Source organism: Dicentrarchus labrax, unplaced genomic scaffold (genome assembly GCF_905237075.1).
Source record: "Dicentrarchus labrax unplaced genomic scaffold, dlabrax2021, whole genome shotgun sequence".
Lineage (NCBI taxonomy): Eukaryota > Metazoa > Chordata > Actinopteri > Moronidae > Dicentrarchus > Dicentrarchus labrax.
This window is the reverse complement of record NW_026136719.1, coordinates 4,820,612-4,892,700: the sequence shown is the minus strand read 5'-3', so window position 1 is coordinate 4,892,700 and position 72,089 is coordinate 4,820,612. Positions and strand designations below refer to the sequence as shown.

The window sequence follows — 72,089 nt, the reverse complement described above, 5'->3', positions numbered from 1 at the left end:
CAGCTGCCACGAGTGTGGGAAGAACTACACCTCTGCAGAAAGCTTCAGAGCACATCAAGTAGGGGCTGTGATTGAACTTCTCTTTCTTTCTCTCTTTCTCTCTTTCTTTCTTTCTTTCTTTCTTTTCTTTTTATTGAGTCCAAAAAGATATTCTATTGAAACATGGTTATAATAACAATATTGTACTTAAATTTGGTTCTTTAAGAGTTATGATGAGAGGACATTTTAGAGCTGAAGGGTACATGTGACTGGAAAGTTGATTAGTATTAATATTGTTATATAACAAAACACAAATCCAACAAAAATATACAAGAAAACTATCTTGTGAAAAACGTCACAACAATCATAAACTATATTTCACTATAAAATACATTTAATTAAAGAGTAATTTAAGACCTGGTTGAAAGTTTTAGGGGTGTTTTACCTCTGACCACAGCAGTGGGGGGGGATAATGTCAGTACATTCGAGTATACTACAGACTTTATAAGTGACAGCAGTCCGCTGGAAATACTAGTCCTAGTAGGTAAATATGAGAAAATGTTCATCGTGAAATGAACTTTTAGCCTGTTTTAAACACAGGTTTGATCCTCTATAATGCATGGTGGAAATTACAATGAAAGAAGTTGACAAAAATAAACTTGTCGATGCTCTGGTGGACAAACTGTGTAATGGACGTTGGGGCTATGTATTGAAGAATTTTGGGGGATACAGGGGTTGGTTATCGTGATACGTTTTCTTTTTTAAATCAAATTTTAGGAAGACTGTCACACCATCATACACATCTGCATTACTAAACTAAATATTGTGATCATTTCTTACACTCCAAACATATCTTTGGCGTTTCTGTACTGACAGTTCTTGTTATTGTTCAGGTAACATTTACATCGATATTGTCAGATAATATTTCTTTCTATCTTCTGTTCTCTGTATCTGCTTTTATTTTTATGTCCCTGTAAGATTTTTCCGCAACCGTGCAAAATAGCAACGCCACAAAGAAGCTTTCCCTCTTTGATTCTGGGGCCCGACAGCTGAAGCTGATGTTTACCGTTGATACCGTTTTGAACATTTTCTGCTATCCGAGCTGTTATCCTCTTTGCTCAGTTATCCACAGGCATAAAAAAACACAGCTTGACAACTAAATGGCCTCAGAAAAACAAGATACGTCACCAGTGGCTGTTTTTAAACAGTGGGTGTGTGGGTACGGGGAGTTTTTCCTTTACTGACTGTACCCTCGTTGGACACGAGCTTAGTCATCATGCAGAGTAGCAATTTACTCATCCCTGTGAATAGAAACAATAGCAGTAGTAATAATACATTTTATTTCAAATAATAATGGTGTTATTCCTAGATGAGTCACCGCGGGGAGCGTCCGTTCTCCTGTCCTCACTGTGAGAAGACCTACGGCCTGAAGCGCGACTTGAAGGAGCACATGGTCCTGCACACCGGAGAAAAACCCTACGTCTGCGAGCACTGTGGCAAGGCATTCGCACGCCGCCCCTCCCTACGAATCCACCGCCTCCTTCACTGCAGCAGAATGATTTACACACAGCCTCCGAAGGTAGGGAGGCCTTTTTACTGTGCAGTGTTAGACCACGCATACACACCACACACAGTCCTAACACAGTCCTAACACAGTCCCAACACAGGTTTCACACTGGGAAGACGTAAGCATGCTAGTAAACAGAGCAGGATTATTAAAATAGATTCAACGTGTTTGTTAGGTCTCCAGGAAACACACAGTCACAGGAGTGTGTAAATAGAACTTTTGTTTTAAGTGTTTGTTCACTCATCCGTGGTGACATTTTCAAAACGCTGCGGCTTTTAATAAGATAAAATGGGCAGTAAAAGGTACAACGGGCAGCTTAATTGATCCATTTTTCACTCCTGTACGTTATTTCTCCTGAAATCTACAATCACCAAGGAGGAATGTTTTTAAATTGCTGCTTGCTGCTGCTGCTGCACCTTCCCCTCAGCTATTTCTATTTTTCAGCCCAATTTAAAAATCTTTCACGTAACATCTTTAAATTTTCATGCAGGTCTTGGTTTTTTCTCCCTGAACATCAGTTTCAACTTAAAGTATTTAAAAAAAGAGGGAAAAGGAGACCTGCTGCATTTGATTTTTGGTTTCCTCTCTCAGGTGCAGTGTACACTCTGCCCCAAGCAGCTGGCTAACTCCGGCTCTCTGAGGAACCACATGAAGCTTCACACAGGGGAAAAACCTCACGTCTGTCAGCATTGTGGAAAGTGCTTCAGTCAGAAAGGTAACGTCAGAAGTCTGATCCTGCAGCTGCAACAAACTGTTTGATAGTCGGGCGTGCTCAGTTGCTGCTGTGGCAGGTTGCACAGACCTGCTGACGGATACGAGGAAACAAAGTAATTTTACTACCTAATAATAATCTGTGGGATGTTAATAATTGTAATTATCACAGAAAAAACAACAATGCCAAATTTGGTCTTGATTTGTTTCAAACAAAGTATAATTGATTAATTGTTAGATGGGGAACCCACTGAACCCCCCTTTTTGTGATTTAAAACCTGTTAAAGGTCCAGTTTAAGGGTCCAACTAGCAATTATTTTCATTATCCTATATGTCAATCATTTTCTTGATTAATCGATTAGTTGTTTGGTCCATAAAATGTCAGAAAATGGTGAAAAATGTTTGTCGCTGTTCCTCAAAGCCCAATGCGACATCCTCAAGTGTCTTCTTTTGTCCGCAACCCAAAGATACTCAGTTTACTGTCATACAGAGGCGTTTCTACACTTTTTTGACGGGTGGAACAAGTGGATCACTAACTGATGCAGAGTGGCATGAAGTCTGAGTCTCAGCCTTCCAGTCATTCTCCTTCCCAACATGCCAGTATGGTTGGTACTGATGGGTGCGTTAGGTCATCTAGTTTCATATGATACCAATATATATATTAAAGCCTCTGAAATACCCAACCCCTCTGCTGTCATAGAGAAACCAGAAAATATTCACATTTAGAAGCTGAAATCAGAGAATTTGAACCTTTTTTTCCCCTAAAAAATGACTCAGAATATTTGTTGATTAATTTAATATTGGATTCATTGACTAATTGTTTAAATGTTGTCAGCTAACACGCATGAAACACACACACACACACACACACACACACACACACACACACACACACACTAAATATGGCAGCTCTGGAGTTGGTAAAATGAAATCGGGCACCTTTGACACAGCTAGCCCAGCGCTCTGAAAGCGCTAATGACGTCCCAGAGTTCCCTCTTTACCGAACACACACAGATGAAATTGATATTGATCTTCTCTGCTGACCTTCAGTGAAACTAATCATGTTTCCCAAAATGTCAAAGTATTCCTTTAATTGTTGTGAAAGACAGAAAACATAACGGTGTTGTGCTCACGCCGATGAGTTAACTTGACTTAATTATTTTCAACAAGAGACTATTTCGCAGTTTGTGAGGCAACGAGTCTCCAGCTGTGATCAATGCCTACCATTTATATCTCCATTTATCAAAGTGACAACATCAATTTTGTGAGAGAACCTAATCTTCACACATTATTGGACAAATGCATATTCACTGTGCCCCCGCTCCCGCTGCGACCACAACCTCCCCCCATCAACAGGCATAATGTCCGTCTCCCTGTCTGTCTGTCTCCCCCGCCTGTCTGTCTCTCTCTCAGGGAACCTCGAATGCCATCTGAGAACTCACAACGGAGAGAAGCCGTATCCTTGCACCGAGTGTGACCAGAGTTTCTCCCAGAAACCGGAACTCCGTCGGCACATGTTTTCCCACACCGGGGGAGGCTTCCTCTGTAGCTACTGTGGAAAATCACTGAGGGACCCGCACAGCCTGAAGTCTCACGAGAGGCTGCACACTGGAGACAGGCCTCACCGCTGCCCGGTCTGTGGAAAAGGTCAGAACAGTCTGGGGATAAGTTCTCTAATCTATCCTAGATAATTAATAATTATACAGAATGAATGCCTCCGTTTTCTCTCCATCTGGGATGCCCCGGTTCCCTCTGTGCTGCAGTCTTTACCACTGGGAGTGGGGCAGCGTACCACAGCGTCTTTTTTTACTGCTCTACTACGACAAAGAGGCCAAAAAGTCAAAAAGTTAGGAAATTCTATATAAAGTGGCTTTAAATCTGTATTATTATTTGGCCACTTGGAAGCTGCAGAGATATTATCACGTATGTGGTGAACATATTAGCAAACAGTTGCTTTTTTTTTTACACATCCAGAAGACACAGAACACCATTAGCATTCATTTGGAGTCGTGTTTCAGTCCAATATGCACTCTCTTACGCTGTGTTTCAGTCTCCATCAACTCCTGAGAGTTTTTTAGCTTTTCCACTGAAAGCAGCTGCCTGCTGTGGCTGGAAATTATTCTAATGAGAACCACGAGAGTGGAACACAACAGTGAAGTCGTGGGCCCTAACAACTCAAACAATAAACTGTAAGACTCTAAAAAGCTGTGCAAAGCTGAGGTCACTTTTACTTCTGCACTATCTACTGATAAATGCAGCTCGGACATTCAATAACACAGTTACATCAATGTATTTATCATCATACAACACAAGGTTTTTGTGCACTTAAATAATCTGGTTCCTCTGCTGGAATATTATAAACCATTGTTGTAACTTGTTAAATCGAGTTCAGTATTAGCTGTAATATCGTATTAAGACGTTCTTTTTTTCACATCCTATAAACAAAGCTTTTTTACTCCCTTGAGCTTCTTATTTTGCCAGATAGTGATAATATGGTTTCATCTTCACATAAAAAGAAACGTTGAATGCATTTGAGCACCAAACATCATCGACGTAAACACACACAGTCCGACTGCTCTCGTCCTGAGCTCCGTCGGCTCTGACCGCAGTCCGCCCGTCAAGGATCCGGGATGTTACGGAGCAGGTCAGCCGTTGTCATGGTGAATCATAAATCATTAACAGCTCTTTTTGGAGTGTTTTGACACAATAATACTGAATTTCTTCCACAAGGTCAGTCAATCCAGTCGCACTACTCCTATCTACCAGTAGAGGGCAGTCATAGCATCGTTAGTTGTTATTATCATGTTTTAAAATCTAAAATTGAGGCAGCCGGCAACTGGAAACAGATCAATATTTTATTACCTCATAATGTTAAAGAGACATTCTGAATAACAGTTTAACTAAAATCTCAACATGTTAGACAGTTGTTATTCTATTAAGAGAATTTATTCATGTTGTGCTGTTTACAAAATGCTTTCCAAGGCTGAATTTAACATTTTCAAGTAATTTTGTTATTTTGTCAAAGAAAGTGAAAAACAAACTGAAACAAAACAGTAAAAAATGAGTCAATAAAAAATCCTGTCAGGCACACGAAGCTGGCCAATTCCCCTCCAACCAACCTTGTTTGTCTCACTCAGTGGGCTGCAGATGTTCTGTCCTGCATACATGATTGGAAAGCACAAACTGCTCATTACGAGGTTGTCCACATACACTTTGTATGAAGCATTAGAAAACTTGTTTGCTGAGTTCAGTGGTTGCATTATTGATGAACGCAAAGTTGTTTTTTCTACAGTTACAAGTGGCCTTTTAACCCACATGGCTGCCTAACAGGCACACATGGCATGTTTTTTCTTTTCATTTTTAATTTGATTATTTTGGTGAAATGTGGAGTGAGTATTGACAAGTTTGGACTCGTTCACAGCTGTATGGCACAATTCATGCACTTGATTTACAAACAGTTTAAGTCGAAGGACGACTCTGGTGATGTTTATTAATTGGAATAAATCTGTGTCTGTATCTAACAGGTACTATCTGTGTGTCAAAGCCTGATGTATCTTCTTTCTCTGTATTACTGTTGTCCAATGATCAACATCTTCCTGAATTACCATGAACAAACACATTGTAGTTTATTTTGACTCACTCCCCACACACACACACACACACACACACATACACACACACACACTACTTCCTCCTGTTGGAGTAACGTTTGATAAACTCTACAGTGACCAGCTGTTTTCGGAAATTACTGAACCTTTTTTTTAAATGAAGAAATATATGTTTTTTAAATATTTATATATTCAGTAGGAACCAACAACCATATACATTTACCTTTACTTTAGATCTCATATTGTCCTGTAGCTATACGTCACTAAGAACGATGCTTACCGTGGATTTGCACCTCATTGATATTTTATACTTGCACTCTTTCTTTCTTACTTTGTACAGATAAATAAGTAATAGTATAATAAATAGATAAAAGGTCTGGGCAAATAAAAAGCAGTTTGGAGAGTTGCCTCTGTGTTCTTTCTTTCTATTTCTAATGGAGTTTATGGTATTTTTGGTTGTCTTATTTCTTTTGTGAAGCCCTTTGTGACTTCTCTGTTAGGTGCTGCTGTTACTCATTCCCTTTTTACACCCAAATTACACCCAAACATCTGTCTGAAAGTGACTCACAGAGCCAGACCTCTGCTGGAGGACGAGCCAGTGATCTGTCTCCTCGTTTCCTCTCTCACCTCGCTGTCTCACCACTGTTGCATCTTTCATGACACTAAGATGTTGCATGTTGTTCCCACTGACTGCGGAAAAACAATAAATAATGTAGAACTTCAACATGATGTTGGAGTCATTCGACCCTGGAATTAGTGCCGATTGTACCAGAATCCACATGTTAGTGTTTTTTGTGCAGTGTAAAAAGGGGCTGTACTAACTGACTTCTATTTTCTTGTTTTCCCTCAGGCTACACCTTGGCCACCAAGCTGAGGAGACACATAAAGTCCTCTCACGTGGTGGAGAAGCCGTACAGCTGCCACTGCGGTGCCTCCTACACTGTGAGACAAAGCCTGCTGAGGCACCAAGCTCAGCACAGGACTGAGGGAGGAACTCAGGAGGAGGGGAAGGAAGGGGAGTCGGAGGGAGGAGAGGACACCAACAACGGCAAGAAAGAGGTCGTGCAAGAGTCAAGCTCCAACCACCCAAAGCCAATCCGAGGCAGGCCCAAGAAGAACTCGCTCCATCATGGGCAAGGAGAGGAGGAGGCGGGTCAAGTGAGGCGGAAAAGGCGACCAGGAAAAGGGGAGGAAAGAGAGGCGAGGCAGGCGGGGACGGACGTTGAAGAGACTGAGACTTCGAGAGCAGGGAAGGGAGGAGATGATTGTGACATCCAACAGACCGTCGTCTACGCCCCTCTGCTCCTGGCCTCGGACAGCTCGCTGCCTGCAGGGACGGGGCAAGAGCTGGTGGAGGTGGTGATCTCAGAGGGCGCAGAGCAGTGCATTGTGGTCCACGGGGAGCAGACAGTAGGAGAGCTGCTGATCTTACAGGAGGAGGGGGGCGGACTCTGCTCCGTGGCTCAGACAGTCGAGATTAACACAGTGTAGCCTAAAATCCTGGATCCTCAAAGTGTCTCCTTCAGGACCGATGTCCGAGTCCACAGGAGACACCTTCAGTTCAATATGTTCAGTACATTTCAATAAACTTTATGGTGTGTTTTTGTTGAACCCACCTTCCCTCAGCCTACCTCGTCACCATTTCCTTCACTTTATTACTTTTTGCATTCCCCCAGATTGCCTTTGAACAACCTCTACAGAACAGATGTGAACTCATTAGATGAAATTAGCTGCTGGAGGGGAGAGCAAATACAAATAACAACTGTGATGTTTCCCAGTCCACAACTAGAGAAATCAAAAGTTCAGCCTGTTATTTAGATGCCAATATGTTGTCTGTGTAGAAAGTGGTCCCGGAGCCTCTGCAGGGATGGATTTAGTTTTGTTTAGATTGTTGAACATCAGTTTGATTCTGAAACCTAAAGCTGACATTTACTGTTGATGCTTCAGATAAAACAAACACTTAAAGAGTCCATTGTAGTTGCACTGGACATATCTCAACTTTTCATTATTCAGTTAAACTTAATAAAAACTGAAAAATAAACCCAGAAATGCAACGTATTATTGGTGTGTGTTTATACATGTTTAAATTTTTTAGGGTGGACTTTTCCTTTAATGTGATTCAGAGGCGTTTCCAGACTTTTTTAACTGAATTATGTGTCTCAGCTTTTCCAGTCATTCTCCAACACTGTTTATGGATCCCAGCATGCAGAAATATTCAAATACACTAGGAGAAAATATGCAGAAACTGCAGTGTTTGCCCAAAACTGCATGAGATTAGCATAAAATGGGAATGTTTGGGCACTCATGGGTACCCATTTTCATCCAGATATCAGATAGGTCAAGGGCTCCCTTTTGAAAATGCCAGTTTTTCCATCAGCAAAATTTAGCCTGACTTTGGAGTGTTATTTAGCCTCCCTTCCTGAAAATGCCAGCATGAGATGGTTGGTACTGATGGATAAATTCACTTATTCATTCACACAGCTATAAAAAGGAGCCTGCTACAGCCTCGGAAAGAGGTATGGATAATCGGGTGGCCAATCAGACCCTGATGTAATTCTGTGTTATAGCAAACGTTGGTACTGAAGTATTTACGGCTCCTGCACTCTGTCAGTACTTACAGTAACTTATTCAATATCTGATGAAGGCTGGCCGACTGAACAGCGTGCAGGAGCGGATTCTTTTGAACCATCTGCAAAGTACTGAGTATTAAAAGTATTCAAAACCACATATTAATACTTAATGCTGCATTCATTGATTATTGCAACAGGCTGTAAACACAACACTGACATATAAATGACCTTCTAAAGTTTAAAAAGCTGCCAATACCCCAGCTCACAGCAGCACTTCTCTTCTGGTGGCCAGCTGGTGCAGAGCCAACCACAGTTAACAAAAAACACACACATACCAGGATGGACACAGTTTTATTACATTAAAAACAAAACAAGAAGGGCCGAACTACACGTTTAGCATGTCGTTTAATATAAATAATGTTGGATGGTAGAATTATATTGGCTGTTGTTTTGGGATGTGAACCTGGTTATGATATAGTGTGATATACAGAGCAACATTAACATTCATTTGGAGTTAAGTCTTTTTAGTCTTGGATTAAAGGATTTTGTTCTAGATAAACCCTAAAGAAAATAGAACTTTTTAGCCACTTGTGGCCTTTTACACATTCAGGAGACAGTGTCATTCATTTGAAGTCGTGTTTCTGGCCACCACGTTACTGTAAGTCCAATATTCACTCTTATTTTAGCTCCATTTGGTCTCCACCAACTCCTGAAAACAATATCTGGCTCTTAAGCTGCTAAATGCTCCATTACAACCACCAGCTAGTCTCTAATGTCGTCTGCTGTTTGGTGCTGAGCAGGTAGTCAACAGTCTGTTTATCAGAGCTTTTGCAGTGAGCGAGACACTGGTGAGCCCCCACTGTTAATATAAAAATATCAGTTAGTGCAGCTTTAAGCAGGTTATCTCATCAGTTTCCAGGAACCTGGTTCTGAATGACCTGTATTTTAAAGTTGATCCCTCTATTGGTTCTGACGAAACCGGAGAGCGAGATAAGGATAAAGCGCAACAAAACCTGCTGATAAGAGAGACAAGCCGTTTATCAAACACCTGCTGAACAATGAGAACGTACATTTACAGAAATGTGATCCTGGTCCAGTCTTCATCCACAGAATCGCTTCACATTTATATGAATTGTGTTCTGATTTTTTACTTTTTCATCAAAAGGAAGAGACAAGCAGTATTGATACGAGTTGTATTGATAAAATCCTAATGATATCCATCCCTGCACGCCTCATTCAATTTCACTTTTGTAAAATTAGCTTATTGAAAGGTTAGGCAGCACTGACAATGTAATTGCAAAGTCTATGGTTTGAGTCGGGCCAGGGGACCTTTGTTACATGTCATCACACATCTCTCTCCCCTGATTGCCTGCCGTCTCTCTGTTCTCTAATAAAAGCAGGAAAAATAGCCCCATGAATTAAACAAGTTAGGCTGTTTTTTACACCAGTATAGGTTTCTTTTTTTACTCAAGCAAAGCATTGTGGGTTAATTGTAGAAAGAAAAGTTCAACATCAGAGAGTTTCTCTGCTGTTTTTCTCTGATTATGTTATTTAGACAGAGATAATGGCAAGGATTAGTCACAATGTAGAAAATGGAAAGCGTCAGCCTCCGGAGAGCCACAGGACGATGGAAATAAGCAAAGTCCCTCCATACAACCCAATTTCAAAAGCTGCTAGACGTCTGACGCACACAGAGAAGAAGTAATGCACGGACTGAAAAGAAAAGAAATCATGTTATTTTGCTCAATAAAGGATAAAATCCTCCCATAGATTCAGTCGAGTGCGTACTTGAGCAGCAACTATAAAGATGTTTGTGGTTTCCTTTCAAAAGTCAAAATGCAGATTAATTAAAAAGTCTGGCAAGCTGAATTGAAAACTTTAGAAGTCACCTTGTGAATGCAACTTTAACCACAACTACAAATAAATTCTAAATATGGCTTTTAGGAAGCCCGTCCTCACCAGTAAAACAGCCGTTTACGACCCGTATTTACGCGATTGTTAAGTGGCGACCTCTAGTGGACGCAGTGATTATGACTGGAGCAGTATAAAGAGGGAGAATGCCCGAGTATGGAGGAGGTTGGACTTTCACCCAGGAAGGAAACTGTGGTCCAAAAGTCAATGTTGACTTATTTAAAGTTTCAGTGTGTAACTTTTGATCGGTACTGACCTCTGCAGACAGGGAACCCCCCACAAGAGCTGCAGGTTTGGAGATGCTCTGACCCAGTTGTCCATCACAATGTGGCCCTTGTCAAAGTTGCTCAGATCCTCACGCTGCCCATTTTTCCTGCTTCTAACACGTCAACTCTGATATATCCCCCCCACTGACAGGAGCCCTGATAACCAGATAATCAGTGTTATTCACTGCCAGTGCTCACTGTGTTAGTGCTGATGGGTGTATGTCGGAAATGTATTCAGAAGTTATTGTTTTGTTGTTTGTGTTTTTGTTTTGTTATGCAGCCATAATGCTATTTGGGGGACCTTGCCATGGAAAAGTTTGGGAACCTCTGGCTTAGACTACCAATAGCTGTTCTGGCGTGATGAAGCAGCCTCGACGGACCAAACTCTGTTATAAATCTAATGTTGTTTACACCTTCTGTGTTCCAGCTGCTCTCCACTTCTGTCGTTCACTGCCAACACCGGTAATGTTGCTGGGAGGTTCTCACCCACAATGTACCACCTCCTCTGTAAAACAACTCTCTGGATCCTTTGTAGCATTTCTTAAGACCTGAAAAAGTTTGTAAAGAGAAAATAAAAAAGATATCCTACATACAGATGATTTATTACTGAGCCTCTGTATCAGTTGATATTCAAAGACAAGTGTTCCTCAAATGTCTTAATTAGATTTGTTCTCTTGGCAAGAAATAGTTTCTCCAATCTGGGTTTTGGACTTTTTTGTTTAAAATCTCTTTGTGAGATATTGCACATTTTATAAGTTGATAGCTTTACAGAAAGCACACTGGCCTGCACTCAGAGGGTTTCTCTGCCTGCCTGTCTTCTTCTCTTCAACTCTGGCTGTGTGTTTAGTCTCTATTTCTGTTTATCTCCTTAAATCTGCATTTCTTTCTCTCTCTCTCTCTCTCTCTCTCGCGCTCTCGCTCTCTGTTAACCTGTCTCACTGCCTCGCCTGCCTCTGAGCCTGAGATATGACTCACCCCAGAGGGTCCACAGACATCACCCCTCTCCTCACACTCCAGGCTATTAAGTGGGAAAAAAAGAAAATGGAGTATATGCTGTTTTTTTTTTTTTTTTTGTGGTTTTGAGCTCCATTTTTAAGTATTTTCCGCAGAGCTGTCAAACAGGATTCAGGCTGTTTTCCTAAACCGCTGCTGCAGCAGCTCAGTGAAACTTCAGGGTGATTTAGCGGTGCAGTGGCTGCAGTGCATCTCCACAGTTTCCTCATTTGAAAGGTTTTTAGCTGAACACCTTCCTGCAGAGGCCTGAGACATACAGTGGACTCTCTTTCAATCCTTTCCTTTCAAAATAAATACATAAAAACCTCCACATTTTCTGTGGCTCAAAGGACAATTTGCTATTTTTTATGCAGATTTCTGATTCATAACGTTTAATAATCTGCTGTCACTGTCCCTCAGGTTTTACTTTAATAAAAAAATCTGGATTTATTCCTTTCAGTTTCATTACATTTCCTTCATTTTATCTAACTCAATTCATGATCTTCATGTTATTTCATCACATTTCTCTCTGCACATAATATCATGGAGTTCTAGTTTATAAATAATATTCATATATCATGCTGTGGTTGGTCCACGGGTTCGTCTCTGTAGTGAATACCAAACCATACCCAGGAGGGCGTCTCAGACTGTTCCAGCATACAAACAAATGTGTATTAAACCACCTGTTGATGCTTCATCTCATTTTCAATGATAATAAATTAAACAAACCCAGTAACATCATCAAGAACAGACACATAAAGGCTCCTCCACAATCCCAAACTCAGTACATCTGTTTGTCTGCGTGACTGAACAGTTGTTAATTCAACTTAATATCTTTATAGAACTTGTTTTCTTCAGTTAAATGAACTTAACTCAGTTGGTTCACAACTCATTAGTTGACTAAGTATTCAACTTTAGTTCAGTTAACTCACCTTTTGAAGACAGCAGGTAATAGCAGGTGATAAGGGACCACAAGTAAACATTTCTTTATTTCATGAGCCAAAAAGGCATACATTTTGGGAGCGGAAACCTCCGTGGCTGGCCAGTGAAGCCAATAATTGCAGTTCCTCTAACAGCCACTAGAGGCTGGCTCCAGCAGTGAGCCAATCTCCATAAGTTCCCATATTAAAATGCTCAACTTCACAGCAGAAACTAACATGTTTACAGCCAGATAGAAAAAACAGTTTTTGTCTCTATAGCTAAATTCCCTGTTCACAACGACGGGGGGTGAATTTTTATATAAGTCGCCTGTTTAAATGATATTAAAGGCTTAAAGTTATGCATAATTAAGCGCATGACCACTTTGAGTGACTGGTGGTTGCCGTCACAGGCGGCTTTTTTCATGCTTAATTCGGCTTAATTCAGCTGCATCTTTTCCCATTTTTTAAATTAGCCGGGAGCCGGCGGAGTCAGGACTGCCAAGATTGCGACGACCAGAGCCGACCACACTGAGCTTCACAACGGCTCCTCAGAAACCTGTGGGTGACGTCTAAGAGACCACATCTATTTTTTGTTATTATATGATAATAATTCTTATTTTTAATATAATATAATACAATCTTTGGTATTTTTGTGGTCAACCTGGTTATTTCAGTCTCTAAGCTGTCAATTTATTCTCACGCCAGTTTAAAGGACAATGACGGGCTGTTTTTTTAAGACTATGCAAATATTTTTAAGCTGTGTCCGCCATCCAGATCGTTCTCATTGATGTGCTTTTGTGGTTCCAAATGTCAGGCTTTGTCTTCTGCTGGTTCCATTCACGAGCTGCGTGAATGAACCACAAATTAATTGATTTGTGGTTATTTGATTTTTCTTAAGTGCAGCTAAACTGAAATTGTCTGCTGGAAACAGGGAGTTTATAATCATAATGTATGCAGCAGTACATTCGGTTCTGGGTTGGCATTCAAATGGTTATTTTTCTAAGATGACAAAAACAAAGAAATACAACACAATAGGACAAAAATCATAAAAATGATGAGAGTAAACAGACTAACTAACTACGTTAGACTGACATATGTATTATTGCTGTATATATTATTTAAACATAGCAAATACAATTCCAGAAACATTACTTCAAGGCTTTACTGAGAGTTTTTGGACAGACTTGTTCTCAGCTCATTCCTCTGAGAGTCTGGAGAGATGAAGGAGGATCAGTCTTTCCTCAAAAAGTAAGACCCAAATGTGCCCTTGAGCAAGGCCCATTCTCGTTTATCTGCTCCACTGACACCGCTCAGTACTCAGCACCGATCCTTCTTCCATCACACGTGCCTAATTACTGTCCATATAACAAATGATATAAGACTCTCTTCTGTAACTAACTCCTCCACAGTATGCGAGTTGTGTGCAAGCAGCTCAGTTTACGGTGGTAGCAGCAACCTCAAATGTACAGGTTTGTATTATGACACCTTCTAAACACATGCCAACACAGGTGGTACCATTAGAGAGCATCCCGGTCCAACCGCAGCCTCTGGCACCACCCACACACAAGCTAATGTTAGCTGAAGTAGATCTCCTGGTCAAACTGCATCCTAAAATCCCATAAATAAATAAATAAATAAATAAAAAGGGAATGTTCTCTTAAAGCTAGCAGGTATTTACTGGTAAAGCCTCACAAAATAAAAATGACTGTGTCTCATGGGAGAGGGGTCACTCAGTTCTGCAGCTTTATTGAGCTTTTTTTAACCTCTTTTAGGTTTGTTTTGGTTTTAAACATGTTTAAATTTTACTCTTCTGTTTCATTTTCTTCACCAGCTAGTAACTGACGTTGTCTGTCTGCTATTTGATGCTGGGCAGGTGGAGCAGAGGGGTTGTTTTGTTGAATATGTCTCATCGATCCTTTAATTTACGGAGATTTGTGGAAGTTAGACGGTCCCGAGCCCCGACCATAGCTCTGAAATATCAGTAACCGTGCTGTGTATTGATAAAGCCGTGGTGCTGAAGTAGCAGTCTTCACTCTTCTTTAAGTTTTGCCTTAGATCTATAATATTCTCTGAACTATTACTTAAAAGAACCGGTCTTCTCCTCGTTAGGTTGCTTCCATTGGGCCATTCCCCCAATCGGCTGGTTGCAAAGTTAGCTGGTACGTCAGTTTTGGACGGAGGAAAAGAGAAGATCGTCAATTTGTTTAAAACAAGTCTTAAAATGTACCAATGGATGGCTGCTATGAAGCTGTCTCTTCTAGTTGCATTAAGGTATTTTCGGTGGCAATCCTGTCTTTGCAACAGTTTCATCAACAGCAACAGTGCCTCCTAACCTTCCCGCTCACCTCTAATAGAAAATGAATTACAAGGTGCGTCAATCTCCCCCGTCAGAAGGACCTTTAGTGTGAACAGGCTGACAAGCACATTGCAAGAAGTTGCAAGTTTCATCTTGTCTTGTTGTGAATCTTTGGTCTGAGCTGGCTAGCCGTAAACTCCCCTGCTACAGTAAAGCTCACCAAGCCTTGTTTATGTAGTTTCATACTGTATTGTCAACCTTCAGTTCCTTCAGTTCGGACCAAAGATTCACAACGAGACAGAACGGTTTCAGAACGTTGCAGCTTGTTAAATCTCCAGCTGCGTGAGGCAAGTCACCTGTCACAGCCAATCGGCTCATTGCACAGTCAGCTGGTTTAAGTCAGTTACAGATTGTCAGCTGGTCTAACTGTCAGAGTTTTGGATGGAGGAAAGAGAGAGAAATCACCCCATCAATGTGTTTGACACAAGTCTTAAAATGTACCCGTCCACAGCTCCACATTCTCAAACCTTCTCATTTTATTTTTAGTTTTCATCGTTTCATCGATAGAAATGCAACTGTAGCAAGTAACTCACTATCACTGATCTCATTTTATATTTTAGGACTCTATAAATTATATCCGGGTATAACAAAGAAGTGGTTGCTATGGAGACATTGCACATTGAACTGGCAGGGTTGCAAGTTTCACTAACTCCCCCAAACCTTGTTAGTTTTTTTCATATTGCAAACCATTAGTGGTAAAAAATATGTTTGGTTGGCTGGTTTTGTCAATGTCTGCTGACATCTAAAACAAACACACCTTTCAGTTTGGTAATCCACTTACTTTTCATCTGGCTCCACCATCAGGTCAAAAGTTATTCAGTTTAAGACAAAACACCTGAAAATCTGTGAAAATCTCATTTGCATGTTTTAACATGTTTAGTCTATAAACGTGTTAACATTTAAACATTTATTACGTATAAACTTTGATGGTGAGCGTGGTGAAAATTACCTGCAACTTTTGACAAAGCTACAATTTGTTGAAACTGAAGTTGCCGTAGTTCAGGAGATTGTGTCAGAAATGTTCACACTGCAATAAAATCTGACCTGTATCTAATGTGGACCACATATGAAAGATCAGCAGCCTGTTGCACCAGCTGTGTGTAAATGTATCCAAGTTATAATCTTATTACATTAATTAAATTATTAAGTTGTGATTTATGCATCACTAAAATGGAAACTAAATAGTTACACATGCCCCTAAGGCGATATAACTCATAAAATGACACATAATTATACTCACTGCTGGTGAAACTGCTCTTTTTTTTAACTTAACAGCCATTTTATGACCATTATTTAGAGCAGAGACCTAATTTATTCATATGATAATTCAATATCAATCAAGCTTACTTTGTGCTACGAAGCCAAGTGGCTCATGCTGAAGCTAATATACACAGTTACCATGACGATAGATGATGCTTGCTTGGCCTCTTGCCTTCGTTATAACTTCCAAACTGGTGAAGTTACGCTCAAAGTAATCGTGGTGCAACCGATTGTGTCGACTCCATAACACAGGAGAGAACGTACACAGCTGCAGCAACACAGCCCAGATTCAGTGTGAGTGAGTGTGTTCACGCTTTGGCCTGCAAACTGTCATCTGAGCTCTAACCTCACCTGAGCTCTTAGCCCCTTATTGTGACTAATGTATCGCATATTATGTTGGTTTTTTAAATATGACAGTTGTTCTGAGAATTGTTCTCAGTCACATGACCTTTTTTTTTTTCTTTCTTCCCTGCAACAAAACGACAGCTCTCAGGCTTGTTTGTTTGTTTACTTGAACAGAGTTACGAGGGACACTGATTTCATTTGGTCTTTTATCCTGTTAGCTCACCCCTCATTATCACCTCACAAACCTTAATGCAATTGGCGAGTGACGTGTGAATTTTCTGCCATCGAGCTTCATTATTCCCACCGACCTAAAGCCCCGAATGCTCTTTAGGTTAGGTTGGTTAGGTGTTGAACGCTCCCCGGAGGAAGCCTCGGTGTCATACAGTGGGGGAGACTGTATAGAAACCGCTATCCCTGATCTCTTGTTAAGTATGCCTTCAGGCTGTGGCATCATGGGATTACATCCCTGCTTGATGTCACGAGGGTTTTTTTTTTAAAGTCTGATTTAAGAGGTTGTCTACCTCTGAAGCTGATTTAAAAGGCGTGTGAGTGTCAGTGTTGTGGGCAGCAGTCAGATTCAGGAGGGATGGAAACACACTGCAGGCTGGTTCATCTGCCTACGTCGCTCAGCGGCAGGCGGCTAAATTAAGAGCCTCAGTGGCTGATTAAATAAAGGGATTCTTTCTCTCTTTCTCTCTCTCTCTCTCCACTCATCTCAGGATAAATGGGAATTGATTGATGACCATTCAAAAGTTGATGCTCATGTCGCAGCATTGGCAGCTTTCTTTTATTTCCTCTCAATCCACTCTCCTCTTTTTGTTTCCCTCTTTCCCTCTTCTCTCACTGCCCCCGTTGAAATATCTCCTCTCTTTCCTCTAATCTCTTCTCCTCCTCCTCCTCTCTCCTTTCCTGTCCTCTCCTCTTTTTGTTATCCCCTCTTCTCCTGTCTTTTTCTTCTCCTCCTTTCCCATTTTCTCTCCTCTTCCTTTCAATCTGCTCCCCTCTCATTCTATTTTCCTCTTTTTTCTCTCCTTCCAGCCCCATTCCTCCTTTTCTTCGGTTATCATTCCTCCCCTTCCCTTTTCCTTCTCTCACCCCAGTATATCTCCTCTCTTTCTTATCCTCCTCATGTCTTGTTTTTTCCCTCTCTCCTCTCCATTCTTTCTTCTATCTTATCTTCTTTTCCTTGTCGTTCCTCTTATCTCACCATCACCTTTGTCCTCTTCTCTTCCCTGCCTTATTTCCTCTTTCTCCTTCTCTTCTTTCCTCTCTTCATTTTATTTTCTGTCCTCTCCTCCATCCTTGTTTCCTCTCATTTCCTTCTTCTTTTTCTTTTCTCTCCTCTCTATCTTCTCCTCCTCTAACTCGTCTCCCTTTTCTTTCCTTTACTTTCATCTCCTCTTTTCTTTTTCTTCACTTTTCCGTCCCTCTTCTCCTCTCCCTTCCTTTTTTGTTTCTCCCCTTTTCTCCTCTCCTTTCCCCCCCTCATCTTGTCTTCTTTGTCGTCCCCTTTTCTTTTTTATTCACCTTCTCTTCCTTCTGCTCCCCATCTCTTCTCCTCTCTTTCTTATCCCCACTCATCCTTTTCTTTTTGTTTTCCCTCCTCTTTCCTGTTTCTTCCTCCCACTCTCATGTATTGTCCTCCTCTCCCATCTAAAACCTTCCTCTCATCTCTCATTTCATATCTCCTCTCTTATCCTCTCATCTCCTGTCTTCGTCCTTTCCTTCTCTCCTCTCTTGTCTTCCTCACTTCCCTCTCCTCATCCCTGTCTCTCTTTTGCTTCCTCCCACTCTTTCTCATAGTGCCCTCCTCTCCTCTCTAATACCTTCCTCTCATCACTCACTCCATCCACCTCTCCTCCCTTCACTCCCTCTCTCTCTCTTCCCTTTTTAATTTCCTGACCTTTTCTATACTCCTCTTCTTCTCCTTCAAATATCTCTTCCTCTCTGCCTCTCCTCTCCATGCATCTCCTACTCTTCCCTTTCATCTCGCCTCTCTATTAGTCTCTCTCTCTCTCTCTCTCTCTCTCTCTCTCTCTCTCTCTCTCCCCCCTTCCTCCTCCTTCCTTCCTCCTCCTCCTCCTCCTCTCTCCTCTGTTCCAGCAGTAGAGAATCACTGAACAGCAGCGGCGGCAGCAGCAGTGTCACTCAGCACGGCAGCGACTCGCATGAAAGTGAGGACCTCTGTTTTTTCTTTTTCTCGCCTCTTTTGTTTTCATTTTTTTTCCACCACCTCCTCACCCTCTTCTCCACTCTCTCCCTCTTCCCATTCAGTCTTGATTTTATTCCCCCATCATTTCTTCTCCACTTTTCAATCCTTTTTTTTTTTCTGCCACATTGATCTTTTCTGGAGTGCAGCAGTATGAGGGTACCATGCATTTCAAATAGGGTTTCCATCCTTGCTCCAACTAGAGCATGTATGTTTTATTTTTCTTCTCTGCTTTTTATTCCATCTCATTGGATTTAAGTAGGCCAGTCTTGTAGCTTTAATACAGTTTGTCAACCTCCGGGCTCAGATGTGCTTAAGAATGGATATTTTTACAGGTAGGACTTTTTATAATCCTAACTTAAATCATGCAAATCCTTTTTGTGTTGCGGCATGAACGCTGAGATGGAGCAGTATGTTTTGGCCATGGCTGAGTAGTGCTGTGAGGATTTGAGATGTGTATTTTATATTCTGAAAGAGAGCTAATTTGTTTATAGAAATCTTATATTTTAAAGCTGGTGGGGATACTATTGGAGGGTTTTCTTCTGTAACCAAAGAGACAGCATTTGTATTTTTATTTTGGCAGATTCTTTCACTGGCTTTTTCTCATTCTTTTTCTCATTGTTGTACTTTCTGTTATTTTCTCACTGGCTGGCATAAAGACAGTCTGCAGTCAGTGAAGCACTGGAGTTAAAAACATAAAAAACACAAAACAAATGGGGATCATAATGTCAGTCATTTAAAAAAGGATGGACTTAACGGATGTATTGTCGTCCGTAATGGCCACGATGCCGGCCACTTTACCACCAAACTCTTCCTTGGAGAACGACAACCAGACGTCGTCCTCCTCGCCGAGATCTCCTCCTCTACCTCCTCACTCACAGGTGGCGTCAGTGTTCATCGTGCTGGTGGTCACAGTCATCATCCTGGGGACCGTGGTGGGTAACGTGCTGGTCGTGGTGGCGGTGTTCACCAGCCGAGCCCTGAGGGCGCCTCAAAACCTCTTCCTGGTGTCTCTGGCTTCAGCGGACATACTGGTGGCGACGCTGGTCATCCCTTTCTCCTTGGCTAATGAGGTGAGGAAACTTTTTTTAAGGCACCATTTGCTGCTGGTATTCACGTGCAATCTTTATCTGGACATCTTATCTCAAGAAGGGAAAACACATGTTGTACAGGTGTAAATGCAGATAGAACAGATTGTATTTTTTCCAGCCAGACAACATCTGGAGATAAAGGCTGGATCAGCCAGACTTATGTGGCGTTTCCAACAAAGAAAAGATGAATCCACAGCTCTGTGAGGTTGTAGTGGTCGAAAACTAACTTTCAGATAAACCACAGTATTGGACAGATTGAAATATTGAGGATGCCGCTTGATGAAAAGTTCTCAAAACCATAAATGTTGACCTGCTGGTGGCACTACAGGAGAAGTCAGAGGATCACCAAAATCATTAAAATACATCCGCTGGTGAACATTTTCTGGTAATCCATCCAATAGTTGTATAAACATTTCACTAAAACACAAAAAAAGTCACAGAAAAGTCAGCTTCAAGAAATATCTGTACGTAATTTTACATCCAATAGTCGTTGAGATATTTGAGTCCGGATCGAAGTGGTGGACTCAAATATCTCAAAAAGTGCACACACTGCCACACTGCTAGCATGGTATAAAATCCATCCAGCATGGTGAGACGTTGCCTAACTCCACCTCTTCCTGCTGTCTCATCGAGGCAAGCTCTTCCTCTGCAAAGGAAACATAAGTAGAACTTCCAAAAGCGAGCTCACTTTTCTTGAAACCCATTTTCCTAATCCCAACGTGTGTGGTGACACGAATGCTTGAATGAAAAGGTTGTTGGCTTGAGTTTGTGTGACGTATCTGATGACAGCAAGTATGAAACTGTGACTGGATTAAAACTTTGCTCACGAGTTTGCACTTTGGCTTCAGGTGATGGAATCTGTACATTTTCAACAATTTGAAGGACTTCATCACCCACAAATCAGAGCATTCCTCAGGCCTAATACCACCTTCAGGTCACCTTGGAACAGATTAAAAAACATGAGAAAAAATGTGAGCAAACACAAGTTTACATGTTCATTTGACTTTCTAGAGCTGATTCTGGGTTTACACTGTAAATATAATGATGATGAATGCTGAACATTTACTGATTAAACTCTTAATTCTCCTCCCAGAGCCCACATTGTATGAGATGCAAGCTGTGAACATCTTGACTTGTTAACTTTCTAATAATTCTAGACAGTTTAATTCGATTTTTTCCTGAAGTTGTTGGGTTTCTACCTGATGTATAGCTGCTGTTTCCTCTCTGATATTCTCTTCTGCACCCAGCAATAACAGTTTACTGATGTGTTCCTGCTTTTCATCACCTCGAAATCACCTGCAGCTTCTTGAGAGACACCTCTCAAGTCTGTAATTGTTTCTCATCTGCTGGGCTGCTCGATTGCTCTTCCTCCTGTTCACACAACAGGCTGGGAGTTTGGGTCATCCAGGTCCTTCTGTCTGGTTTATTTATCATCTCCAACTAGTTGTCATTTGCTTCCCATTTTCCAGCTAACGGACTGTTAAATTTCCAATTACCTCTAAATGAAGGGAGTCATTATATCAATATATACATTATAGATAAAAGAAAGACATAAATTATTAGAGAAGCAGAATGTAACACTCAGACCCAGTACATCTGGAGCAGTTATGGCTAAACAAATATACATTATTGATAAAATTCAGTCAATAGTGTTGCTAGAATAATGATTATTTTCATAAATTATTACTCTTGAGAGTTTTTAATCATGCTAGTGGCAAGGCTACAACATCGAGGATGGATTGGCTGCAGCTTCTCAACCGTAACACGCACAGATCCAGAGCTGTAGTTAATATATGTAGTGTATCTCTGACTGCATCAATCAGCATCCATAGGGCCTCCATACGGCTCCAAGGTCACGATGATACGGTATTGACGGTCTGTTGGTCCACCACTGTGGACCAGACTGAAATATTTTGTCCCCATTGGTCTCAACAACTAATAAATATGAGATTAGACATTCATGTCCCCCACAGGATTAATCATTATAATTTTAATAAAGCCTTCATCTAGCACCATCATCAGGTTAAAAATGTCCATTTGATACTTTTGTTTACCACCAAATACCTGAAAAACTAATGACAGCCTGTGTGTAGGGCTAAATATTTTATGTTAGCATCCTAGTCATTTAAATTACAATGATAACATCACACCTGCTTAACATCAGCATGTTAGAATGCTGACGTTAGCATTTAGCTTAAAGCACCACTGGGCCGAATAAATACAGCATCAGAGCTGCTAGCAGAAATATGCAAAAGCTCCCAAGTTCCCAGTGTCCAAGGTGACGTCTTCATATAACCTCTGTGGCTGCAAATAAAGCCAACGCGGCAAAAACTGCAGTCCCTGTAACGTCCACTAGAGGCTGGCTCCAGCAGTGAGTCAATCTTCATAAGGCCCCATATTAAAAAACTTTATTGGTACAAAAAACTGTTTAAGTCTCTAAAGCTAATTTCCCAGTTCATGAGAACTGTATGGGAGGTGAATATTTATATAACTCACCTGTTCAAATTATATTAAAGCTTAAAGTTATGCATAATTAATGGTATGGCCACTTTAAGTGACTGGTGGGAGCAACCAGACCTTCATTCAACAACATTTTAGGGATCCTTATCAAAAATAATAGTTTATAATATGTGTTTATGTGTCAATGGATATCAGTAAGAGCCTCACAGGTGCAGTATCAGTCAGGCTTTATGATATTATACAGAGAATATAAATGATAAAGATAAACAGATGATATAAATTAACATTTGAACTTCAATAGTTCCCTGTCAGCGTTTCCTCTGAACTTAAGCAGACCCTCGTTTCAAAGCTCGAGGAACCATGAACCGAGAGTTAAGTCCCCCAGAAAAAGCCAATGCATCATAATCCAAGTGTTCTTTGTAGCCAAGCAACTGCAGTGCAGCCGAGCGACTTCAATATTTGCCTCTTTTATCACCTGCCAGCGAGGAAAATACAGGTGATGAAGAGGAAAAATATTGTCCGTTTCTCTTTAGACAGACTTCATTTGAGTGCAGAGCACTCCCCGTGGAGGAATGTGATGGATATTTTACAGTCTCTTGCAACTGTGAAATGATTGTCGGCTTAAATAATTTTCCGAAGGAGGGCCTGATGTGAAACCGGAGGGGCGAACTCCCTGAGAGATGTTGATATTTTAAGGTGAAATACTCCTTTAGGCGCCTCCCTGTCACACTGATTCTCCTCTGTAGGTCACTACTCGCTGCATAAATGAATCAGTAATGTATCTTAATTGTTTTCTCCTCTTTCCAGATCATGGGCTACTGGTACTTTGGTTCCACCTGGTGCTCCTTCTACCTGGCTCTGGACGTCCTCTTTTGCACCTCCTCCATCGTCCACCTCTGCGCCATCAGCCTCGACCGCTACTGGTCCGTCACTAAGGCGGTGAGCTACAACCGCAAGCGGACGCCCAAACGGATTAAATCAATGATCAGCGTCGTGTGGCTCATATCCATCGTCATCTCCTCCCCGCCGCTCCTCATGACGCAGAAAGACGAGGATCTGGAGACGGAGGAGGAGAGCGGCGTCCGGCGGCAAGAGTGTCTCCTCATGAACCAGACATGGTACATCCTCTCCTCCTGCCTCGTGTCCTTCTTCGCGCCGGGAGTCATCATGATACTCGTTTATTGTAAGATCTACCGCGTCGCCAAGCAGCGAGCCTCCACCGTGTTCGTGGCGAAGAACGTGGTGGAGCGGCAGCCATCGCAGTCCGAGACCTGCTTTGAGGGGACCGCCAGGACTTGCCACAGAAAGGGAACCGGCTGCGGTAAATCCCAGTACGAGCTGGACAGCCCGCTGCCGGCGAACCGCCACAGCTCGTCCAACGTGGACAGCAACAGCAGCGGCCTCAGGAGAGGAGAGCTGGACGATATCGACCTGGAGGAGAAGAGCTGCGAAGCGGACACAAAAACGTCCTCCTCGTTTTCCTCCGCTCTTCGCTTTCCGAGGAGGACCTGCGGAAGCGTGAAAAGGGAGGAGGGGAAGGACTCAGAGGGATCCACAAACCGGCTGAAGCCTCCTCCTCCTCCTCCTTCCTGCGCCTCCATATCGTGGGCCTCCTCCGACCACTGCTCCCACCACTTCCTCCTCCCATCCCCAGTGCCTCTCCGCAGCAAGCAGATGTCTCTGTCCAAAACCAAAGTGGCACAAATGAGGGAGAAGCGCTTCACGTTCGTCCTGGCCGTGGTGATGGGGGTCTTCGTCCTCTGCTGGTTCCCGTTCTTCTTCACTTACAGCCTCCACGCCGTCTGCAGGGAGAACTGCACGATCCCCGACACGCTCTTCAACCTGTTCTTCTGGATCGGATACTGCAACAGCTGCCTGAACCCCATCATATACACGATCTTTAACCGAGACTTCAGGAGGGCCTTCAAGAAGATTTTATTTGAGACTCATAAACGAACTTAAGATGCGAATGTACGTGTGTTTGTGTGAGGGCGCACACAGTTTTAATCCTGTTTTCCACTGTGCTGTCAAACTGACATTAAAGGGCTTGTCATACAGCCTGAGTATTGATTTATTATTCAACTACTTGCTGATTCATTGAATAATCTCTCCCTATTCTAACTAAACAAGCCAGAGGAAGATGATGATGACACGCTGGTGCTGTGGCAGCAGGTGTTTCACACTCTGCATCCTTGATGCAATAACAGTCGAAACATTACAACTTGTGTTTCGCTTCTACTTGAAAGTTAAGTAGAGGAAAATGGCCGCAGGGCAGTGAACTACGTCCCCGCGGAGCTCCGAGATGTCTGTGCACTGTAGCAAGCAGGCTGACTGGCTCTGTGATCCTCAAAGGGGGGAAATATCTAAAGTAAACTATCAGATTAAAGCATATTATGCATACAGCACTCATTATGGAAGCAAAGGGGGCCATTGTGGGGTGGGAGGGTGCTCAGATGGTTAAAAGATAAAAGTCATGTTTTAAATTAGTTAATCTATGTGGAGCGTTAGCCAACCAGCAAACTAACAACTTGTGTAAATTAGATTTTAGAAATTAGAGTTTTGCTAACATTATCTTTTTAGAATTTTTTTTTTTAATTTCCCCACTGGGAATTAATAAAGTTAATCTTCCTCTTCATCTTCAAAATGTGGTTTGTCTTTTCAACGTAGACGAGCCTAGCATGTAGCACATGTACAAGTACAGTGAAGGAGAAAGTTGACCAGGGTGGCTATAGCTCCCCTAGCCAGTGGCTCAGTAGTTAGTAGGTTGTGGGTTCAAGTCCCAGCTGCGGCCTTGCACGGGTTTCCTCTGGTTCTCCAGTTGGTGCCCTTGAGCAAGGCACTGGCTCAGATCCCTGTGAGAATGGGTTAAATAAAGAGGATAAATGTCACTAAACACTGCACTTTGTATGACTGTATATGTGACAATAAAGTTGATTCTCTTCTGTTGTACAAAAAGAGAGAAAAACCCCACTGCACTTGGACAAATATGCAGTTTTTAATGGATTTCTGTGCCTCGGAGTAATTAAACACCAGCAGCACTTTAAAGTTTAAACTTTAACTTCAAGTAGACATAAAGAACAGAGAGGCTGAATGAAAGTTGCCCGTTTTTCACGCAGCAGCAATGTTCTGTTGACACTGCACAGCTCGGGGGCAAAGACATTAAAAATTCATGCGCAGCTAGCAGATGGGCTGAGCCGCCGTACACAGAGAGGACAAAAAGAGAAAGGAAAGGGAAGAGGGGAGCAACGAGAGAGAGGGCCTAACTACACCCTGAATAAATATAATCAACCTCAGGCTCATAGATGATTATCCTCAAAGGATCGGGATGAAATAACTGGACTCTCTGGATGGAGAAACCCTAATCTGACCTGGAACAGACTGGACACAAAAAGCTTCAAGCACAAATTATAATACGTCACCTGTTAGTTTTTAATTTTACAAAGAGACTCATGACGATAATCAGACGAGAGATGCTTTTATCTTTTAAAAAAAAAAAAAAAACACACAAACCAGAAAGTGTCGACGGTGGCAAGAGGAGCGACAAGTCCAAGGCCACGAGCAGTGTTACAACATCCTGGTTGCCAGGCAACACAGAGTTTGACGGCGACTCGAAAGTTGTGTAATTAACTGTATCTCAACCGAGTAATGCGGTTGAAAACAACAAAAAAAGGGAGAGACCAGAGAGAGTACTGACTCTGGCAGCAGTTTTCATACCGAACGCACAAAGAGGAAATAGTTTGTGCGAGCTGGAGGGAAAATGAAGAGCACTTAATTACAGAAAGCAGCTGACGAGGCCGACCAACGTTATTATAGTAAATTAAAACTAAAAACTAGCTGTTGAAAAACATTTTAGTTAAAGTTCCAACATGTAGGAGAAACTTAATCTACAGCTATGTTTTTTAATTTAAAGTTAAGATTAGTTTTCAGATGTGACTATCTAACAATTGATGTTGATTAGCTAACTAGCTCATTAAACCATGTAGGAGAAACTACGGTGGCTGTTAAAAAAGCAAAAGGCTCAATCTGGTCCGTTCTGGCCTACCGTAGAAACATTTGTCTGTCGTTCTAAGGTAACAAAAAAACAACAATACTTATACTCAGGTGGTTATACACTAATTAAAACATATTAATGAATATTGTATTCAGTTTCTGCCAATAGATCCAGTACATGCTGACAGTTTAACGGGAAAAAAAGGTAAAAACTCGACTAAACAAACTGAAACAATATGGCGAACTAAGATAAAATAAAACTGTACAGGAAATGTCTTGAGTTTCAGGCTTAAGTCAGCACAACAGGCATGAAGTATTAGTCTATATGTAAACTACAAACACAACGACATAATCGCCAAAATGATAACTGAACCCAATTTTAGCGCTCAGTATTCAAGAACTCCTGCACACAGATTAACCATTTAATGTAAAGAAGAAGATTTACTTGCTCAAGGACATTTCGTGTATCAAAACGATCTTTAGGACATAAGACAAACAGCTTCTCTCAGTTAAAAAGTTTATTTAGAATTGTAAAATTAAAATAATACTTGTACAAGGATCTTGTTGGATTGAGAAGCCACAGTCAGCCGAGTCCTGTCACTCTGTCTTTCCTCGCCCCAAAAAGAGTAGTGACCAAAGATTACAAGAGGTTATATCTGTTTTACATTAAGCAATGTGATTGGTTGACTGTACGATGGGAAAGCAACCGGGGTTTAGACTTGGTGCTTCCTTGTTGGTGCGCTGGCTGGTCCCAGCCTCTTGGCCCACGACCCAACCAATTCCAAGAGACAGCGCCCTAAAAGAAAATTAATTATTCCACCTTTCCTCCCCTCCCATAAACTATCATTTATGAAACTAGAGCAACGGTCAGATCTGGGTGTTCCGGCCTCGGAGATAACTCGTTGTTCCTCCCACACTCAGGTGTTTGTAGCAATTGTAGCTCGCAAGCAGAGATGAGAATATCTGTCTGTGTTTTTGTATCTTTGTGTGTAATAGCTGAAAGAAATGCAGGCTTTCACATCTATGTGTATTAAAATATATTAGAATGACCGATCCCTAACAGACACTTCGGCAGTGCCCAGGAGGTGGACCTGGTCCCTCTCCAGCTACCAGTCCCAAGCCCAAGTTCCTACAGAGCTACTGCTGTCTATTACTGTAATACTCATTGATCTCCCGAACACAAAACAAAAACTCAATCAGGTTCAGAGGCACTTATTGACTCATTAATCAAATACAATAAAACTGCAGCTGCCTCATTCAAAAGCTACTTAACGTACTGAGTGATTAGCCAGCACGCTATCTCGCCCATAACACACAATTAGCATAAACAAGTTCAATTTACAGAAACAGCTCCGTCTTTCACATCACAACACTTGGAACAGGTGTGCTACATAAGGTTACAACCACTGTCTCACACGTACATAAACTTATATCCATTAACCATGTGAAGAAGCCTGTGTTGTGTTTGTTTGTGCTGATCTCGAAGGATGTAAAGACACACGCAGTAGTGAGCAAAGTCTGAAGATGCTAGGCTACATCCACCTATCACTCAGAGCTTCAATGCCCTTAATTATGCAATAACTTTAAGCCTTAATATAATTGAAGTGAGTGACTTATACAAAAATATACCCCGTATCCCAGTTGTCCTGAACTTGGTATTTAGCTGTAGAGACCAAAACAGTTTTTTTGTTCCAGACTGTAAAAATATTTATTTCATCTGTAAATTTAGGCATTTTAATATGAGGCCTTATGGAGATTGACTCACTTCTGGAGCCAGCCTCGAGTGGCCGCTCCAGGAACTGCAGTTTGTGGAGCTTAAGGAAAGATCTCAGACTCTAGAGAACTGAAAAAGAATCAGACCAGATGAGAAATGTTTCCTGGCTCCTCCCAGATCATTTGGGTTTTGTTTTTGGCTTTATTACAACTTTTCCTCCTGGAACTGAAAATCAGCCCCTGATTGGCTGATTGGACCAGACCAGAAAACGCTTGTCACCAGACTCCATAGACAAAAACTATAATTTTAACCTTGCAGAATCATTCAAAGTGGACATAAACAAAATAAAACTGTTCCAGCAATCACAGACGCTGGTTTGGTTGAAATAAACTTTAATTCACCGACGTAGTGAACAGATAGAGATTGGCCTTTTGGTTGTTTTGGGGGTTTTCTATTAGTTTATGCTTATTCAGCAGCACTAGACGACACACAAACTTAGTTTATGGTTTTTAATAACATAAAATAAAGGACCATTCATATTTATTTCAGTTTTTTCAGCTAGCAACTTGGTGTGTGTACAATGCAACTGACAGAAACAACGGCCAAAATGAGAAGTATACAATAAATAAATCTACAGGTTCTTATCATAATTTATTGAGAGTTCAATCTAGTTACAGTACCTGCATTCACATCTGCCAGCCCAAAATAAACACGTTTCCAGCTCCGAGTGAAAGAAAGAAGCTCCTCAGCGTGTTAAAAAGCATTCATGTGATGTTTTCTAACCTTGAAACCGTCACTGTTGAGCTCTCGTTTGAACGCCTGCAAGATGTGCTGGTTATTTTAAAATGTGGCAGTGCGTTGGCTCATTGGTTTGGAGGCAACACTGAGGAACACAATGGTTCTCCTCCTGCCAGGTGGAACAATGAGCTGAGGTCCTGGACTCAACACATTTCATTACAGGGCTGTGACTGACTGTGTGGGTGTCAATGAGCAGCTAAAACAAAATAACAGTATGTTAATTTGCTGTTTATGTAAGAGATTAAGTAGTGAGGGTGAAGTAAAGGCAGGATATGTACACGCATTGTTCCACGCAATGGTTGTAGTTTGTTTAAATAAACACATTTCACATCAAATGGCAATAAAATGTCTCAGTGTGCAGTGATTAAGACAGCTAACACAATTTTACAGCAGATAATTTATTGTCACACTGTTTAATCCTTAAATGTGCTGAAAATGCCACAAAAACATCTATTGTTTAATTAAAATATATTCATGAACACTCCATCTGTGATCAGAATTAACATCTAGACATTTTAGTTGGTTATCCATTGTATGAAACTAAACACAAAGACGTGTATGGAGGGGGAATATTCAGATCTTTTACTAAAAAGTCCTGCAGTCAAAACCTTAATTAAGTGAAAATTAGTATTATCAGATAAAGTTACTTAAAGTTAATCAGAAGTGAAAGTGCTCATTCTGCGGTAAAATGTTCGCTGTCAGTGTTTTATTATTATATCTGATGTTTCTGGATTAATATCACTGCTGCATTAATGTGTATGTTGCACTTTACAGCTGTAGATGTTTAAGGTTGAGCTCATTTTAATTACTTTATACATTGTCGGGTAGTTTAATCTACAATAATGCATCATATTCTATAAGATCCTCATATGTTCGTGTTCCTTTGAGGATCCACTGTGGAGGTGGACCTGGTTCACGTTGCAGCTGCAGCGGGGACTGAGGTGTGAGAGCAGCCAGGTGAGTTGATTGTCACAGCTGGTGCTCGGTGAGTAATTACTCTCTCCTTTCAGAGGTGGTAGTGTGCCGGACCTCTGACGGCTGCTGCACACACACACACACACACACACACACACAAACACACAAACAAACAGACGGACATAGAAATCAGAGAGCGAGGGAAGGACTTGCTGTGTGTTACTGTCTGTCTCTTGTGTACAGAAACTATGAGCACCAAAGTATAATTAATTCAGATTTATCTGCATGGTAAACAAGAGAGACTGGGGGGGGGGAGAGGTGGTGACTCCCAACCTTTGAAGCAGTTATGAAGTCCAAACCATACGAGTCCATTCCTCCATTGTTAATATTCCACCGATCAAAAGAACCAAAGGGTTTCACTAAAAGTTCGACATTCACGCCCAAGTGTCATGGCAGAAAAAGAAAAAAGTACAACCTGAAATTAAAGCTGCACAATTAGAGAGTATTTCCATCAGTGCTGAGCAAGAGTTTTGTGTTAAAGGAACTAAATGCCTGTCCCAAATAGACGCTGCCCCCCAATAAAGGCAGAGTGATTGAAGCAAATAAAGTTTTACAGTACTTAACTTCAGAGTAAATGTACTTACATTCCACTATTGATTGGATGTTATTGGTTTTCTTTGCTTTGCTCAGAAGGGAGATGAAGACTTGTTCACAGCCTGCAGAAGGACAAATTTGCAGCTTTGAGTGCATACAAATAAGTTACCAAAGTGAGGAAGAAAGGAGCTGTGGTGCTCCGCAAAGCAAAGGCAAAGAAAACATCAACACCCAGCAGTCTGTCTGCTTCACAAAGACCGGCTTTCTCTGTCCCTGAGCATCTCTGGAGAAAACAAATGATAGTCAATGTTTAAAATGATTGCCATAAAGAGAGAGAGAGATGTTGATGTTCTGGACTTCACCAGAGAAATGCATTAACCATGGGAGAGCAGGGGGCACAGACAATATCAATCGCTGTTTTTGTATGAAGATAGAAGGTCATCGTGATTCCTGCACAATCCGATGCATACAAGTAGCAAATGTCTGAACAGAGAGAAAAGTACAATGTGTCCCGAAAACTGCTGAATGAGAAGAATAAACAAACTCTTTGATTTACAAAAGCTGTGGTGAAGTAACAAAGTGCAGCCTGGAGGATTCAAGGACAACATGTGCTCGGTACCTACTTTATTTATTCCCAAAGGAGAAATCTGAAATGTGATTACTGCAAAGTCACTATAAACATTTAAGCACTCAATCATCAACACGACTCAATCTAACTATTGATTTATGGACATTCTTAGACAGACTTAACCTTACTCGTAGACATTTTAAACCATATTTGTTTGTCATTCGTCTGGTTTTATGTTGCGTGTGCACTGACGCATTCACACAAATTAAGTTCCTAACAGATAAATAAAGCTGTTTTGATTAGCATTAAAGGTACATACCTATAGAACTAATACTTATATCGTTTAAATTACTTTGAAGGCCGTCCTAATCCTGAACTATGTTGCTGGACTCACAGGATCACTCACTAAGTGCTGGTGTCCAAACCACAGTATTTCTGACCAATCAGCGTCCTGTGAGGAACTACTGGCAGCTACGTTGTGAGCTATAAGTGTAGTTCAATGCTAGGTGTGTCTGATAAGTCACTCTTTGCTCAAAAAACAATAATGGTGGCCCCTGAAGAGGTTAGCGTAGCTGCTGCTAGCATCAGTAATATGAGCACTGGAGAGTATTTGTTCACTGAAAGAAGCAAACAACTGCACTGATTAGTAAAGAGACACCTGAAAGTCAGCGTATAAGCCAAACGAAACACAATTACATGTTGTTTATAAATGTTATACGTTATACATGGCACTTACTAATTATTATGTTACACCCAGCTTCAATGTCCAAATGTTTGGACATTCAAAATATCTTATTTTAATGAGAATTTGGGTTTGTATTTTTTATATTTATTGTTCTATTTATTATTTAAACCTCTCGGGCTATTATTATTATTATTATTATTATTATTATTAATATTTTAATACTAAATACTCTTCACCCTGGCAGCTCATCTATAGTCAAGATTTTGTGCTTCATGAGTCATGACATCTGTGGCACCTGTGGACCGAAGCTGTAGGCCACTTCTGCGGCAATGGCCTAATCGCCTCAGACTCAGCTTCCAAGAGTGGAAGAGCAGACAGGTTGACGCTGGAGGACAGCATGGACCACCAGGAGAGTAAGAACACCCAGCACATCTGCACCGAGCCCTCTGCCCCGACCAGTTTCTGCCTTTTTGATGAGCGTTCTGAAGGGTTGGACTGTTGTATATGACTCCCATAATCAGATAAAGTAATTATTGTAGGTGAAGGACAGCCAGTAATGTGTTTATGCCATTATTAGACTCCATTGGCTTCTCTCAGAGTGTAATAAACCCACCCATGAAACAGGGAAATTGTCATAACTTCCGCATACATGGTCCAATCTCCACCAAGAGTCCCGCCCTGAACAAATCTACGTCCCAATATTCAGTCGTAGTGATCTCGCCACCCACTTGCAATAGGAAGTGAGCCTTGTGTGGTGATTATGATCTAATTTACATTCAATTGTCTTGTCGTGGTGATTATACGCTGGCGCATGACGCGGCCTGAACACGTGCAGAATGCGAGGGCCCAATAATTGCTGCTCGCACCTTTAATAATAATAATTATTATCTTTATTCGTCATTTCTATTAGTATAATTGTTGCTTTGCACCTTTGTCTCTGTCTCTGTCCTTCTCTCTTTACCACCCATCCCCTCTACTTATGTTCCATTTATAGATCCTCCTAAATGTTACACATTGGACCTTTTGGGTGAGTCAAACCTGTTCCCCCTTCACAGTAAACCCAGGGATGTTTGGTTAAAGGAAGACCATGTTTCCTGCAGTAGCCTTTTATTTTGCGGCACAACACTTAATAATGAGTGGATACATGCGGCTCATCGTCTCTGTTTCTGTGTGCAACTCCTCCGGACTCTCTCGGGATCTGATCCCCGTTTGCACATCTTTGTTCTTCAGCCGAGTGCTTCACCGCTCAGCACTGACAAAACCACACAGCCAGAGATAGAAACATGAGCAGACTGAAAGCAAATCAGCTGTAAATTCACCTTAATGAAACTGTAGACATCTGAGCAAGCGCTGCACTTTAGCCTCATTATTGCTGAAAACGATGTTCGAGGGTTTCTTTACAGAGTCAGGCTGTGACTGTATTTTAGTTTCAACTAAAACTTGAATTATTTCTCACAGATCCAGGAGCAGAATAAACAATTTGAAACACTTACAGCAGCCTCATATGATCTCGACAGTTTCAAATACATGAGATTATTTATACGATGTGAAGCCCTGATAGCACTGCTGGAGAAGATATTTGTTTGCCTCTTGCAGTTTAAAAGTATTTAAGCATCCAACAAATAAACTGTTTTTATGACTCTGCTGCCTGTATATTATATGTGTATATAACCAATATATTGTCTTAAAAACACAATATAGATCCAGCTAATATCATTACTAACAATGTAGTAATCTGTTATTAATTGCTAGGATGTATTTATGCTTGTTCCTCTGCGAAATGCTAATTCCTTTAAGAATCAGAATCAAACTGTATAGCTTGCAGCAGCTTTCACCATATTGTTTGGTGTTTACAACCATATGGTGAAATCCCCGCAGCTCTCATTAACCCCCCATATAGAGACCATCAACTTCTGTTCCACTGATTGTTCATCAGTCTTTCTGAAAAGCTGAAACATGTTTCTGGGGTTTCTGAGCATATGCTTACAAAGTCTACAGTAAAGAACACTAAAATATGAACACCTCTAGTGGTGGACAGTACTTAACTTGAATATGTCTATCTAACTTCATACTTCTACTCCACTACATCTCAGGAGGAAATATTCTACTTTTTACACCAGTGGTTTTGGCTTGTGAACTCTTACAACAGAGCAGTGGGAAGTTGGGGCCCCTCCTCACAGTTATGAGATGTTAGCAGTTCCACAGAAATGTGATTTACACTCTTCTCACAGTCTCTAGTTTCAGTCTTCTTCCATACAGCATGATGTTCATTTAGTAACTGATGGTCCCATTTAGAGTAAAACAGACCATAAAGCAGGGTATGCTTTAGGGCGGGGCTACCTTGTGATTGACAGCTCATTCTCAGTGAGTCCGTCCAGCTCAACGCACCAAACTCAGATCAAACTGTCAAACTAGGCATTGCTGATCAGATATGGATCCAGATTCCGTTACTGCGTTGACTATTTCTCTCCTCAAATCTGTTCACATCTGTCGTCATGACAGGTTCCCACTTGATCACACTGAATCTAAAAATATTTGTATCAGGTCTGTGTGTTCAGATATGGCTGAGGTGCGACGCAGAGAAGACATTGTTTAATTTTTGACTGATTTAGTCTTAAACTAAAAAGATAATGAGTTAAATTCATCTCTTTGTTACAGAAATTAACAAAAACAGACTTTTAAACTGCTTTGCATGCTGACAGAATGATCCATTCATGTACAAGTACTTGTTATTTGGATTGGATTTCGTAAAATGTTGTCCACTAAGATTCTCAACATCATAATGAGTTTCATCATAAAGTCAATCAAATTCTTTAAAGTAAGTCAAATAGGAATGGAGGAATATTTTGAAAAATGACAAATTTCAAGATGCCATCAATCAACTGTTGTTTGACCTTTGTGGTATTAGGAGCACAAACCATCTGTTCGAGGCAGGAACCTCAATTTAATTTAATTTTTCAAGATGAATACACTGCTGCTGTTGCTGCTGACATTTGTGTGATTTTCTCTGACGGTTAAACTCAGCAGTCACAGAAGTCATTACAGCCTGCTGAGCTCGACAGCTCAGAGCAACCTGCATTCAAAGTTGAGTATCACCTGTGGGACACAAGTCAGGAGAGACTTGACATGTTCAAACAAATGTTGTTTTCACTTGGGTTAAACCTGACAGTGCATTTGTATATATTGGGGCTCTGCACCTTTAGACCTGAGCATTTAGTGAAAACCTCTCAAATAATAACTGTTTCCCAACTGCACATACAGTAGCACATCCGCTACAGCAACCGTACGTCTCAAGAACACATTTTATTTTTAACGGCAGGATGAAAAGGACGTGTGCATTAGGTGTTTGTGTACAGGAATGATTCAGGGCTTTTACTGTGGGTCACACACTTTTGAATGGACTTAATGAACAAAGTACACGGAGTAGGAGTAGCAGCAGGTTTGGGAGGGTTACTAAAAGAAACATTTAGTCAGTAACATTGACAGTATATATATATAATAGATAGAGCTTCCGGGAATGTGAAAGTGTCCTTAACCTGCATTCTAGCTCTGCACATTTTATTTAAATTGTCAATGGTTCCCAAAATCCCCAATATATATGTGTAAAGTCCCCCACCAACCCACAACCTCTCTATTGTCCTGCATGAGTTTGATTGCTGTATTCACACATGCCCAAACGAACCACACCAAGGGGGTTAACGCACCCGGTTTCAAAACAACTGTTCCAAGTGAGACTACAATACACAGTATGTATGTAAGTGGCTAATTGTGTTTGTTGGAACACACAAGAAAAAGGAAGTGCCAATACCAGGAATTGAATCCTTTGTCTGGGGCAGTGAAGAGTCTCTCCAACCATTTTCCAAACATAACCTTGTCTGAGTCGTGGTGGCAGCGGTCCCCCTCCCCATCTGCATCCTGCAGCTCTTCCTGGGGACTGGAAATGTTCCCAAACCAGATTAGATTAGTAATCCCTCCAGTAACTTTCCAGTTAGACTCGCCTGGAGTACCTCAATAGGGAGGTGTCCAGGAGGCATCCTCACCAGAAGCCCAAATCCCATTAGCTTGCTCCTTTTTAACATGAAGGCATTGCAGTTAATTCTCTGAGCTCCTTCCAGATATCTGAGCTCCCAACTGTCTCCCCCAATGGTGAGCACAGAATCCCTCCAGGGGAAGCTCAATATGGCTGTTTGTCTGTGGCGGGTCTGGAAAATTTAGAATTTGGGGAGCAGACTGGGGCACACAATCAAAGAAAGGTAAACAAGTGAAGGTTAAACTAAAAGCCCTGCCTGTAGGCAATAATAAACTGCATTATTAAAGTTCAATTGTTTATTCAGAGATTAAAAACTTGTAAAACCTTCTAAGAAAACAGGACAATATGTTTTCATTACATCAATTTCTGCTTCCTCACGTCCTCTGTCATCCTGTGACCCTGAAGCGGAGTGAGGAATGAAGTCGGTCTTTTATCAAGTAAATAAATACTGTAAAGAAAATGTTCTGTGGACACTGGTACCAGTTAGTTTGACAGGTGATACAGCTGTAACATTGCTTACTGAGACTGTGGAAGAAAGATTTCTCATTTAGCAGTTTTGGTGCCTCCGTCGTAGATTTCTTTCTCACTCGTCACTATGCACGACTGCATTTCAATCAGGAGGGACTTGTGCACAATAAAGATGAGAAATGTGAAAAGTCTTTGCCGATTAGACCCCATCATAGCTTTGTTGTATTTTGAAGGGGTTGTAGAAGCCAGTATAGGAGTCTAGACACTGATGGTGGTGGTGGATGAAGAGAACGCTGAAGATCTGGATGTGATGAAGAGTGGACGTCTGGTGAGTTCAACCTGGGCACGATTTCATGCTGAAATGACAGAAAGCAGCAGAGAAGAGAACAGATTTCAAGTTTGACAGCAGCAACATGATTGGCTGGAGTTGATTGTGGCTAAATCTGATCAGTTTAACTGAAAGGGTAATCGCCCATATTCAGCTCCAGGGGCGTTCCTAGACTGGCCCCCTCACATGCCACCCCATTATGCTTAACTTTTCCACTCCAGTCTGTTAGAGGCTCCATTTTAAAGTACTACTATCATGTGCAACTAGATGACCTAACGCACCCATTGGTTCCAACCATGTCATGCTAGCATGTCAGAAAGGGGGCTAAATAACACTCCAATGTTAGGATACATTTTGGCAATGGGAAAACTGGCATGGCCATTTTCAAGGGGATCCTAGATATCTGAATTAAAATGGATAATTTGGGTACCCACAAGTCTCCCCCTTGCAGACGTGCCCCCTCTATGCTAATCCCATGCGGTTTGGGTGGAAAAACATGCAGTTTCTTGCCTGTGGTATGAAAAGTGTATTTTAACATTTCTGCATACTGGGATCAATAAACAGTGTTGGAATTGCATAAATTGGGAATGACTGGAAAACTGAAACACATACTTCATGCCACCCCTGCATAATTCAGTGCCCCACTTGTGTCAGCCCCCAGTGAAAAAAGTCAGCTGATTAGGGACAGTGAGATAATAGGGACTGAATGAGGCATAATGAGATAGTCTTCACTGTTGCTTTCCAGTAATTTGGTGGCTCCCAATATGAGCCTGGTGCCCACCATGGATATTGTTTTAGTTCCGACACTGTCCGTAACTGCTGGAGGTGTGGATAAGCAACTGGTTGCTAACAAGTTATCAACCTATTAGGTGATGACATGTCAATAATGTGTTCACACATTTGTTTTTAACCAGGGATGAAAGCTGGAAAGTAGATATAAGTAGAATGTCACCTACTCATCACAGGTGTCTCTGCGGGACTGAACAGTTGAATTCATTCACATTTCCTCCAGATTTCAGTCCTCTGTAGATATTTGAAGAAAATACTTTTGGCTGGGTTATTAGTCGTCTTCCAGGGAAAGTTCAGGGACTGGTCATGTCGTGTCAAATGGTGTGTGCTCTCCGTCAGCTGCCCAGTGACAAGCCATTAATTTGAACATGACTTTTTCTGTGTTTTGAGAATTTTTCAATCCATTTTCAGAAATCTTGTCCCAGTGAATGACACATGGTTATGGTTTGACGGACATCCTGTCTATCCTTCCTCTTGTTGTGAGCGTGTGTGCATGTGTATATTTAAACTACATATTTTTATGTGTAAATTACACAATATGTGACTTTTTGGCCGTGCTGTCTACAACAACTCTACAAAACACCCTCTCACTTTGCTGCTGACAGGTTATTATAGAGATGTACAGTACCTTTTGTTCCAGTTTGATGGTGCTTCAGCTTTTTGTTTTATCAGTCAGCTAAATGTGAAATGCATTTATGTAACATAATTACATAACTTTTTGTGTTAACATATGTAACTTTAATAGAAATCGAAGGATCAGACTGGTTGTGTTTTATCAGTTAGCCACATGACTACTGACCCCTTTTATAAAGCATACCCAAGGTTTTATTTTTTTATTGACTTTCTGCCTTGTTGGAAATCCTTTTAGTGCACCTACAATAGGTAATTGATCTCACTTGGTGTACTTTGGATGCAGATGCAAGCAGGAAGTAACAGTATCTGAGATTGTAAGTATTGAGTAAAAAATTGTAGATGTTGAAGCTTTATTAAATGCACCACCAATATAGCTTTAAAAGCAGGTTTGAGAAACTATAAAGAAGCTATACTACATTTGGTGTGTGAACTTTGAGCCAATGATGGCTTCAAGGCTCTTTTCTTTATCATGTTTGTATAATGTCTGTCTGAGTTGTTTTTATATTTTTTGTCAAGAGGAATGCCTTGTCTCTCTTTCTGCAAACAAAATCTACCTTTGGGTACAAATAAAGTAACCTTGAACCTTGACCAATAGTGAGCCACCTCAACAGCGGCTGCTTCACACTCGACTGCAAACCACTCCAGTGCACACTGAAGGATGATAAAGCAGACATTAAGGTTGTCACAATACCAGAATTGTAAACTTAAATACAATACTAGTATAAATTAACTCGATACCTCCGGTCGATTTTCTTCCTCATTGATTCCTCTGTGAACAAAAAGTATCAATACTTCTGACAACATTAGCCAACAGAATCACATCATCTGCAAAGAGCAGATAAGCAATTCTGTCGTCTCCAACTGCTATAAATCCTATAAATTAAGATAAGAATCGTGATAAGGGACAACATATCTCATGAAAACAAGAAATTCTTCTCCCTATAATGTCAGTTGGTATGGTCTTAAAATAAAGGGTTTCCATATGGTGTCAAAACTAGACTATAAAACACATTGTGATTCTCTTCCCCACTGATATCTGAACATAATACAGGGACTAAGATCCCAAGTGGTTTCCAGCTTGTTAGACATTCTTGGGTTGAAAAAGGTTATAAATTCAGTGTTTGGTGTTTCTGTGAGATGTATGGAGAGTCTTGAATCTGTCAGTAAAAAAAATTAATAAAAAAACAAGATAAAAAGAAAGAAGACATGCATGCACACAAAGAGAGAGGATATCTAATACCAACTGAAATGACAGCGACTCTCTGTCATAGTGGCTGTCATTTCTGCCTGCTTTTGTCTGTTAGCTCTTATTTTCTGTCTTGTTTTTTCTTTTACTTTCTTTGCACCTTTGATCCTTTGGGCCCCTCTGTTGTCCTCATGCCTTTCTTTTGTTGTTTAAGTTATTTCCTTCTTTCTTATTTCATTCTTTTAGGCAACTGACAACTGGCAACTGACAAACCAAGGAAGTTAAATTAAAGAGAAATTACTTTCATTCTCACTCTATAATCACTTACTATTGGTTTGGAGAATGAATAGCAGGAGGTTGTTTATTTCCCAGTTTCCCCAATGCAAATTTACCACACAACAGTCAATAATTTGACTTTGTCCCAAGGACACAGAGCGTTTTCTCATATTGTTAGATGGTGACAGGTGGCGGTTCCTGCCTAAATTGAGCAGACAAGTAAGACGGGAACCAATTTGAATTTCATATAACCCAGATTATCAAAGAAATCATCGCCCCAGTTTTCCTGGCGGAGCCTTTATGTGAACTGAAGCGACGTCGAGACTTTCAGAGTCGAAAGAGGAAATGTTTAGTTTGTGGGTGAGGTGGAGGACTTCAAGCATTTCACCTCATCATCACCTTGTGGTTATGAATACATCTGAACAACATATTGATGCAACAGAAAAGCCCCATTTGCAAGGATTTGGCAAATAATCTGTAAAGTAAAATTTTCTTCAGTCTGAGTTAATGGCAGGTTCTCCCACAGGAAGCAGCCGCAAGCTTTCATCCAGTCTGAGCTGCTTCATACAGTCACTCAACTTAGAAGATCAAAAACTCAAAATAATAAAGCAAATGATCCTTTCTGGCTGGATTTGTATTTAGATGAAACAAAAAACCTGTTTTTGTAATTTGGATATACTGATTCTGCAAGTAGAAGAGAGCACATTCCTCCCCCACAGCTCTGGAGGAACTGTCTCTTATAATAATGTGAAAAACTTTACAGTAAGAGATACACAGAGTTCACGTTTATCTGATTTGAACTTGTAAATTAACAACAGATAAAACTGTCAGAAGAAACCTGTTTATTGCCAAGAAGGTTTTCACAAGGAATTAGCTTCGTTATTTTGGTCCACAATGGTCAAAATGAAAAAACTGGACCTTGATGATGAGTCCAGCTGCAGTCGGGAAGAAACGTGTGCAGTGAGGTTTTGTTCCGATGGAGGGGGAGAAGAAGGAGAAGATTATTTTATTGTCAATATTTTAAAATTTGTCTTTTCACATGTCCTTCCTGCAGAGTACAGGGTCGTCTGTGGTGCAGCGCCCCTGCAGCAGTATCAGGGTTAAATAACTTGCTCGGAGGCAAAGATGGTGGGCACCATAGATGTAATACCAGCCACCCTTCAGTCCCAGGTCAGAGCTGGGATACACCCAATGACCTTTTGGTTACTGGCTAATTGGTTTCTGTCTTGGGTGGGAGGCGTTGGCCACAATCTTCTCAGTCTTCGAGGCTTAGAGGTCCTGGAGCAGTGCCTGAAATGGGCCAGTATCAGCTTCCACTTCTGATTTATTTCCACAAGTACCTTTACTTGTTATTATATCTGCCACTTACTTCTTGTACACACCCCTGCATAACGCTTGATTTAAAAAATATAATCTGTCCTACTCTGCCTCTGATTGGACTGATGTTTGTTGGCTTTGTTGGTTTGGTTGGTTTAGGCATAAGGAGTTAAACAGAAAATGGAGGATCAATCTCCAGTCTCACAAACTACACAACTCACTCACTTGGCTACAGGACACACCCCTTAAGATAACTACCTGAATTAACACAAAGTTAATACAAAGTTTTGTGCCTAAACCTGCCTAAACCTTTGGTGGCAACACAACTAATTTGGTCACAGATTTTGCCTTTCAAACTTACTGTCCCTTCCTGGAAACATTATAGATGTATCAAGTTATCTTATTTGATTGGAAACGTTTTACAGTGAAGCTGTAATCCAACACAAAAGCTCTCGGAAGAAGAGAAACTGATATTTTGATGAGATGCTGATGAGATGCATGAAAGCGACCCCATCTCTTCCTGTTCACTTTTATCTCTTTGTTTTCCCCTCTCATATCTATCTTTCACATTATCTAACCTTTCCATTCATAACGCTCTATCTTTCTCTCCCCGTCCATTGACCTGCTTTTTTTCTCCACCGTTTCTCATCTGCACCTCTATTGCTTGTCTTTGTTTCTCCTGCCAGTTCGACTCCCTGTAGCCTCGTTCTTTGTTTCTGTCCTTGACTCAGTTACGCTGAGAAATTAGGTTCTGAAGTCCAATCTGTTCATTTGCATAAATCAGGCTGGATTTGTCCGTTCAAGTATTGTTTACCTATATAAAGGGGTTACAGCAATATATATGTGCCCTCAATGGTAGCGTGTTTGTTTTTTTCTACTACCAAATCAAACCAGCTGTTGGCTGGATGAGAGATATTGCATTTGTCTCTAAAGGACAGTGTGAAATACGATTTGAGACCGTCATGCCCTCAGGAAATTTGACCTGAATAGGATTTCAAAACCACACGATTATGATGTGGATGTGAATCTATTCCCTTGTGCTTTTGCTGTTGAAACCGGAAATAATCTGATTGCAATATGTAAAAATAATAAAAGGTTTAAAGCTGGAGAGTGTCGATATTTGATTAGTGTACTGCTGTCAGAATATAGAGGTTTCAGCAAATATGACAATTATTTTTTTATAAAAGTTACCTACAGCTTTGATGAATTAAACAATAAGGCTTTATGATATATAAGTAACAGAGAAGCATCAGAAGGGTCTGAAAGCTATAAAAAGATTTGTTCTGAGGAAGTCGCCCGTTTCTGAATCCAACAAACAGACTTTTTGCAAGGGTGAAAATTGGAAGAGTTCTCTGTTTTTCCATTTGAGCTACTTTTATCACATTTCACACACAACTTGTGTTGCATTTATTTTGGACATAAACAACAAACAGCAGACCGCAGAGGCAACAAATAGAAGTTGTTTATTTATCGAAATTTCTGTAAAATATGACAGGAACATACTGAACACATATGGGCAGACGGAGGAGAGGTACATTACATACATTAGGTACATTGCATTACATCAGCAGCTGCTAGTTTACACACTCAGAAACAGGAAAAAGGTTTTTATCAGCCAAACCAGTAAAGGAACAATTTAATGTTTTAACAATTACAGTATGATTTAAAATTGCAATAAGGGCTTTTTTTTTGGCCACTTGGGGGCAGCGGAAACAAGCAGATACAGATTTTTCTCTTTAATTTGTGACCACCTGATGAATGTAAGTACTGTATTCACTTTCTTTTAACTCTGTTTTTGGTCTCTACCAATTCCTGAGATAAATATCTGGCTCTTTAGCTGTTAAATGCTCTACTATGTTCATCAGTTGGCCTCTGTAACTGTGTCTGTCTGCTGTTTGCTGCTGAGCAGTGGGTTTTTACAGCTATACCTCTGAAAACAGCAGCAGAATGAGCTGAAACTCACTATAACGCTTTGTGGGTGACAATTCTCTGTCTTTCACATTGCCACATTGTCATTTAATGCATTGTAAAAAATATTGTTTATAGCCGCTTTTTGGTTAGGGAAAGTTATAGAGTCCTGCAGGAATGAGTCCTATCAGTTACCATTTTTGCACCTCTAGAAGTCAGTGGGTGTCTTGAATGGATTTTTGGTTAGACGCCTGTATTAAGGTCTGTCATGTATGTAAGTAAATACCCCACCCTTGAAGCTGTTACGTGTCTTAAAAAAGGCGGTTGCTAACAAGTGGCTAAATGAGACTACAGAGGTTGTCCGTGACATTAAAACATGGAGACTTATCTACTAAACTTATCCAACACTTATCGGCTTTATTGCTAAACAAAACAGGCAAGTATCATAAACCTTTGTTCGCCACAGAGATTATTTTCCGCAATAATCCAAAATCCGATGCAGGGCCAGGGCAAATGCTAACTTCCAGGTTGGCCTACAAAAATACGTCATCCCCTCTATGGCAAATACATAATGGATTAGGCATACTTACTATACCACTTAGTTGGGGGAAAATGGTGGATACAATTAATAAAAAGGATGTTAATTGCAGGTCTGTGACGGGATACAGGATAAGTTAGATAGTCCACCTAACTATGTTAAGGCCACCCTACTTCCTGCGCTGACATCAGACATTTATCATGAGGTGAGGAATCGGGATAATAGGCTACTAACCTTTCCAGCAGCAACTGTACGGTATTGTGCTTGCACATTGAGGCAGAATAGCTGCTGTTTTGATGTCAAGTAATAAAGTTTGCACTGAAGTCCTTGTCAAGGCAGATAACTGATTGATGAATGGACCCATCCGCAGGCGGACAGCAGCAGAGGTACACAAAGTGCCTTTCAATTTTAAAGCCTCTTTTCCCACAACAAAGCGTGGTGGATAGCAGGCTTTCAGTGTTTGCAGTCTCTTATCTGTCACACAGTTTGTGCACTGAAGCATCAGATTTTTCAGAATCCATTTTCTCACATATCACCAACAAATCAGTTGAAAAGCTTCACTCAAATGATGCCAGTTCTAAAATATTGATGGTACAATCTGCACCCTCAGTGTCCTGCTTCTTCAGTCTATTTGGGGCAATTTTGGGGAATGAATGACAGCAAACACCCACTTTCATTATCTTTTTTTTTTCTAGCATCTGCAACTGCACTACCAACAGCAGTTTCCCCCTCTTGAATGTTACATTAACACTAAAATGAAAAATAATATAAAGCAAAATGCTGTCAGATGCCACCTGTTAACAGCCCATTTCTGGCACATTGACTTCACACAGCTGTATCAAAGGCAACAAAAACGGAAAGAAAAGCAGATCTGTCAAAGAGAAAGTAGGTCAGAGAGACCAGTGAATGCATGTGAATGATGTTTAATAAAGTGAAAGCAACACAAAATGCCTCCAGAAGGATTCCAGAAGGATTCCCAGCTAAATTCTAGTGTGGAAATGTGGGAAAATAACTTAAGACATATATAAATCAATAGCAGAAAATGAAAAGAACGATTAACTATGCTCCAAACTGATCCCAGTCATATATGATGGACAGTTTAAACAAGTAACAGAAATCAGGATGTCTTATTGGATGACATTAAAGTTGGATAGACAAGCTTGATGTTGATCGCTGACAAGAAAATCCTGCCATGTTGAGACACAGCAGAGACAGAGTCTGTTACAGTTTAAAGTGCAGAGTATGTGTGAAGTTTCTCCTACTATAAAACTAAGTTGTGCATACTAAAAAAGATGAGACAAAATATATGCATGTGAGTGTCAAGTCAATATAAAAGTGACAATATACACTGATCAAATAATAACAAGGATGAAATTGCAAATAGTTTTCAGTGACCATTCTGCCGATACGTTCAAAAAACATTTGCTCATTAAGTTGATAAAAACTTAATTTGGGTGGCATTGCAAATTACTATTATGTAAACATCATTTTAGGTTGTTTTTATTCCACTGAGGACAAAGCTTTGAGCTATGAGGAGGAGAGAAGCTCAACCTGCCCGGCATTATGTGAACATACTTTGAAAAATGCAGCTCCAACAGCAAGCATTGTGTCATTTTAAATGAACAGTTCTTTAACTATTGAACCAGACAAAGAATATAAAACCTTTTCTATAATACTTCTCCAGCAGAGAGTTATTTTTATGACTAGGAAGGGAACAAACACAACCCTGCAATTTAGCAAGGATCAACACACAAAACACTCTCCCCGATCAATATCAAACAATTTTGTCTTCCCTTCCTCTTAACAACAAGAGCAAAATCAAATTTGCTTGACATTTTAATCATTTAATCATTTATTTATTTTTTAGCATTTTACTGCAATAGATGCATTTTTATTTTATGTAAAGCATTAATTTTAAAAAAAGCTAAAATAGAAACGATTATATTATCATACCGTAGGTATTTGGGCAATAATTCAAAACCTCAGAGTGAGAAATACTTTGTTTTTCCTCTCTAGTGATACATTTCTGGCAGCTCACCACCGCTGATGGATCCAGGAGAATCTCTGGCTGCTGGCCATCCTAAACCTCCACCTCCTCCTCATCTGTCAGGTTGGGGGGGCTCTCTAACTAACTGTCACCCTGTTGGGAAAATGGGGGAGGATAGCCGGAAGCGAGACAGATAGAAAAAATTTATAAATATATAAAAAGATGATGGAAAAACAGCTCAATGGGATTAAAGAGCAGACAGCGAGCAGGAAGGAGGTACAGAGAGTCCTTACTCTCAGTGTACGTAAACAGTTTGGAAAAGCTGAAACACTTGATGCTAAATACACACTGAAGCCAGCACTTGACTCTGTTACCATGGAAACACATCCTCAAAACATCTTCACACATGTTGCATCTACAGTATGATATCTATCTATCTATCTATCTATCTATCTATCTATCTATCTATCTATCACAGTCATTATTTTGAGATACTAGACAGGCACTTTAACCAACTAAGCCACGGGGCCTGCTGCTGCTAACACATAGTAACACAACAAACAGAACCGACTCACTTTCGGGCACTAGGATGTCAGGGGGAGCTGAAAAACAAGCACCTTTGAGGCCAGTGAAACCACAAGGCAAAACACAGTTTGAGCTTCAAGGGTGTATGGAGGGGGAAATTGGATAAACTAGCTTATGAACAAGATTAATAGACAAGTTTCAATACAGTGCTGATACTTTGTACTAGAGATGAACACTCCTGGACCTCACCAACTTGCTAAGCTTGTTGGCACCCCCAGTGCCGATACCTCCCCCCTAACAGACCACCACAAGGAAGAGGACACTGGCTACTACAGACTGGCATCTGTAGTAGCTGAGTGCACACGTTCAATGACCTGAGCCTCCTCAGATAAAGAACAGCCTGCTCTGTCCATTCCTTTTGAGGGCCTCAGTGTGATCTGTCCAGTCCAGTTTATTGTTGAGTGTCACCCCCAGGAGCTTGTAAGTGTCCACCGTCTCAGTGGAGCTCAGGCTAAAGATTCAGGAGTTTTTGAGGAACTGAAGGTGGGCACTGCTGGGATTTGAACCCAGGATCTCCTGTTTACTAGACAGGCACTTTAACCAACTAAGCCACGGCATCAACTGCTGCTTGAACATAGTGACACAACCAACAAACCAACTCACATGGCATTGGGAGCTGAAAAACAAGCACCTTTGAGGACTGTGGAAACAGTTGAAATTGGAGGTGAAATTGGACAAACTAGCAGAAGTGAACTAGTAATTCTGTCTCGGTGACTCTCCCCATGCAGTCCGATGACTTACACCGTTTGGAGTAGAGAGCCCATGGCAAGGCACTGGCCGGCGCATGTCACTCAGGGTTCTCCCTACTTTGTCCTCACCCACTCTAAAGGAGGAGCAGAAGAAAAAAAGAAAGCAAGAGGAGAACAGGCAGACTAGGTAGTTAGGTTTTCATCCAGGTCAGAGCTCCGAGTACCTTCAGTCCGGTTTCGGTATGGATTAGTCGCTAGCCCACGTTAGGGGTAAGTCATGACAGAATTTTGGGACACATAATCAGTAACGGACCTCAGGATCATTGGGCGTTTCGGCCACTTTTATTTAGCTAGCAAGTCTGGAGTTTCAAGTTGTTTCAGTGGAAGCTATAGTGGATCTGGTTCTGGTTCTGGTTCGACTCTGACCAACAGTGGAGGTCAGGTTAAAGATTCAGGAGTTTACTACTGTTAGCAGGGTTTTTTAAAGAAGTGAAAGAAGGCACCACTGGGATTTGAACCCAGGATCACCTGTTTACAAGACAGGCACTCTAACCAACTAAGCCACAGTGCCATCTGCTGCTAATGCATAGTGACACAACAAACAGAACCGACTCACATGGCATTGGGAGCCAAAAAAAGAAGCACCTTTGTGGACTGTGGAAACACAGTTTGAGCTTGAAGCGTGTACAGAAGTGAAACTGGAGAAACTAGCGGAAGAAATGTAATTGAGATGAACAATCCTTGGCCGTCCCTGGGTGGGCTTGAACCACCAACCTCTCGGTTAACAGCCGAGCACGCTGGCCGATTGCGCCACAGAGACACATTGACTAGTACCTGTCTAAATATCTTTCGGGCTTCTCTACAGTGTTGGTTGTACAACAAACTGAGAACCTGCTCAGGAACGGCTTCATATAACCATCCACTTCTTATTTAGATACAGCCTGCAAGTCTGGAGTTTAAACTCGTTTCAGTGGAAGTGGATCTGGTTCTGACTTCACTCTGACCATCAGGCTAAATATTCAGGAGTTTACTACTGTCAGCAGGGTCTTTCAAAGAACTTAAAGTAGGCACCGCTGGGATTTGAACCCAGGATCTCCTGTTTACTAGACAGGCGCTTTAACCAACTAAGCCACGGCACCAGTTGTTGTTTAATCTTAGTGACACAACCAACTCACATGGCACGGGGAGCTGAAAAACCAAGCACATTTGATTACTGTGGAAACACAAGGCAAAACCCTGTTTGAGCTTCAAGGGTCTAAATGACCACTAAATTCAAATTGGCCCACTTCCTGTTGGGTTTGGGTCCAAGAGGCTTTTTTGCTTGTCCAGTCATGATACACGTGCATACACGTTTTCATACAAAATGAAGAAACCAAAATATCAAATGATCAAGTGAATGATGGTACAAGTAATATTCATATTGTTTAAAATAAACGTTTTATATTTCCCATTGTTGCAGAAGAAAAGTATTTAAAGGCCTGTTCCAAATAAAGGCAGGTTGAGTTCAGTGATAGAAGCAAATAAAAGCCTGGGTCATTAATTAAAGTTTTACAGTATAAATATAATAATAATATAATTATCTCTCTGTTTATCTCTGTTTATTGCTCTCAATATTTATATATTTATCAGTCTTTTATGTTATGTTTATTTTCTCTCTTCATCGATCTATCTTTCTGTCTTTATTTCTGTGTTTTTATCTCTATATATTTTGTCTCTCTCTGTCATCCGTCTTTTTCTCTTATCAGTCTTGAGTAATAAATCTATTTGCTGCCCATTTTTTCATATAAATTGGGTAAAACTTTAGGAGACCATTTAACATTTACAAAGTTATTTCGTCCTTGAGTTAATTTTAATTAAGACACAACTTTACCCCGTCCAATAAAGCTTAGTGAAATTTCCGTCCACTATTATAACTTATATAATGAGAGAAAACCTGACAGTGCTGAGTCATTATTTCTGAGGGAACAGCTCCTTCTCTTACAGCTAATACATGTTGTTGAGGAGGCAAGGTGCATGGGCACATTTTCACAGTTGTTAACTTTTTCCTCCTCTCTGCCTGATGGGACAGGAGATTAGTCTTAAATTAAACACCTTTCTGAGTGTAGTTTCATTTTTTTCCCCTCTTCTCATGTTTTCTGGAGCTTGTTTTGTGCCGTAGCAGAGAATAAACCTTTAGTGTGTGAGGGATGTGCTGGAGACATCCAGCTCTGGTTCTTGTCAGCTGGGCAAGACTCCATATCTATTGTAGGTCTATCAATCTATCAATCTATATAATAATACAGGTGCCCCCTGTTTCAGTTAATAGTATATTGTGCTTTATTCAATTCAATTTTATTTGTATTACACCAGTTCAGGCTACAGAAAACTGCAGGTCGTCCAGATTTTTATGTCCATAATGCTTGTAATTTAGCTAATTGATTAATTATTATTATTATTAGGCTTGATCGATAGATATAATTGGGTATCATCTGCATAACTGAACGTTAAATGTAGAGAAGCACAGAACCTAGTGGCTGACTGTGACTTTAGTGTGCATGGAGGATTCATCGTTAACATGTGCGAACTGATAAATAGGACTTAAACCAGTTTAGTGCGGTTCCTTTAATGCCAATTAGATGCACACGTCTCTGTAATATTTATTTATTGGTATTTATTGGGATGTTGTCACTTCATAAACTGAAACTGATGGCTACAGCCCATTTATTCTGTGGCCCTGCAGCAGTCGCTCACAGCTCTCTGTGCCCAGTGTATTAATGGAGAGCATTGTTTGTTGTTGACAGCTGTCATTTCAGAAGCAAACATCCCTGAGGTCCACCAGTGCACATTAGCACAGCAGTTTCAATTAATGACAGGACTGAGAGCAGCATCGGCTCCTGATAGCGTCCCTCTAGAGTCTGCCTGCAGACGCCTCTCAGCTTCAAGTTTGGTGTGAGCAGGGGGTTTATTTAACAACGAAATGCAGCAATGGACGTCACCGTGACAGACTTTTACAAGCAGCCTGGGCCTATTAATTACCAGAGATGTCTTCCTCCTCTTAGATGTCCCTCCTGCTGGCACATCTAAAAATGGCCCTGCAGAAGCTTTTGTTAACAAATGTTGCTTTCATAGAACGAACCGGTAAGTGAGGCTGCACAGATTTAGATTCATGTCAGAAATAGTGAAAGAAATAATTGAAAGAGGAGAGAAGAACACTTTTGTTGTTGCTGCTGTGTAGCTTCAGGACCGGTGGAGAAACACAACATGTCATTTTGTAGCTGTAGGAGACTGTAGATCAGCTTCTGCTTCAACCTGATGTTTCAGCACTGAGGAGCAAAGACATTTCACAGCACTGTCTGCAGCTGACCTTGTTGTGATGTACTGATGTCTGAGAGCAATATTTTACTTTGATATAGTACCTTAAACTTTCTGCTTTTATCCATATATGTTTGTCCTTGTTTGTTCCTGCTCTCTTTTTTCTCTGCTTTTTCCCGGCCACTTCTATCGCCTTACTGTTGTTGTTATTCTCATCTCATTCTTTTTCTCCTTTCCTTTTCTCCCCAACTTGTCCATCAAAATTCATCTTTTTTACCTGCGGTCAGGTCAGTGCTGTGAATAACAATAATAATTTTTAGCTGACTTAAGGGGAAATCCACTGAAGGACAAATTGCAAACATCAGTAAAATGTGATATATGTGCTGAAAATACGGTGGCCCAGAGGTGTCAGGCCGAATACAAAAGCCACAACACGAATACAAAAGCCACAACGGATGTGACCTACAACGGATTTGTGACACCACAATCACATAGCGATAGTTATCATAGATAGCTAGAGAACAACGTCTCACTTACTTATCACAGGGGCTAGAGCTGTCTTCTTCTATGAAATAGTCCGCCAGCAACAATCCGCCTCATTGTCAACATCCGTTACCGTTCACAAATAAAGTTTAAAAATAAAAAAAAATTTAAAAATACGCTACCGTTCACTTCCGTTGAATGTCACTTCTGTTGTGGCTTTTGTATTCGTGTTGTGACTTTTGTATTCGTGTTCTGGCCTTTGTATTTGACCTGACACCTCTGGGCCACCGTATGAAAAGGCTCTATATTGGAAACACATAAAGAGTAGTGGACAAAACATAAAAAGGGCACCAGGATGCAGAAAGTTGCATATATGGTGAGGCAACTTAGTCAGGGTCAGGATTAGCCCCTTATGAGGACACTTCATCATGTTTTATCTACCATAAGGTCCCCTAGTGCACATAAATACAGCAAAAGAACAAACAGCATTAAAATGCACCTCGAATCAACAACAGAAATGTGCTGCAAGAAAATAAACATGGGAGTAATTATAAACCGAATATGCTGAAGATCCTGACGAGGCTGACGGGCAGTGAGAATAAAATGAGCTCACAGTTAATTGTCTCAGTTTATACGCACACATTTAACTGTTGGACTGTTTGTGAGGTCTGTGTATACAGTAACAACTATACATACAACAGTGTCAGGTTAGTTATTCAAAAAACCTAATTTATGAGTCTTTTCACAGGCAATATTATAACTATACTTATCACTCCCTACCATCAGTTATTAGTTACACTACTAGTCATATTCAGTGTGTGAACTATATTATTTATTACTGAAATGAATACTGATATTTTTTTCTGATCTTTACTGATCTGAGTTAAAGTATAATAAGTGATATTGCAACTTCAGTAGCGATGGCAAGATGGTGATACCGGTATATTTATTAAAGTGAAGTAGAAATAAATCAAATGCATGAATCAAACACAAATAAAAGCCTAATTATCCATTATGATAAAGATAGATAGAAAAATGGAAATGCACTGCAAAAATAGCTTATTGTCAATATTATATTATAGAGAACCCCCAAATTTTCACAAATCAACTTTTTTGGGGGAACTCTTATTAAGAGGAGCCAGGCTTCCCCTGTCTCTTTTCACACTAGTCATATTATTTTGCTTCTACTCCTCACAAAATTGGTGATTGCAACCCTTCTCCCCGAAATTCTCCCTCTGAATATGTGCATCTGTGTGAATGTCAACGTAATCACCCGGTAAAGGCTCTGAAATCATAAAAGTTACAGGTTAGATGAAAAGCACACCTGGCTGAAATTGATGACACAACTTCTGTTATTTAGAGACATATAGTTTATCTTGGAAATTAGTTTTTTTTACCTGGGGTTCTTTTACCTGTGTGTATTTTCCAAGGATCTGTCTGATTTCATCCATCAGCCACAAACATTAGTTCTTTGCCTGCAGCTGTCCACGATTTAAATTCAGTATAGTTTGTTAAAATCAAAGAAATGGAAATAATTCCGGCCGCTGAATGTAAGTTTCCATCTTCCAAGTAAGCTTCCTGCTTGGTGACATACACCATTACAAACATAAATAGGGGGGTAAAAGTAATATTATTACTCACTGCCCAACACTGTCCAGCAATATATGATTCTCAGTGTATAGTCTGTTAAAACCCCATTGTGTAACTTTTCTACCTTCAAAATCATGACGCTACACTGAGTTATAACTGGGTGAATGGTGCCTCTGTCATTCCCACTCTGGGCCCGTAGGCCTGTCCTTGCACTGTGTAACTTTGTCTCCTGGTCTGGGGCAAGAGTGTAACACGTTATGGCGCTAAGACATTCACACTGTTTGATAGAAGGCTTTACTAGTTGCTAAAGTAAGTTAACCGCTAAGCTTGTCAGCTCAGTGTGTGCTGCTCAGACTGGGAGCTCGAAGCACTGCTAGGGAAGTTTTGGTACATTTACACTGCAAGCACAAGAGCTTTGGACCAACAAGAGGTGGTTCAGGGGGGACCTGTAGGGATTGCTGAAGGGGAGTGAAGCCAGAATCGGGGCCGGTCGAGCAGGCACTGTAACCGGGCTCAGCAGCTACTACGGACATGGCAGAGGCAACAAGACCTAACAAGGCTCTGACAGAGGAAGCTAATAACAGAAAAGGAGAGAGTGGGACAAGGGTAAGTAATGCAATAATAATGAATGCATGTGTAACGCTGTAAATATTAACAACAGTTAATAATAGTAACAGTAATAACAGTGATGTACAATCTGGGGTGCCTAATCTCAACAAATACCAAATCTTACCTGATGTTGCTTTAATCCATGAATTACCTCTATATGTGTCCTCAAACACATCTATCATTCCCATCTTCTCACTGAGGACAAAACCTATATTTATGAGCAATCACCAACAGGCAGCTCTTTAGCCACCTTTGCTCTGTTTCCAAAAATAATCTGAAAGAGTGGCTTTACCCATGTTAATATAGATAGATGATTCTTATTCATTTTGGTAGGGAGGTGTCAGAGGTTGACAGCTGAAAGGTTGCATCAGATAAGCACACTGAAAATGAAAATGTTGGAGCAAAAGTAGACATGATCATTACAATCAATGTCAAACAGCTCAGATATTAGCTGTGTTGATCGTGTCCTCATAACGCCTACTCGATGTTCAACGAGCTGTCTGCACAGTAATTTAGACTGATTGGAAAAGCATCCCACAAATCAATATTTCACACAGAAATATAAATCAGGAAATGACAGCATCGCCTTGACAGCCGAAACATTGATTTTAAAAAATAATTGTAAATGTGTTTGTAAGATGTGTCTAGATGTGTCTGTGCATCGTGGTGTAACATATCAATGTAACAAAGGTATAGAGTTGTTGTTGCGAATGCGATGATATACATGTCCTTACTGTTTGGAAGTTTCTACAGAATTTCGTATAATAATGAGTTTCTATAGAATTTCGTATAATAATGAGGAAAGAATGGTTGGATGGCGCTGGAGGGTCCCCAAACAGGGATTGTCCAATCATAACATAAAATAACAAGAACCAAAGCGCAAAAGTGTACATGGATCCGGGCGAAGTGGCATCTCCCTACAATACGCTTGAATGCAAGCTGTCCTAAGACGTGCAGAATCTTCTACTTTTCTTGTTATGTAACGTTACGTTTACAACAAACCGTACATAGATTCCCGGGGCGGGCAGAGGACCAAGATGTTCACATCCTGGGCAATTAATTTAATTCATCTTGAATGCCTGTGAAACAACATGAATTAATATCGTCATCCATATAAAGTTCCTTGCCACTGTTTAACGTCATTGATGCCCATGCTGCTGTTAGAGTCACTTCAACTTGCCTTTCGCTGCTAGATCGTGGAGCACAAACCGAACGCCGGATTCGTGTGTAAATAATGGATTAAACTGTATTTGTATGTCCACATAAGCCGCTAATGTACGGCTATCTACAGTAGTAACGCAGGGCCAGGAGTAAGCAACGTTGTTTATAGAGTTCAGTGTAACAATATTCGGGTCTGTGCTGCTTTTAACAGGATTTGAAAAAGAAGATTAACTTTATTAAGCCCCAATGGGTAAATATTTTATTTTTACACACACAGGGCTTACAGCATGCATATGTGGAGAGATGGCGGAGTGATGGGCTGTGGTGCCCCGGCAGACGGAGCTACAACCGCCCTCATTTTGGGAGCAGTTAGACATCCGTTAGTCCTCAAAGCTTTTTTCTCTTGTACTGTAAAAGTTAAATATTGTAAATTCTGAGAGTAAGCCGTAAAATCTGACCTTTGTGCTAGCATCCGAGATGGAGATAAGTCTGATCTTTAAAGTTAGGGAAGGTAATGTTAGAGAAAGTATCTAACTGAAATAATTAGGGCTGGGTATGTATTAGATTTTAATTTTGAGGATTTGAACATTCACACCTGCACCTCTCTCTCTTACCGCATAGCGTTGCACACACACACACACACACACACACACACACACACACAAACACACTGGTCCTGCCTCTTTCTTTCTCTCACTGTATCGTACAGACACATACAGGCTGTATCTGCTCTGCTCTGTTGACTTTCTTTGTCACCCAAAAAAACACAACTCTGTGTTTGTGTGTGTGTGTTTCTCTGCAGACTCTGCGATTGAAATCGATCACGGATGCCGTCGTCTCTCTGACAAAAATAAAACTAAAAAGTCCTGCACAGCACCCATTCGGTCTGACTGAAAGGACTGCCTGTTTATTACAGGCCTGTGACAGCCACAGGTACAGAGCATTTGATTTATTGATTGCTGTTGGGATATAAAGAACATTTCAACAAATGTATGTATGTAGCCATCGAGTGCATATTTGAGCCTCTTGTAGAGGTCTCTAGTCCGCTGGAGACAGTTTCCGACAGTTGGACTTGAAGTTGCTGTGGTTTCTTTCACAAGGAGTCTGACTGGTCTCCAAACTACGTTTCATCAGGAGCAATTAATAACACCATTAATAACAAGCACAACATGTTTTTATTCATAAAGTAGTTTAAACACACAAAGGGGCAACCATTTGCTGCACACTGCCGTTAGAAACAGATTAAAATGAGCTGATAATTAGCCTGATCAGCCAGAGTCTGTAATCAATACATACATTATTAAACCATTAATCAAACCAATAACTAACAGCAGCTAATGTCAGACAACAATATCATACTTTAAAAGTTACCTACTGTTTGTGTAATGATGAGAAAATGTTAGAAATTATACACATTAAAAGTTTGAATTCCACTGAAACCTCCCTGCACCAAACTCCCTTTAAGAAATATCACATTTTAACAATTCCCACATGTGCACAAAAACTCTAGAAACTCGACATAAAGGCTGTCACTTGACGACAGTCTTCTCCCCAATCCAGCATCAGTATACTCCATAAATCCAGATAAACTGTAGTCTGTTCTGTTCATTTCAACAGGTCATTTAAATACAGTATTTCTTCCTGAAGCAGGTGTGAGATGATCTGCAGTCATCTCAGCTTCAGTTTACTTCCCCTTTGTTGCTTTCCACTGAAATATCTTTGCTCCCCTTCCAGCCTGTGATGTTTTTTGTCTTGTTTTAAAATCTCAGCTGGCCTCTCCAGTATTTGTTTTGCTGCACCGAGAGCATGGGCCCTCATAAATTATGTCACTATTCTTCTCAGTGTCTGTTTTGTCCTCGTACACGCAGCTGCCACAGTTTGATGTTTTCCACATCGTATGCGCTCAGTGTTGCCTCCAAAGAAAGGCAGGATGACCTTCTTTTCCTCGTCTCGCTCTTATTTTTAAAATTTGACATTGTTATTGTTATTGCTCACGCTCAGTAGAGATCAGAACAACATTTTCTAACTTCCTCCCTTCTCTCTTATTGCTTGGTTAGGTAATTTCTCGACAGGTGGCGAGACCAGGCTGCATCACGCAGTTAAAGTGGCCGATAAGATCATCAAGTGTTTAAATGGCTGATCTGACTCACATTTTCAAAGGCACTGGAGTCCACTCCATCCTCTGTAAGGACGGACATTCAGAGGTTTGGTCAGCTCATGACTGCCATATAAGATTGTTGGTGACGTGCCATAATTTCCTCCAGTTAAAGAGAAAAAAAATGGGCCTCATGCAAGAAGCACTCGTACGAACATATTTGTTCTGAAGTGTTTTGTACGATGGATTTAGGAGAACTTGCTGCATTCACCTCTTTTTTTTTCTCTCAGGAACAAACACGATTTACGAGGTCCAGACCCGGTCTGATTAATCTGCTGTAATTCAAACGCATGTTTTTCAGTAAAGGATTGTTTATTCCATTACTATAAAGAGTTTTCTATGTAAATTACACTTCATAATTAGTTGACATCATCCTGTTTGACTGTACAGTTCAAATAATATAGTTCTAAATGTCTCATATGTCTTATTATCAATTTAAGTTGGCTATTGATTAGACATCTCTTCACATTAAGGTGTTTGCAGGTTGCTGTCCTCTACGTCAACAACATCCTCTATTGCAATTACATCATATAACCTATTACACTTGGTTCAAACTGCCTGCCTAACACAGTACAGTACAATATGAATGGATTCTGTTCACAGAAAGTTAAGAGCGTGTGCTGGCACACTCATACAAGCCCACCATGCGAAAACAATTAATAGAGTGTTAAGATAATAGGAAAGGTTTTTGCATGAGGCTCATTGTGTTTGGATTGAAGGACAATTAAAAGTCAGTGCTCACCTCCAATAAAGACCACAAACCAGACCAGAAATCTTGGTGTAGTCCTGAACTCAGACCTGGATTTTAACAGCCACATTAAGACAGAATCAACCTTCTGTCATCTTAAGAATACGTCAAGAGTTAAAAGACATATCTCAGGAGGATTTAGAAAGGTCCATGTGTTTATTTTCTGGAGGCTCGACTACTCACTAAGACCAGGAGAGACCATTTCAGATCTTAACACTTAGACTCTTTGTCAAAGAATCCATTTTAAAATCCTACTGTTGGTTTATGAAGCACTGAATGGTTTATTTCTGATCTCCAACTCTCAGTTCTTTTAAATCAATGTTTGCTATTTGCTACTGAAATTCTACTGTTTGTTTTGTGGTATTGTAGTTTAGCTTATTGTTATGTTCTATTTTATTTCCTCTCACTCTTTAAAATCATCTTTGTGTCATTTTATATTGCCTAGTGTTTCTTAAAGCCTTTATGTGAAGCACACTTTGAACTGCCTTGTTGTTGAAAGGTGCTATACAAATACACCTCCCTATCTTGTTCGGGTCTGTGTGTGCTTCATTTGACTGCAACACAAGTTTGAAGTTGAAAAAAACTGGACGTGAAGGAAATCAGTCGAGGCAGATTTGAGAGACAATGACTTCCTCAAGTGTAGATAACAACACTTGATCACAAAATAAGCTCCACAGATCGATGGTATAGACTTATTTTCTCTTTTAACAGCTCTCTTGACCTCATCTGAAAGTGAAATCATTCTGAGGAGCGAAGCAGATCACCAGCTGCTCGATTGCCCGGCCCTGGCACCCGGGCGCCTTTCATCTCTGACTTCACACACATATTAATCCGAATAAAGTAATGACCAGAATAATTATCATTGACTCCCGCTGTAATTTAATGAAGCAGCGAATTGTAGACGGATCAGATCATCGATTCGCTGGAACATCCGTCGGCTGTGCGAGCGTCTGCTGAAGGTGTGTGGAGAGACGATGCTAATGAGCTATCCGGCTGTAAGGCTAAATGTGACTCAGACAGGCTCATCACACCCTGCTCTACATAACCTTTGTTCTCTTCTGTAGCTGTTTATTGTATTCCTATAATATTTGAAATAAAGTTTGGATTTTACAGTATGCACAGACAATAATAATACAGCTTTGTTGTTGGTAGGGTATTATTACAGTATTACATCAAACATCAGCTCTATCCTGCAGTTACGATTTCATCATACATATATTTCCACTATCCTCCCTTACATCCCTAACAAAGACACACATCATTAAAGTCCTATATCATAGCATCCAACCATAGCGAAAACAACAGCAGCTGACATTGTAAGTGTTAGTCAGTTCAAGTTAAACATCTTTACACTTCAACCTGAATTTCCCTGGAGAAGATGGTTTTATTCTTCGCACTGTGTATTTTGGCCACAGAGAGCTCCATATTATTACTTCAAGGTCAATATTTAACCACTGTGACTATATATATATATATATATATATATATATATATATATATATATATATTCAGCCAGAATACCATAGTCACTTTCTTTTGTTTGCACTACTTGATACCAGTACTGCATACTTCTTACATACATATATATATAATTTCTTACATGCACATATTTATAGTCCTGTCTAGCCTTTATTCTTCTGCTAAATTACTGCTTTATATATATATATATATATATTTATTTTAACCTGTGCAATATTCTATTTGAACTTGAATCACATCTGTATAATAATACTGTATAGAGTTTGTACATACAACCCTAATTCTTTTCTTAATATCTTGTATTTTTCTATTTCATTTTGTTATTTAATGTGAATTTCTTTTTTTTCTTATCTGCTGTGTTTTATCTGAAGCTGCTGTAACAAGTGAATTTCCCCAGTGTGGGATCAATAAAGTCTATCTTACCTTATATTAAGCACTTGTGTTGGTTGCCAGCGAAGGGCCAACATCTCTTTTTGCAGCAGTCAGACCAGCTAACAGTCTTAAGTATGTCAGTGTTAGAGGTACCGTAACGTGCATAAGTGAGCCAACTTGATCATCTGAGCAGAGGTCAGTTTTAAGTTTCATAAGATAACGTCTTTTGGGCGTAAGATAAGTTCTATAAATTAAGTTGAAGTGTATTTGCTGATGGTTTGGGTTGGGTTAAGGTTACACCTAGGTCCATAGACCACAGCTGCTGGATGTGCAGGGGCTTGTAGGTGGCAATTGACAGTGGTGAGTAAAGTTCTGACACCAAACTCTTCATTCGACCTTGTTTATTTAGTAGTTTATGTAACTTGAGACAGTGTTTCAAGGAACCCCATAGGCCTTCATGGAGGACCAAAGTTGGAGGTACAGAAAAAAACCTTTTTCAATTAAATGTGGTTTGCAGTTCCCTAAAAGAGCATCGTCCAGCTTCACCAAAGATATCTCCTAAAGCATGAATGCCTTTATCCTCCCATACTGGAGGTGAACATGAGACAGCCCGTGAGAGAAAGGAATAATTTACCTAACCCCTAACCTTTTTTTTTTTTGCCGTCTCTTGTTGAAGTTCCCATGTTCTCTGTCTCAGCCTGGTGGTTTGGGGATTACAGGAAGTGTTGGTTGTTCCTTTGCATCTGATATCAGAGTAAGTTGAGCACATATGACCAGAAAAGACCACTGACAGTATATTAGTGGAGAGAGATTCTTTCTAATGGCCAGCAGGCTGTCGCAGTGGCTGGCTCATGTTGTGCAATGAAGCTTTAATCTGTTAACAGACAGATATTGTTTGGTTGATAATGATAATAATAAAATGTGTTTATATATCAGAACGTGTACAGGCAGCCTAAAGATGATCTAACGGGATGTAGATATTTCTGTGACTTCCTGGCTTTTGGAAACTGCCGCCTGATCTCGTCTCACTAACTCAGTTTTTAGGTTAAAAAAGATTCTCGATTAAACAGCTTTTACTTGTAGTTTTAGGTGACACTAACTTAGTTTTGTAAGTCACAGAAACATTCCTGTTTAATACTTTTTACTGGGTATTTTTGTATGACTGAAGCAACTTTATCAAGAATGTTTTTTAACTCACAAAATTGAGTTTTAGTTTAATTAATTAATTAATTAATGAACTCCTCAATAACCTAATCATCTGATCTCTCCTTATTTAAAGGCTGCTCTCGCTCTCACTCTCTTTGACCTTTACATAGACTTTATCTGACTTAGTTCTTATCCTGTGTTCATTTTAATTTTACTGAGAACTTTATTTTTCCTTATCTATTTAAGAACAGTTGACTTTAAATTTTTATCTTATGTTTGTTTTCTTTCAGAGTCAGCAGCCCGTGTGTGTGTGTGTGTGTGTGTGTTTGTCTGTGTATTACTTCCCCCTTTTTATTCATAAATTCAACTTTGAGTTTTGGAGAAAATAAACTTTGTTCAAAGGTGCAGTCAAGTTAATAATCATGTTTATCTGGCCAAGACTAAAAATAGTTATTCTTCATTTCCATCAAACAATATCTATCTCATATTTTTATGGTTTTAAACTTTCAGTGAAAAGTTTGGACAATTTGCATCTAGATAAAAGTCCTTCAACTTATTTCTGCTTCTTGTCCTCTTGCAGAAACTCCTGAATGTTACTCTGAAGATGCCTAAGGCGATGTGAAGTCCAGTAAAAATGCTTCCTCACTCTTTGATGGCTGTGCAGTTTGATGAGGCATAAGAAGTACTCTAGTGTCATTTTAAATACTTCAGGTGTGTATAAATGTCGCATTAAATGTCAGCTGGATGGACGAGCAGTGAGGCAACATTCAGCCACTGCTGCAGAATATCTAACTAACCCCAGAGGCTGTAGTTCAATAAGTCTGTCTGTCACTGTCAGCTCAGTATATTGAAGGTAGAACAAACCAAAATAAAGCCACAAAATCCATTGGAAAGGAATTCCATCTGTTACACCGAAACATGACAATCTGTCAACACACTCTCATACGCTTTACAAATTGTGATGTTTTGTTCTTGGTTCTGGATTACAAATTACGAGACGTCCGAGCTCGGCGACCTGTAACCTCCTGCCCGATGCATGCTGGGAGAGATTGCAGCAACCTAGACCTCGATAATAGAAGCAGGTATAGAAAATGGATGGATGGAGGTTTCATTTGATTTTGAATCATCAGTCATGTTGTGTGTCTGTAAACGAAAACGTATGCTCCAGCCGCCTCCTAAATATACAGCCTAATATTACTAACACACACACCAACCCAATGAAAGGACACTGGTAATAAATATCTGCAACCTTAATTTATTTTAATATATTTTTTATGAGATTGGGATCATAATGCTACTGTGTCACAGCTTCATATTTCCCCCATACATCAAGCCCAACTGGCCCAGATTTAATGGAATTTCCAATTTAAGGCTAATGTTCAGGGCAGTAATGGATGCCGTCAGAGAAATCACAACCTCATTAGGAAGACACATTACGCAGCTGAGAACCGCGGCCACCAAGGTGAGCTAAAGAGGCTTACAGGCTACTTAGCCCTGCATTACCTGCTAGCTCTGGGTCTAAAATGACACCTGAAACCAGTCGACATGTAATGCTTTATTCACACCATATCGGCTGTGTTGCAGCTTTTATTTAACTCCCATACTCAGGTTTTAGTTTTTCACCGGTGGAATCCGTCAGTGCAGATTAAACAAAAGGAACGCTGTGAGCAGCAGTCGGAGACAGAGATACACAAACAGTCCTTTGTCTTCCTCTTGTGAAAATAAAAAAACAAACAAAACTAGACTCGAGCTGGTTTGTCTGGAACAACAATCAGCTCAGTGTGCAGAAAGTGAGAAAAATGCTTTTCAACATCATGAAACGAGTACGTGGAGGAGGCACAACAACAACATTATCAGCTGTTTCAGACAGAATTCAGCACTCCTGTGGTGGAGAGTAACTAAGTACATTTACTCAAGTACTTTACTGGAAGGCCCAGTGTCGGATTCATGAACATCCGGCTGTGAAGTTTCAGACAAACAGTTGACTACAGCTCAGCCTTCCAGGTGTGTAGGAGAAAGTCCAGTGGCCGTGAAACATGAAAGGCCTGATTTAATGCCAATGTTTGGTTTGTCTGTTCTAGGCTACTGTAGAAACTGGAGCCTGACCGATAATGATACCGACTTTAGAGGCACCCATGCACCGATTTTCCACCAATATGACTCTGAAAAGGTCAGAATGTGGTTTTCTTAAACAAATAGCCTGATAAATATTTAATAATATACCATGGTCCGGGTGAATTCTGATTGGCTGCTGGGTGTCCATTAATTACTGTTGTAGGACACCTGTTAGGTAGTTACAGTGAAACTTTCTGTTCATCATTCTAAATTAATGTGCTGAAATAAACTCATAAATATAAACACACATAAACCCTACATTTTCCCCTGAACTCACTGACACTTTATATAAGCTATGCTCTCACATCCCGTCCACTGTTCAGCTCGTTACTTCAGGCTGCAGCCGTCAGCACACGTGAGATTGATGGCTGATAGTTAACTTGTCTTGTTGTTGAACATACTGTCAAATTATAATCACCGTTTGACGATGGGGGTCGAACCCTGTACGCAGGGTTATTGACTTTGGATCCCGTTACCAAGTCGTATCTATAGATTTTACCATGTTTCCATTGCATTAGAGCCTTATGGGATGGTAATGATTCTTCCAGGTATTAGGAAGGACCTCAGGCGTTATCAGGGAAACAGGGTGATGGTAAAAAACTATATGTTGTTTGCAAATGCATGTAAATGTAAAATAGTTCTCTTATTTTTCTTTTCTTTGGCTGCTTGTCGGACGGTTCTGGCCTCCACATCGGGCATTCATTTTATATTAAAGTATTAAAATGTTTAATAATTTAATATATACATTGTCAACCAGCTGTAGCTGAGAGCTGCTGCTTCTCTCACACTGCACTCTGCTGGATAAACTGTGACTAACAACGGTCATGGACGGAAACAAGCGTTCATTCGCATTTTTTTTTTTTTGGTAAATTTACTCGAAATTCGGTTAAAACTTTGCAACGCATTTAGACTAAAACACAGCTGGTGGGTAGTCAGTCAGTCCCTTTTCCTTCCTACAGGTAAAGTAACACAAATCTACATCATCCAAACTTTATAGCCGTCTGGCCAATGGAGCACCACCATCACCCTGAAATCCCACCTGCATGGAAATCTTTCTTCTTACACCTGAAAACTTTTGCTTTATGGAGCTCTGAGTGTATTTCAAAGCACTGCCCGGGCATACAACACACACACACACACACACACACACACACCAGTCCATTTCAGAACAGCTGACTGGTTTGGACTGGAAAAATAAATGCATCTGAACAAGGATTCCTGTTCACTTGGTCACCATGGAAACAAGATGTGGATACAGAGTGTCAGTCTGTCTGCAGCTGTGTGTATCTGTATGTATGTGTGTGTGTGTGTTACTGTCTTTCTCAGTCACTTCGTCAGCACATCGTCTCTTTGCATTTGGTTGAATCCACCCGTCTGTCTGCGACGCCGTTCAGTCTGTCTGTCTGCCCATCTGTCTGCTCACCTGTCTGCGTCTCCTCGTGTTGTGTGGCGCTAAAGAGTTTTCACACTTTATCTGACTCCTCTTGTACGAGATGAGTCCTGACACTTGAGAAGCAGGTGGAAATAAATAAAAAAAACTCCCGTTTAATACCTTGAATTTGTTTTATTTATGCACTCGTTCTCTCCCCAGCTGACACTCATTCACTCCTCTTCATGTCTGCGTCTGAGCTGAATTACAAGCTGTAGTGTGAGGAGAGAAGTCTGACTCTGACATACAGTTTTATGAGAGATTAGACATATGGAAATCATTTGATATTTACATAACAATCTTCGGTCGCAAAGTAATGTGTGTGTGTGTGTGTATCTCAATCTTCCAACGTTATGAAGTCAATTATCGTGGCCCGACACTCGGGGTGTTGGCATGGAGACCAATTAGCTCTAATTTTTCACACTCAGCTGTCATATCTTCGCAGACCTAGGAAAATACCACTTCATTTATGAAACCCACATTGTGCCTGTGGAGCCGAGCTGTCGTAATCAGTTAATGTTCGCCAATAAAAACATTCTTATCTCAAAGTAAAACTCTGAGAACAAAGTCTCATCAATTGTGCCATCGACTACAGGCCGGGACTTGTGGATTGTGGATGAAAGAGGAAACTGACTTTGTTGATTTATCTCTATCTTCATGATGACATCAAGGGGGTGGGGGGGTGCGGGGGGGAAGCACAGCGGATGGGACACAGTCTGTCCTCCTGCTCCCAACTGTCACGTACCATAATCCCAACACCGCTGATTGGATTTTTAATGGAAATTCTGGAAATTCATGCATTTTGAGTTCAGGGTCCGAGCAGCTGGAACGCATATCGAATGAGGAACGTGGCACACGTCAGTCCATCTCTGAGCTACGACACATAACGATAACACACAGATACATTCACAGGCTAGCTCTATAGACTACATTATTAGCTGACCTTGAATCCTGGAGGAAACTGAAAACATCTAAAGTAAATGTAAAATGCCTCCATCCACCAAAACAGCAGAGTTGCAGTTTAAATCCACATCTGTCCAAACTATAATATATGTTAAGTTTTTGAAGGTAAAAAGAGTATTTTTTGGCTATATGAAAGTTATCACTATTATATTATGCTATGAATGAATTGGCTAAACAGGTGCTTATGTACTTGATTACTGTGTAGAGTGTACATACACCCATCAACCATATTGTGAGCACTGATGGTGAATAACACTGATTATCTGGTTATCAGGGCTCCTGTCAGTGGGGGGGATATATCAGGCAGCAAGTGAACATTTAATGTGTTAGAACCACATTGTGATGGACGACTAGGTCAGAGCATCTCCAAACCTGCAGCTCTTGTGGGGTGTTCCCGGCCTGCAGAGGTCAGTACCGATTAAAAGTGGTCCAAGGAAGGAAAAGAACCGGAGACAGTCAAGGCAGCAGGGGAGTGAAGGCTGGCCCGTGTGGTCTGATCCAACAGACGAGCTCAAACTGCTGAAACAGTTAATGCTGGTTCTGATAGAAAGGGGTCAGAACACACAGTCTGCTGGTCTGGGACCAGTCAGGGAGCCCAGGGGTCATAATGTTATGGCTGATTGGTGTATATCTATATTCATACAAAATGTGGTGTTTTCTCCTTGAATTTTAAACATGGCAGACTGAAGGTGACTCAGCGGGACTTAGGAAGGGTCGATTCTGATGGCAACATTATCGATTTTAATGGCTTAAAATGACATTACAATTCAAATAACTGAAATTAGAGATTGATGCAGGAGTGAGAGAGAGAGAAGGACGAGATTAGTTTAATCCACCGAGACTTTCATTATTGATTAGTTTAATCCACCGAGACTTTCATTATTGATCCCATGCAGTTTTAATGCATTAATAATATGAATATAAATCTAATAAATCATATTTTTTATAGTATTATTGGTGAATCTCATTTTATCCATGCTGCCATACTTTAAACTGCACTGATTGTTCTGTAATTTTGGGATTAAAGAATCTCACCACCACCACAGTTTCAGAGTTACACAGATAATCCCCCCAATAAAGCAGCGTTATCATTTATGTGCTGTATAATATTTCTGATTTAAGCTTTACTGAAGCCGGTTCCTGACAAAGTGACTTGTATATAAATTCTACCTGGGTGCTTTCTGTCAGTCATATTTTCTCTTCAGTAAATCTTGAGCTGCCCAATATTTACAGTGTTTGTTTCCCTCAGTCTTGAGATTCTCAGAGTCTTTACTTACACTGAGAATCTGCAGAGCTGTGCAGTGTAAACTGTTTTTCACCCAGTTTATCCAAAGCGCATTACCATTTTCCTCACACACACTGTCTCAGGCTGATGGCAGCGAGCTACCGTGCAAGGTGCTGGTCCATCGGGAGCAATTTTGGGGTTCAGTGTCTTGCCGAAGGACACTTCAGCATGCGGACAGGAGGAGCTGTCAACCCTGTCGTCAGTGGACAACCCGCTCTGCTTCCTGAGCCACAGCCGCACTAAGAAGAACACGTGCAGAAAGATGATACACATACACATACAGTTTGTGGCTCTTCATTAAATCCCCAAAGCATTTCATGACTTGGACACATTTGCTGCAGTTAATCAGTCTTACACACAGTACGGTAAAACTTCTGTCTGTGGACATGTTTGTATGAGCAAAATACAGCGCAATGCGTTCTTATCGACTCGTATTGATAACAATGGCTAACAGCTAACCTGGCTGGAGCTTGGATTTCCAACTAAGCTTAACCATAAATATTATATTTTGCTAAGAAGAACCTACAAGAACTAATTTGCTCCAAGAACTCTTGGCTAAGTTGGAAACTTTCCGTGTTCAAGAGTAAATCAGGACATCACCCAGCTCACTGAGGAGAACTAAACTGTGAACTAATCTGTTCGACTTTTTCCGAGTCTTTACATTATTAAAAGCAGTGACACGCAGTGCATCCGCAGGCTGATGTCATTACAAGTAACAAGTAAGTAAATGAACTTTTGAACTGTGAATGAGCCCTGAATGAGCGCCCCATGCGGGTCCCCTCAAAGACGCTGATTTTTCTCCTCCATGCAGCCGCGGTGGTTGTGGAATATCTGATGAAAGGAAATGAGCTGTAATGTCACCTCGTGTTTGAGTCACTGTTGGGCTACATTCAGACAGGAAGTGAAAGAAAACTTTAACATCTGAATGCACATATTGTCTCTTTTCATTAAATCTCAGATGCAAAAATCATCATTTTCCTTGCACATTGTGCTTTGTGTCCACATTCAGGTTGTTTGCTGTGGCTTTTCTTTTTGAGAGGAATTGAAAGGTACAATGAATCACATTGTAAGTACTTATAGCGGCGAGAGAAAATGAAGAGCTGGTCACAAAATGAGAGAAAACAGAAGAGCGAGAAAGAAAGAGCACTTTCATATAATGACACATCCACTCCCTTCACAAACCAATGAATTTAAAATGAACATGGACACACTCAGTCGCCTAATATAGAGGATCAAATGTTTCTCTTAAGTGTGGGTCAGAATCCAAAATGGGTGTCACTCGCTCTGCTGCTGAGTCGCCTCCTCGTGAAGTGTAATTCCCCACACAGCAAGACAACACAGCAGCCACATGTGTCCTGTGCACTGGCACAGACAGGTACTAGGCAATAAGGTATGCAGAGAGAGTGCCGAGATGAAGATTTCTGACCTTATATAATGGACTTTTAATTAGATGCTGTTTGGCAGGCTAATTATCCCCAAGCCTCGACTCTGTTTCCTTTAATAGAACTCAGTGTATTTAGGTGGCAGTTTATATGTAAGACTCGTTTTGCCTAATGGAGTTTTCTGCTAAAGAGCTAACGAGGACTTGGGGAGAGGTGTTTTTTTTTTTTTAGGCAATTTCCTGAGCGAGTCAGCGAGGAGCACTGCGAGAAGCAGAGAAACTGCAAATTAGCATTACAATTATCATTAGCAACACTGGAGGAAAATGTTGCGTTGATTAAAAGTTAGAGAGCGACCTACCCGAGAGTGGAAATGTGAGGGTGTCATGTGATGTGATGTGGTGAGATTGTGTGCATGAAATAAGGGGAAGTTGCTCGGTTTGTGATTCATCAGATTTTGACAAGATAAGACAATTTAACTACAAAGCATTTGGCAATTTTAAGCCTGAGCGCACGAGTGACAGCGTCTTACTCACATCTCTCAACTATTCCTGGTGCAGGTGGTCCTTTTTTTTACAGCCGCCTAAACTGGCAGAAGTCACACAGAGAGAGTCTGCGAGTCAGTTTTGTTTTCTATAAAAAGATCAATACTGGGAGAGGCTACAATCCAATTTCAGAACGTGAATGATCTTCTGCTCTCATGTTTGTGCTTGAAGCCCGATCAATGGCTCCACGTGTTTTGATCATTTGTTATCATTTCCCTTCATTCCACACAAGATGCTTCAGCACCTGCTTCCAGGCAGATCGCCACACGGTGGAGGGGTTACCATAAGGCTGATTACACTGTGCGTTCAGAAGTCAAGCTACATAGCCTTAAGTTCTTCTAGTGTTATGATGAATAATGCATGAATGGAGTTCTTTATCTGAAGTGTAGGTTATTCAGCATGCAGACAGACTGATGCAATTATTGCAGTGTGTATGTTTTGTTAAAGGGGAGAGAAGAAATGCAGCAAATACAGGAAATAAAATACAAACATTTAACCATTTAAAGGGTCCATGTGTGAGATTCTGAAGCACTTTACGATCATTTATTATTGCCAATCACGTCTCCACTTCCTCCCATTGTATAGAAATGAAGCCAAAATATCGGGGATATAACGGCTACCATCTTTCACCATACGGAGCCAGAGACAGCGCACTAGTGATCGGGGTTGGCGCCATGGTCTCAAAGTCCCGCCCATGCACCAGGCTGACTGATTCAAAGCAGTTCTCAGCTGTCAATCATGACATAAAACCCCCAATTAAATAGCTTCCATTAACTAATTAAAACCAAACTAATCAGAAAAATGAACACTTAAATCAATGACAGAAACCCCATCTGTTAACAACGAGGCAGCGGGCTTTATGACCTTGGAGAGCTGTCATGTCATCCATCTTTATATATGTCGATGGTTGTAGCTGATTGGTCGCCTGTGGACGGGTTCGTCGGGTTGCAGGTCAGATTTTCCGTGAAAATTCAAAGGATGTGACGTTTATGTGCAACGCTAGCTAATATTATCTTATAAATGGAGTCCGGTAACGTCTACAAACCAACGGCATACATAACTACAACACAGAGCTCAAAGTAAAAGATTACAGCAAAGGTTGTGAAAGATATTGTGATATTGTGGTTTTAGCTTCCTAATGCACTCGGTAATGTAACATAATACTACCTCCACATCTTTACAACGTCAGAACTGGGAGGCAAATAAAAACCTTTATAATAAATATACGTTTTACAAAATGTTATATATATATCAAAATCTCTGTATGTTAAATTACAATAATCTCATATGCACTTTATACAGTGATGGACCAGGTGTGCACAGGTGAGAAAGTAAGTATTACAGAGAGATTACTGTTGTTTTTAGCTTAAGAAAAACACATTTAGAGCATAATGTTGCCTAAAATATTAACATATGCTGCATTAAAGATTTCTCCTCATTGGAATTAGGAGGAAAAAAACATAATGGATTACATGTAACTTAGTTATAGGTAATCAGGATACAAAAGACAATAATCAGATTACAGTAACATTTAGATATTTATCAGTTTTCCATTTTCTTTTCAAAGGTTACATTATTTCTTTGTCACAGTCTGTTTTCTTGTACATCTATAATTTAAAGTGTTTACTTACTGTTTTATTTTGTACTTTCAGATCCACTCACTTTCCCACCTGTGTGTTTGTTATTGTGTTTAATTAGCCGCTCACATGTGTTCATCGTTAGCGTTCCAGCACTTTTCTTGTGTTTGACTTTTTGATTCTTCCTTTTTGTCCCTTTGGATTTGTTTGCCTGTGCTTATTGTATTTCTGTGTACCGAACTTTTACAAGTAAAAGAACTGTGTAGTTTTCAACCAAGCTCTTTTTGTGTTGAGTCCAATATTTCTGGTTTGGTTATAACAGACTAACCCCTAACCTTGCACAACAGTCAAAATGAGACTAAACTAAGCAATTAATTTTGGTGTGAAGTTAAAGTTTTGTTAATTAAGTTGTTAAATTGATGATTCTCTGTTTTCTAGCTGAGTCAAACTGTTTATTTTTATTTATTTATTTTTTTTATTTCATTTTTGAGAACATGCCGAGCATCAGGAGATAATAAAGTAAATCACAGCTGTAATCAGTATTTGTCAACCTCTTATTACTGCATCAGCGTCACATCCCTGTCGGTTAGCTTTAACTTGTGACCCTTGTTCCTCTTTGTTGTTGCAGTTTGTCTGTTTGCCAATCGTTCTCGTGATTTTCAGGAGCTTTTTCCCATCAGCACAGAAAGTGCAGGGTTTTTTCTGGCTACTGATCTTGCAGTTTGGGCTCATGTGGTTTTCAGTTTTGCCGTGTCATGCTGCTTTAAATGTTCACATTAAAGTGCTGACTGTTTGGACTGTGTCAGCCTCATACTGTATGGCACAGCTCTGTCGCAACTTTATAATGAGATTAAGTTAATTTAAACCACATAGATAGATGCTAGATGTTCCTTTCTCTTCCACTTTTATGTAACATTTCCACATTAAAATGAACATAAACACTAGACCTATGTTATATAACCCATAAACCCAGAGAAATTTGTCATTTTATTCAGGTAACAATGCGTCCAATCCAACCTGATTGAATGAATGTCAAGATATTATTGGTGGAAATCAGTCACATTTTTTGATTTACAGGAACACAAAATGATTGGATTTTGATGTAAAAACACAAATAAAATGAGTTTTTGTTAATTTTCTGACATACATTGTTAAATAGGGGAACAATATAACTGAGGACGTGTTCTTAAAGGGTTAAAATTACATTTATCATTTCACCTGGACTTTAAGTAAGGATCTGAACACTTTTTCCACCACTCCTTCAACCTATAAAAAGTCGGGTTATCACCCATTAGCCTTCATCCTCAGTAGACCATCAATCTCATGATAATCCATCCAATAGTTGGACTGATGTCTTTGTTCCTACAGAGCAAAAACCTTATCGTTTACAATTCAGTTTTACAATTATACTTTTCCATTGAAGCTCAATCCTGTAAAAGGTCTGTCATTATTAAAAACGTTGCTGCAGATGTGGCTCTAATCCAGCTGTGTTTGGTGCCACCTCTTGCTCCTGAACATGACTCAGTATTAATTTCTACAACAGCCAGCTAATGAAACATGACATCTGTGCCACCGCTGCACTACCATGTGATAAATCCTGAATGAGTCACACATTTCCATATTGTTAATGCGCTTTAGTCATATAGTAGTGAGAGTAACCACGATGGTAAAAGCAGAAATATACTGTGCATGTTCCCACGTGTTTGAATCTAGTTGGTTTATAACTGATGATATAATCTGACTTTTTTCCTCAAACGTGAAAATAAATTACAGTTTTTTTGAGATATGTTTGTTCTAAATTAGATAATGAGATAAAAAGAGGAAAAATATGTTAATATAATTAATATGTTTTACATTTTTCATTTCTGTTTCAGGGGGGCGATTAGCCTAGCTTAGCATAAAGACTGGAAGCAGGGGGAAACTGCTAGCCTGGCTCTGTCCAAAAACTAAACCAAACAATTGCCATTCTTACAGTTTGTGTATGAAATAAACAAGATACGAAGAGTTAATTAGCATATTTTCTTTAACTTTAGACTGAACCAAGCCAGCCATGCTTCCAGTATTTATGCTAAGCTAAGTGAGACTTTTCACATTTGACATTAAAACTGTTAGTTTGTTATATTTTCTGACCATAGGTGGGCTTTGAAATGTAAAAGTCTCTTTCTGTTATTATGTATAATATATTAAATATATATGTGATCATACCTGTCATTTATTTATTAAAAAATCCCAGATTGTGTTTTCAGTTCTAAGTTTCTTAAGTTTTAAAGCATTATGATAACCGAGTCCATCATCTTCAGCTTAGTCATGCTGCAGCTGCTCCAATGTGATTATCACTCACTGCAGATTTCATAAAGCAGGTCAGGAGATAATGGAAGTGGCACACGTTTTTTATTAAAAGATAAACGTTTGCCGTGGAGCTCTTTAGCATCATATTCAGGCTTTTCTGCAAATCTATCTGCAGTACTTTCTCCAAGCAGACGTCATGCAGCTCCCACTATATGTACTGTAGATGTTCACTGTCTGTATATACGGTCAGAAAGGAAGAAAGAGCCTGTCTGAGTTTCCCCCCCGTGAGGTTTTCTTTAATGAGAGAAAGGTTTTAATTGCACGCTGAGGGAGTTATCTGGATGGTGGTGTCTGGATTTGTGGGATGAGGCAGCCACTAGCTGTTCAGTCCTCGTCACTACAGAGAAAGAATCTCAAAGCAGGTTTTATAAACTGGTGGGATTACAACAATGGAAGAAATGACTGTAGGCAGGAATATAAACTTACTTACTTACTTACTTAGTATTTCCATTTTAGGCTACTTTATACCTCTATATATACCTCTTCCTTTAAGCTAAATAAACTTTAAATTCCACACTTTCACTGTATCTTAACCAGTTTCTCTGGCTCCTCCTAGTGCTCCTAATGGCATTTACAAGAATCCACCGGGCCCAAACAAAAACCAAAAGATGAGAAAGATAGTTAATTATTCCAGGTTGTCAAATACCAATGGTGCAGGTTTGTGGCTTTAAGATTCAACAATAATTAACTTAATCTTTCTTGGCTCTGGTTGGTTGTTTTTGTTCACGGTGGATTCTTGCAGGAGCCCGAGGAACCTGATTTTATTCAGATTATGTGTAATGCTGTCAGGATATATGACAATAAAAAGTTACCTACTGCAGCTTTAACTTTGTTGGTACAGAATGAACTCATTTGAGTCATTTATTTGCAGAAATATTAAGTGAAAAGAAAAATGTTGTAAGTTTTGACAGTGTTAAAAAATAAGAATAGTCCTTCCGCCACTGGAAACAGGTCACAATTAATCACAATGTTATCAAATAAAATATCTAAGAGTCTGAAGTATGTACATTATAATACAATATATGAATATATAGAAGTATATATGCTACAGTATAAGTGTAATGAATAAACCAGAGTAATCTTGGGAACATTGAGCAGCTGGAAATATTCCCATTACTTTGATTTTAATGGTTGTCAGTCAGCAGAAAAGTAATATAACTAGCAGTGTA

At 40.3% G+C, this 72,089-nt stretch overlaps 2 protein-coding genes and 4 non-coding genes across 10 annotated transcripts in view; 2 read left to right on the top strand and 4 right to left on the bottom strand.

Annotated features, from left to right (window-relative positions):
- znf408 (zinc finger protein 408) overlaps positions 1-11,222 on the top strand; it is a 19,779-nt gene extending 8,557 nt beyond the window's left edge. For both annotated transcript variants that reach the window (XM_051378420.1, XM_051378421.1), the window contains 5 exons: positions 1-58; positions 1,349-1,558; positions 2,138-2,261; positions 3,671-3,904; positions 6,716-11,222. The exon at positions 1-58 is cut by the window's left edge and continues 664 nt beyond it. In XM_051378420.1, coding sequence (XP_051234380.1) covers positions 1-58; positions 1,349-1,558; positions 2,138-2,261; positions 3,671-3,904; positions 6,716-7,356 — 1,267 coding nt within the window. In that variant the 3' untranslated portion in view covers positions 7,357-11,222. The remainder of the gene's footprint in view (positions 59-1,348; positions 1,559-2,137; positions 2,262-3,670; positions 3,905-6,715) is intronic.
- Positions 11,223-17,893: 6,671 nt separating this feature from the next.
- On the top strand, positions 17,894-24,309 carry LOC127351161 (alpha-2Db adrenergic receptor-like). Of its 4 annotated transcripts, none has more exons than XM_051378444.1 (3): positions 17,894-18,660; positions 19,577-19,768; positions 23,054-24,309. In XM_051378444.1, the coding sequence occupies exons 1-3, from the start codon at positions 18,655-18,657 to the stop codon at positions 24,206-24,208; spliced, it is 1,353 nt and encodes a 450-aa protein (XP_051234404.1). In that variant the 5' UTR covers positions 17,894-18,654; the 3' UTR covers positions 24,209-24,309. The 4 variants fall into 4 exon arrangements, with proteins under 4 accessions (XP_051234404.1, XP_051234403.1, XP_051234402.1 ...); XM_051378443.1 differs by having other exon boundaries at positions 17,895-19,030; positions 19,359-19,768; XM_051378442.1 differs by having other exon boundaries at positions 17,895-19,030; positions 19,355-19,768.
- A 21,730-nt stretch (positions 24,310-46,039) lies between these two features.
- trnat-agu (transfer RNA threonine (anticodon AGU)) lies at positions 46,040-46,114 on the bottom strand. Its single transcript has one exon. It is a non-coding gene; the product is annotated as a tRNA-Thr (tRNA).
- Positions 46,115-46,741: 627 nt separating this feature from the next.
- On the bottom strand, positions 46,742-46,815 carry trnat-ugu (transfer RNA threonine (anticodon UGU)). Its single transcript has one exon. It is a non-coding gene; the product is annotated as a tRNA-Thr (tRNA).
- A 175-nt stretch (positions 46,816-46,990) lies between these two features.
- On the bottom strand, positions 46,991-47,064 carry trnan-guu (transfer RNA asparagine (anticodon GUU)). Its single transcript has one exon. It is a non-coding gene; the product is annotated as a tRNA-Asn (tRNA).
- Positions 47,065-47,309: 245 nt separating this feature from the next.
- Positions 47,310-47,383, bottom strand: trnat-agu (transfer RNA threonine (anticodon AGU)). The gene has a single exon. It is a non-coding gene; the product is annotated as a tRNA-Thr (tRNA).
- Between the last annotated feature and the right edge of the window lie 24,706 nt (positions 47,384-72,089).

Bases quoted from the DNA above. Each gene is read 5' to 3' on its own strand.
- LOC127351161 (XM_051378443.1), top strand. From the start codon at position 19,442: ATGGACTTAACGGATGTATTGTCGTCCGTAATGGCCACGATGCCGGCC. The intron at 19,769-23,053 runs GTGAGGAAACTT...TCCTCTTTCCAG, and splicing joins CTTTCTCCTTGGCTAATGAG to ATCATGGGCTACTGGTACTT.